The sequence below is a fragment of the Alligator mississippiensis genome, chromosome 11 (genome assembly GCF_030867095.1).
Source record: "Alligator mississippiensis isolate rAllMis1 chromosome 11, rAllMis1, whole genome shotgun sequence".
NCBI lineage: Eukaryota > Metazoa > Chordata > Crocodylia > Alligatoridae > Alligator > Alligator mississippiensis.
The window spans coordinates 55,048,803-55,117,995 of NC_081834.1; the positions used below are offsets into that span (position 1 = coordinate 55,048,803).

General features: G+C 54.5%; 2 protein-coding genes and 2 long non-coding RNA genes across 9 annotated transcripts; 2 read left to right on the forward strand and 2 right to left on the reverse strand.

Annotated features, from left to right (window-relative positions):
• Positions 1-10,277: 10,277 nt before the first annotated feature.
• Positions 10,278-14,208, reverse strand: LOC132244106 (E3 ubiquitin-protein ligase TRIM15-like). Its single transcript, XM_059715121.1, has 5 exons — positions 14,126-14,208; positions 13,720-13,742; positions 12,961-13,076; positions 12,184-12,243; positions 10,278-11,814 (listed from the first exon to the last, which is right to left on the reverse strand). Exons 2-5 carry the CDS (start codon positions 13,737-13,739, stop codon positions 11,285-11,287), a joined length of 726 nt encoding a protein of 241 aa, XP_059571104.1. The 5' UTR covers positions 13,740-13,742; positions 14,126-14,208; the 3' UTR covers positions 10,278-11,284.
• Positions 14,209-14,442: 234 nt separating this feature from the next.
• Positions 14,443-28,643, reverse strand: LOC106738155 (uncharacterized). 4 transcript variants are annotated; one of them, XR_009455712.1, is made up of 7 exons: positions 27,857-28,641; positions 27,010-27,136; positions 26,341-26,431; positions 25,679-25,823; positions 24,824-24,933; positions 22,254-22,488; positions 14,443-15,466 (listed from the first exon to the last, which is right to left on the reverse strand). It is a non-coding gene; the product is annotated as an uncharacterized LOC106738155 (long non-coding RNA). The 4 variants fall into 4 exon arrangements; XR_009455711.1 differs by having other exon boundaries at positions 22,254-24,933; positions 28,090-28,643; XR_009455710.1 differs by having other exon boundaries at positions 22,254-24,933; positions 27,857-28,643.
• A 617-nt stretch (positions 28,644-29,260) lies between these two features.
• LOC109283522 (uncharacterized) lies at positions 29,261-35,630 on the forward strand. 2 transcript variants are annotated; one of them, XR_009455716.1, is made up of 2 exons: positions 29,261-32,376; positions 33,800-35,630. It is a non-coding gene; the product is annotated as an uncharacterized LOC109283522 (long non-coding RNA). The 2 variants fall into 2 exon arrangements; XR_009455715.1 differs by having other exon boundaries at positions 29,261-30,574.
• Positions 35,631-48,983: 13,353 nt separating this feature from the next.
• Positions 48,984-55,686, forward strand: LOC132244099 (zinc finger protein RFP-like). Of its 2 annotated transcripts, none has more exons than XM_059715108.1 (7): positions 48,984-49,980; positions 51,009-51,104; positions 51,653-51,883; positions 52,266-52,288; positions 52,928-53,043; positions 54,068-54,127; positions 54,503-55,686. In XM_059715108.1, exons 1-7 carry the CDS (start codon positions 49,561-49,563, stop codon positions 55,030-55,032), a joined length of 1,476 nt encoding a protein of 491 aa, XP_059571091.1. In that variant the 5' UTR covers positions 48,984-49,560; the 3' UTR covers positions 55,033-55,686. The 2 variants fall into 2 exon arrangements, with proteins under 2 accessions (XP_059571091.1, XP_059571092.1); XM_059715109.1 differs by having other exon boundaries at positions 52,266-52,397; positions 54,503-54,697.
• The last annotated feature ends 13,507 nt before the right edge of the window (positions 55,687-69,193 follow it).

The following is a 69,193-nucleotide window of genomic DNA, read 5'->3' on the forward strand; positions in this document are numbered from 1 at the left end:
CTCAAAGGTATTTCACTACATCGCACATGAACTCTCGCAGAGCTTGTTAGAAACCTGAAGGGTAAAACAAGAGGAAATGGAGTCCGGATTTGGCAACATTACTGAACCCTGAAGATCACAGTCCACTTGAGACCTAAGTACCCGCGCAGCGGGATCCTGCAGGGTTTGGGGCGCAGGCTTGGAGCCCAGCATAGAGCTGACCTCTGGGTCCCTCCTCATCTTCTGGACTCATATCCTCTCCACGCAGCGAAGGAGAAGGGAACTCGCTGTGGGAGGAACGTGTTATATGTGTTTCTACTGGCCAGGCAGGTGACTAGAGATGTTCACTTGGCCAAAATCCACTCTTGCTTAAACCCAGGAAGCCTGAGGCTGTCTGGGGTTGTGTGGGCTCACCTGACAGCAAAGCATGGCCCATTGGAGAGATGATGATCAAGCACCTGGTTACATTAAGCTGGCACAGTTTGGCACTGGTCCATGGACAAGCTGATAGATGAGAGAAGAGAAAAGACAGCTATTTCCATTACCCGGGCATGACATTACACAGGCCCACCAAGCAGAAAAGGGCTTTTGTTTGTCAATCACAAATGAAACGAAAAGCAAGTTTCATACTTTGCTTCTCCCTCCTCTTCCCTCCCAGGACTTCCCGGTTTAACAAAAGTGGTGGTGATTGCGTTCGCCTCCTCAAGGGGAACGATTAATATTTCTAAAACTCCCACCCGGTAACTGCATGAAGTCAGCGTCTTTGAGCAGCTGTTCCCCCGTTTCAAATGGGGACGGGCTGGAGCCAGAAGCCTGGCAAGACTTTTCCAATGTCTGTCGCCTTGACTTCTGCCCCACGTCATCTCGGCTCTGGACACTTGTGCTGCAGGTTTATTCCAGTGTTAGGGTCCCTGTCGGGGTCCTGACACCTGCTTGGACAGTGCCTAGCACTAAGCAGGGTTGTCCCCTCTCCCATGAGTGCTGGCATGAAGGATGTGTGTCCATACTTCACAATATACCATGAGATGTTGTCCCCTTAACTGTGTGGGATAATCTTGTTAGGTTGCTCTCAACATACAAAGCATGTTTTATGGCTCAATTGTTTTTTTCTGGTAGCTTTTCAGTTGACTAAACCTGAACGAAGTGCAGAACTTGAATCTTTCATTTAGTTTTCTGTATGTAGGTCATAGCATAGGTTTTGCTCATCCATTTCTTATGCCAATCATTTGTAAGGGTTCAGCTCCTGTTCCCGTCAACACACCTGGAAGTCGGATGAAATTGGGAGACTTGCTCTGAAGGTGTGAGTGGACGCAGAACTGGTGCCCTGGCCTCTACCGGAGCTGTTAATGCGGGTGGTTGGCAGGATCAGGTTCAATTTTGATTGAAAGGAAGCCCCTGCTCTGTTTAGTCAGGTGTACCTTTTTGTTCCCTCCTGTGCCAACACAGTGTTTGGGCCATTTAATTTTCAACATGGTTTGGGGAGCTATATTGCTTTAGTTTAAAGAAATGAAAACCCGATTGTCTGTTCAACAGAGCTGAACCCATAGTAGAGCACCCAGGGAGTGAGCGTGTGTCGAGTCCTTTGTGGGGACACAAATAAGCTCTTGTATCGTGCTTACATCGTCCCCTTGTACTTCAGTAAGCTCTTATATTGTGCTTACTTTAGGGGAAGCCCACTCTTGACATGCATGAAGTTAAATGAGCAAGCCACTGAACTGCTTTCTTTCATGGCAATGCTTCTTATCTCCCTGGTTGTAGCGGCACAGCGAGTAGTTCTCCAAAGAGATGGAAGGAGTTTGCTTTTAAACTAATTTTCCTGTCATTTCAACTTGTCAGCGCTGGATTTAACTACTGCTACTTTGTGTGAGTCTGTCGTCCCCTCTCTCCTTTCCCCTGAAATAGGTGGCAGTATCTTTCTCTAATATATCTCCTTCACTCTGAGCAACAGGGCTGGGTGGTGTTGAACATCTCAGGGAAAAGGCTGCAATAATTTACTGGCTTTTAACACCTGTGGAGGATAATAAAGGCCCTAAGTGCTTGTTCTCTGCTCCCCTGGGTGGGAAGGACAGGAAGACTTGCACCGAGGTGACTCCTTTGGTCCCACCCTGCTCCGAAACCCCTCCTGTCCATCACCAACAGGGGCTCATCCACGGGTATCATGCTCTTCATGGGAATGGCCTTGGGAAGGGAATCCCACCTGGGCAGCAGAAAATGAAAGTAATTCCCAAGCTGCGCAGGGTTTAGAGGGTCAGGCTGGAGCAAAAAGGCCAGCGAGGTGAAGAAGGGTGCATGATAAAACACTGAGAGGTGAGACCTGCGGCGTGCAGGGAAGAGAAATCCCATTATTGTGGAGCTTTGTTCCTTCCTGGTGACTGTCCAGGCAGCTGCTCAGCTTGCTGCCAAGTGCCCCCCCAGCCCCAAGATCCCTCTAAGTCCTGGGGCCGTCTAAGCCGCGCCAGGGGAAAGGCCAGACTGAGAATGGGATGACAAGGTGTGTGGGGAGCACGGTGCTCACTTTGTGTTCCCATGAGCTGCTCCACCACAACCTATTGTGAAGTGAGTACTTCTTGAGGGAGGATGACTATTATGTGGGTTAGTCTAGTGTGTGAGTGGCAGGTGCAGCTGCACTGGCCTGCTGCAAGCATTTCCCCACTTGACTGGAGCCCAGAGCCCCCGAAGCATGCACATGGCCAGGGTCTCACGGTGCGCACAGTTGCCCAGCTTCCACCATGTGACAACTTGGCTCCTGGTGAGGTCAATGGCAAGACACAAGTTGAGGTCAGCAGAGGGAGAATCAGGTCATTAGTGCTTCAGCCATAATTTATAGGGGTCACTAGCAACAAGGACGGGATTTGAACCCACGCATACAGAACACAAGGGATTAGCAGCCCATCGCCTTAACCACTCGCCGACTTGTCATGGTTTATCGGGAAGTTATTTTTTTTCCAGAACCCAGCCAAAGGTTAGTTGAAGTTTGGTGACTAATTAAAAATACAAGAGATAATGAAATGACAGCAAAAGTGTATTGAATTACTGTTGATTGTAGTAGACCTTTAATGCAGCTTGATGCTCCTATTGATCTCTGTATAGTCATTGATAGAAAATGGTTTGCTTTTTTAATTTTAACTTTATAACTTAAATTAACCTATGGTGCAACTTGTGTTTAGTTCATACATTTCCTCTGCATGCCTCTTGTGTCTTGTACTGAAACAACACACATGAATACTTTGTTCCATACTCTGCCACAGACTGCCTTGGTGACCTTGGGCACATCATTTTGTCCCTCTGTGCCTTAGCGCTCTGACCGTATGTGGGAATGATCCTTCTCTAACTTACAGGCAAGTTGTGAAGATATCTCCACCGTAGTCTGTAAGGCACGTGGATGCAATGATAATGGGAGTCAGATGAGTTCCTAATATACAAAAGATAAAATAGTAAGCCTTCTGTCCCCAGACTTCTACTTAAACTGAGTTTTTTCCAAGTTCATAGTCAATGGCTGGACTCCTCATTTAACATTTCATTCCAGTGTCCAAGCTCTGTATTAGTCAAGTATAAACTAGAATAAAAGAGCAAAAAAAGCTGAGTTTGAACCAGTGGGATGTCATCCTGATGCAGGTGTCTAAATAAGATGCTCATTTGAGATTCAATTCTTGCAAAGCCCGTACTACACTTACATACTCCAAGTAGTCTCAGTAAGCTTGCGAACACTATTTTTGCATGATATGGACTTGAATTCTGCTTTTAAGCTCCAGGTTGATGAACACCGCGTGTAGCGAGATGGCAGCATTGTGATACCTCAGGGCACGGCAGCAGTGGCAAGTAAAATCTAGCCACGGCTCTTGAGGGAAGCTAAGGGAAAAGCAGGTTTGTTCATATATGTCAGTAATTTTTCTTCCCACAAAGCATGTGCCATTTCTGTCCCTCTTCCATATTATTGTCAGTTTTTACCTGTCATGTATTTCCTTTCCACAAGGAAAGCCCAGGGAGGAATAGGACCCCTACTAAATGGGCAGAAACAATTGGTGACGGAGGGGGGGACAAGGCTGAACTCCTCAATGAGTTCTTTGCCTCAGTGCTCCTAAGTGAGGGGCATGACAAGTCTCTCACTGGGACTGTAGAGAGGCAGCAGCAAGGTGCCAGACTGCCATGTGTAGACCCTGAGATGGTGCAGAGTTGCTTGGAAGAACTGGATGCCTTTAAGTCGTCAGGCCCGGATGAGCTCCATCCGAGGGTGCTGAAGGCACTGGCCGACGTCATTGCAGAGCCACTGGCGGGAATATTTGAACACTCAAGGTGCACGGGCCAGGTCCTGGAGGACTGGAAAAGGGCCAATGTGGTCCCCATTTTTAAGAAGGGGAGGAAGGAGGACCCGGGCAACTATAGGCCAGTCAGTCTCACCTCCATCCTTGGCAAAGTTTTTGAAAAAATTATCAAGGCTCACATTTGCGAGAGCCCAGCAGGAAAAATTATGCTGAGGGGAAACCATCATAGATTCGTAGGAGGTAGATCATGCCTGGCTAATCTAGTCTCTTTTTATGACCAGGTTACAAAACGCCTGGACACAGGAGGAGGGGTGGATGTCGTATACTTAGACTTCAGGAAGGCCTTCAATACGGTATCCCACCCCATACTGGTGAACAAGTTAAGAGGCTGTGACTTGGATGACTACACAGTCCAGTGGGTGGCGAATTGGCTAGAGGGTCACACTGAGAGAGTTATAGTGGATGGGTCGGTATCGACCTGGAAGGGTGTGGGCAGTGGGGTCCCGCAGGGCTCGGTCCTTGGACCGATACTCTTCAATGTCTTCATCAGCGACTTGGACAAGGGAGTGAAGTGTACTCTGTCCAAATTTGCGGATGACACAAAATTGTGGGGAGAAGTGGACACACCAGAGGGCAGGGAACAGCTACAAGCAGATCTAGACAGGTTGGACAAGTGGGCAGAAAACAACAGAATGCAATTCAACAAGGAGAAATGCAAGGTGCTGCACCTAGGGAGGAAAAATGTCCAGCACACCTACAGCCTAGGGAATGACCTGCTGGGTGGCACGGAAGCGGAAAAGGATCTTGGAGTCCTAGCGGACTCCAAGATGAACATGAGTCGGCATTGTGACGAAGCCATCAGAAAAGCCAATGGCACTTTATCGTGCATCAGCAGATGCATGACAAACAGATCCAAGGAGGTGATACTGCCCCTCTATCAGGCGCTGGTCAGACCGCAGTTGGAGTACTGCGTGCAATTCTGGGTGCTGCAATTCAAGAGGGATGCGGATAACCTGGAGAGGGTCCAGAGAAGGGCCACTCATATGGTTAAGGGCTTGCAGTCCAAGCCCTATGAGGAGAGACTGGGGCACCTGGACCTCTTCAGCCTCCGCAAGAGAAGGTTGAGAGGCGACCTTGTGGCTGCCTATAAGTTCATCACGGGGGCACAGAAGGGAATTGGTGAGGTTTTATTCACCAAGGTGCCCCCGGGGGTTACAAGAAATAATGGCCACAAGCTATTATATATAGACTGGACATTAGAAAGAACTTCACAGTTAGAGTGGCCGAGGTCTGGAACGGGCTCCCAAGGGAGGTGGTGCTCTCCCCTACCCTGGGGGTCTTCAAGAGGAGGTTAGATAAGCATCTAGCTGGGGTCACCTAGACCCAGCACTCTTTCCTGCCTATGCAGTGGGTCGGACTCGATGATCTGTTGAGGTCCCTTCCAACCCTAACATCTATGAATCTATGCATCTCGTTTGTATGTAAAGACCCTAATAGCTTCATCAAGAGCTAAAAAAAAAGATACTTTATCATAGAGTCATATAAAGGAGGACTGGAAAAGGACCTTCAGAGGCCGTCTAGTCCCAACCCTCACCAGAGGCATGATTATCCCGAGCCAATCCCTCCTCTAACCTATTAGTAAAACTACACAGTGACCCTGACACAACCACGAGGCATTACCCCGCAGCTTGCCACAGGGGACAAGGTTGGCCAATGTCCTGCTGCTAGTTACCTTTCCTGCAAGAGGCAAGAGCGAGCAGTAGTAGTGTTCGGTGTACTCTCATTTACTGTTCATGTTGTGTGTAACTTGAATGCTTTGGAGGATGTGCAGGTAGTTATGTCTGCAATCCCCAAAGCATTAAAGTATGAAACGGTTTGAATCATCAAGGTTACCTAGTCAAAAATGTTAATCCGCTGTTTGTGATGACTAGGTTCAGAACAGCCTTGGGTCTCATATACTGTGACATTTGAAATGCTCACTACGGCTTATATACTTGGGGAAAGTTGCTGGCAGAGCCGCGGAGACAAGCCAGAATGAGCTCTGCAAGGGAACGCACAGCCCTAAGGGCTGAGGATGGAAAGGCGACGACGTTCTTGAAGGAAGCCACCGGTGCCTTTGTTTCAGGTCAGGCACAGGCATTACTGAGGTCTCGTGAGGGAGGATGAGAAGGGATATGCAAGGGGATGGGGAACACTGCCCAAACTGGTGTACTGATGGGGACAGGTATTGCCTGCTTTGGTGTGCTGCATTTTGCAAAGGGGCAGGATTCAGTATGTTTGCAATCATGAAATACACTCTGGTGTGTGTGTGTGTGCCGCATTTGATTAAGAAAGCATATTTTGCCATCATGTCTTTTGCTTTGCATTTATATACATTTCTTCCTTCACTCTTATTTTCAGCGCACACTAATTCAGCACCTGAAGGAGTATGTTCCTCATGGCACCATGACCAGCACCGATGTCATTATGTACTATACAACAGCAAGTGTGGATTATTAAGGCATTTATAAACTTGATCGCTGTGTTCTTTTTTTTAATGAACCTGAAGAGCGGTAATATTTCCCACGAGACTTCAAATACAGCCCCACATATTTTTAATTCATGTTATCTAAGGGAGGGTTGTGTGCGTAAGTGGCTTTTTGTTTTCAATGGTATTAGAAATCAGGTGAAGTAGTAAAATGTAATTGGGTGTTTTCTGATGAAATTTTAAACCTGTATTTCGGCTGTAATTGAAGAAAAACTGGATCTTGCCAGGGAATTTCTGCCGCTGACTTTTCCAGCGGCGGGTGTGAGCTCGTGTCCTGGTGCGAGGACAGGGCAGACACGGTTTTTGGCATGAATGTGATCTCTTTTACTGCACAAAAGAAATAGGTGGGAAAATTGTTCTTTGCAAACTTTCAGGCAAAAACTCCTTTGGTCAGGCTGAGGACGTGTGTGCGGATGGTCTGTGCTGCTCCTGGATGGAGCGGTGAACCAACATGGGCACAAACGTGCACACGCACTCTCTCTCTTTCTCTGGGGATCTCTGGTGCTGCTCTGTCAGTCCATACTTCAAGGATGTGAAACCTGTAATTCCTCCTCGTGTTTATGGAAGAGTTACGGGTTTCACAGTCCTGAAGCGCAGACCCTAGAGCAGCGCCAGAGATCCCGCGAGTGGGCAGCACTGGCGCACACACGGGCAGGGGGGAGGCAGGGCTCATCTCCATCTACCTCTCAGCATGTGTCTACCGGAGGGAGCGAAGCGCTGTCCCAGTCCCGACGCTGCCCAAGGCTCCTCCCATCACACCAAACCACAGCCCGCACAAGCCCCGGGGCTGCTCCACTCCCCGCCGCACACGCAGGCTACACACGCTGCCCCCACAAGACCCACCTCAATCCCATGCCCAGGCTGTGGGTACGGGGTGGGGCAGCTTCAGTCTCCTCCCTTGGGCCTGGGCACAAATCCCCAGAGGTCACGGGGCCGCTGTGTCTATCTATGGACATGCGCACCTCACATATGCTGTTCACTTTGTCCCAGCTGCTCTGTCCATTTTCTCCATTTCCCCTTCCTGGCAAACCCACCTGCTTAGCCAGCGTTGTCGGCACCCCCATGCATTTATAGCTATTTATTGGCCATCAGGGATCTTGGTTTTCTGATTTTAAAAAATCCCCAATTTTTTAATTAAAAAAGTAATCCGAAATCCACATTATTATATGATTTTTTTTAATGAAGCACCATATTATATCTGTATCTATATCTGTATCTTAGTGGTGTTTCATTTTAATCATGGAAAGATGTGGATGTAGGGTATGAAGAAATCCTCTGCTCTCTTTCTCCGTGTCCTGGCCTAAGATTGCCTCAGCCCGGCCCCCTCCACTTATTTACTCCAGTTGCGTGATTTAAGTCCCCTGGGCCACGGGGCCTGACTTGCAGAAACACCTGCGGGAGGGCGGACTGGCTCCTCCTTTGTCCTGGGAGAGGCACGCTGGGGAGAGGGCAGGCAGTCATCCTGGATCTCACTGGCACCGAAGGATGCTCCTGCCGAGCTCTTCTACCATCTGGATGTAGAAGGGAATTTCACTTACCTGACATTCAGCTAGTGTATTAGGGATATGTATTTTAGTTAGGTATTCGAAGGGTCCTCAAACCTGGCACTGAAGCATCTCCTTCTCCGCGGGGTCCCAGAACATGCGAGCTCTCATCCTGCTCTTGGAGGTGTTGGGTGGTGTCTGGGGATTCTCACTCCCTTGCTTTCCTTCAACTGGGGGCAACTGAAAAAAAGCAGCAGATACTTAGCAGAAACCAACTTGGGGCCTGGCCTCTCCCCGAGGCTAGAAACAACTAGGGGCTCATCGAGCTCAGCGCTGCCCCAGGGCCTGGCACTGAAGTACCCATGTCCTGCTTCCCCGAGGGAAAGCTCTGCTCATTCAGTGCCCAGGTGCCAGGACGGCCCAGGGAGGAGGTTGTGGGGAACTGGAGGCCTTGTCCTGCGTTAGGAAAACACTCCAGCAACGGAGAGAGAGAGATCCAGGTTGCAAGACTTGGCAACTAGGAGGAGCAGAGGTGAGAAAACTCCCAGCAAGTCGCATAGCTGCACAGTCTGTGAACGGCTCCTTTCCTCCGTGCCCCTGTGGCCAGGATACTTAGGAACTAAGGGGGTTATTACTAACATGATGGACAACTATGTCCTAATAATGCTAATAACTAAGAGTGCTAACTACCTAATAACTAGACTACTTTGAAAAAATACTAAAATGAATTCCTAGTACTGCTAATACTACCGTCTACAGACACTAATGACTAACAATACAGATAATGGAACAAAAGGAACAAAAGACAACTATGACTACAATGAAATGCGACAACCCACTGACTTGACTCTTCTCATCTCTGTCGACCACAGAGAGAGCATGAAAACTCTGCTCTGCTTTTATCTCTGCCCCAGCACTATCGTCACGGCAATGAGATGGCAACGAGGACATGCGTCACCTTGTTGAAGCGTAGTTGAGCAGGGACGCTGGGCCAGGTCCTGCACCCAATGCACCACCAGGCATTGCCATGGTGTTGAGGTGTCTCAGGGGAATCCTATTCCTTCCTGAACCCCTAGCAATGCACAGGGGCATTTCCTCCTCCTCTCTAATACTTTATTATCTCTTAGTTGGACGACAAGGATAAGCAACATTGATGTGTTAATGGCTGCATGTTGGAGCAGGATTAAAATTAGATGCCCAATTACCAGGAACCATGGGCTCAATCCTGTGTTGGGTGAGCCAGAGACTAGACCCATTTGAGATGGCAGGAATGGGTTAACTCATGAACTCCACCAATCTCAGCCTTGTTTGTGAACCAGGTCCTGCTTTGAACATCCCAGCTCAGCAGTGACCCACCCAGGGGACAGAGTCTGGCCTGCAAGGGGGAACGGTGGAGTTGTCCTTCCTTTTGTGTCTCACTGGCCGACTGCCTCTGCCACACTGCTCCTGAAAGGCCCCTCTGGATGGGAGAGCCGGAAATGGCGTAAAGCAGCTGGAGATGCCCCTGTGAGGCCTTTGCTGCACAGGAAAAACCAGCTCAAGCACAAACCAGCCCAGCAGTGCCAGGCCGGGCTCAGGCTCCAGCCCAGGCGGCCCCCCACCTCCACCCCCAGTCCCAGCCCCAGCCCCAACAGGGCTCTGGGCAAAGGGCACCCAGAGGCACTTGGCCCTTAGCCCCAGTCCTGGGCTGCTGGCACTGCAAGGGGTGGTGGCCCCAAAGCTGGTGGCGTCCCCAAGGGTCTGTTCTGGTGGCCGTGCTCGACTCCTCCAGGGCCACAGAGTGCCGGGACAGACCGGCCTGGTGCCGCCTGCTGCAACGGGACGGGCTTGTCGGTGCAGACGGCACCTTGCACCTGGGCAGCTCCCCGGGGCAGAGAGGAGGGGACGGGGGCGGGTTGAGGGGACTCCTCCGGGGTCCTAGAGGCAAAGGGCCCCCAGCAGCACTTGGCCCTGAGCCCCAGCACTAGTGTTAGCAAATAAAAACCTAGGATTGCGGACTAGCCCAGGGATTGACACGACACCTCATTCGATGAGTGACAGAAAGGCTTTATTTACTACAAGTATTTAAAATCAAGTCAACTGAGTCCAAACCAAAGCAAAGTCCAGTAATTAGCCATAAGGTGATGATTTCTCACCAAACAGGCGATGAAGCGGCAGTCTGTTTGTCTTCAACTTGTCGAGTAAGTCGGGCGCATCAGCAACTGGTGTCAGAGAGATTTCTCACTCTTGAAGCGCGCGCTGTTTGCTGTTTTACTGCCTTTTTCTCCCCTAAGTTTAGCATCTTCAAAGCAATCTTTTAGTTCTGCAAATCAAGAGAGTCCCAAGCAATAACTGACAGGAAAAATCTGCTCATCACTGGTTATCAGAAGTTTCTAATTCGAATGAGTTACCGTCTTCGGTAACAAGAGGTGATCCGGTTTGAAACATATCAAGAAACTGATTAACAGCCAGGAAAAAGACACTGAATCAGGAGGAGACATCTATCACAAACGACGAATGTCTCTTCCTGCACATAAACACGAGCTAATTGCAAAAGAAATATATACCATACTAATTCATCAAGGATAGACATTTCATATGGTTACACCAGACAGCTAGGAGTCTGCCTGAAATCATCCTAAACAGAGCAAGATGAGCCGAGGAGATACTTCATTATCCCTTCTCGGATGGCCTCGCCATGACCTCGCATCCTCTTGCAACATGCAGTTAGCATCCGTATTCTGTATTTTCACTTTTGTGAGCAGGCACAAGCTTAGCACGGGTTTCAGAGTCATCGCTGGGGCGGCGTCCTCAAGGGTCCGTGCTGGTGGCCGCGCTCGGCTCCCCCAGGACCACCGAGCGCCGGGACTGATCGGTCGGTGCAACGGGATGGGCTTGTCGGCGCAGACGGCATCTTTCAAATAGGCAGTTCCCGGGGCAGAGAGGAGGGGACGGGGCAGGTAGACGGGACTCCTCCGGGGTCACAGAGAATAGGAAGCCAGAGCGGCCCGTTTCCCCAAGGGGGGGTCCGTTCCCCGGCTGTTCCCCATCACTCAATGGCACAGTCTCAGCTCGGACCCAGGCCCCGTCGCCCAGAGCGAGAACCAGGGCCGGATTCTGCCCCCAGCGAAGGAGGCCGGCGGGAAGGTGAAGATCGGGGCCTCGGTGTCAGCATCGAGAAACGACACCTGCCCCCCCGCACAGTCCAGACAGACCCGCACCCTCCTGGGCGCCCGGCGCAGGGACAGGGGGGTGGGAGCAGGGGCCATGAGAGCCCAGACCTGATCCCCACAGCAATGCACCGCCCAGATCCCCTCCTCGGGGCTAAATCTGATCCCTCCCTTCCTCCTCACAGACTCTCTGGCGACCCCCACGGCCCAGGCCCCCTGCCCCACCTCCACCTCCGCCTCCCAGCAGTGTCTCCCGGAGGTGAATCCCTCCCGGCCCAGCACAGACGGGATCACATCAAATCTCTCAGGGTTGTCAGGCACAGGCTGCCGTTTGTTTGCACATCTCATACTTCTCCGATCCGCAGACAGGACGAGGTGGGGATTTGCTGTGTCTGGATCCAGAGTCACCGTCGCTGGCAGAGAGAATGGCAGCGTCAGGGCAGAGCTCAGCCCGGGGCAGACGGGCCGCTCCTCCCCCTCCCCACCAGCCCCGTCCTTCTCCGACCGTCCTGGGCCCCCGCAGCTGCCTCTGCCCTGGGCCCGGGGGCTGAGCACCGACGGCCCCGCAGCCCCTCAGCCTGGCACGGGGGAGAGCCCCTGGCCTGGGGGAAAGGGAGGAGACAACCCATAGGCAAGGACAGGAAAATCCCAGCCCAGCGCCCCAGCTCCCAGCGCGGGGGGTTTGGTGCTGGGCTGGTAGAGGGTTTGCCTCTTGTCCAGGGGTGGCCGTGGGCTCTGCTGGATCATTGTGTTAATGGCGGGACCAGCTCCCCAGCGCTTACCCTTTGTGTATGATCCCTTTGGTAACCTTTTGGCCTTCTCCAAGGTGGACGGCAGGGTCTCTGCAGGGGAAAGGGGCACAGATATAAGACTTGTGGTGTCTGGTTCATGCTCCTGACTTAGATCTGCCTTGGTCCTGAGCCCGAGACGGAGCAGAGACCCCGGGGCAGCTCCTACCCTGCTGCTGGGACTGTGGCTGCAGAAGCTGCCTCCACATCTCCCTGCTCCCCTGCAGCGCGGCCTCCTCTCCCAGGACAGGGCGGGAGGGAGCTGCAGGTGCAGGCAGAGGAGTAGGGGCAGAAATGTAACACCACGGATCCAGGGGAGCTCAGTGCCCAGCCCGTCCTGCCCCCTCCCCCCCACTCCACCCCTAGAGTTAAGCCAGCAGGATCCAAACCTGACAGCCTGTCTCATGCTTAATTTGGTGGCCTGACATGCGGCACTGGGGCTCGCTCTGAGCGGGGCAGGGCCCTGCAGCTCCCACCGCCCCGGCTGCAGGTGCCCATGCTGAGCAGCGCTGGAGCGGCAGGGGCCCTGCGGCTCTGCACCCGGGGCAAAGGGGCGCCCAGAGGAGCCCTGGTTCATCAGTGATTCACACAAAGGCAGAGAGAAGCCATTGCCTCGTGTCTTCACTCCTGTTACCTTTGATATCAGTCCAGCATGTTCAGTTTATCTCCCAATTAAAAAAGATGCTGGCTCCAAATTCAAACCAACTGCTTGTCTCTTCTTCCTCAACAAGGACACCTCCCTCTTCCCTTTCTTAGCCCCCTTCTCAGTACCTTGAAACTTCGTCAAAGTCTCCTGTAGAGCTAGCGTTTGTCCAGACAAGATGCTGAGTCTTTTTTCCAGCTCTGGGCAAATCCCCTCTGGCAGCTGGAACGGCTCCTTCCTGCACCTGGGAAAAACGAGTCTGTTTTATTTGATTTTCTTTTTGCAGCTCAGCTACATGGTAGAAACATTGGGCGGATGGAGGGACCTAGAGACTGACTCTGGCCATGTGCCTCAGCCACAGGGGCAGCACAGACAGTGGTAGTCACAGGCAATGCACAGGAGGAGCATGGCGGGGGGGGAATATGCCCCCCATGACAGGGCTGGAGGTGCTGAGAGAGCTCGCCAGCTCTGGCCCCACAGCCGTCACCACCCACTCGATTTGGGAGGCACCAGTTGCCCACGGTGGCAGTGGCAGCTCCCCCAGAAGGGACCGACCCCCAGCAGGGATGTTTTCTTCAGCTCCAAAATGTTCAGGACATTTCCTGGGATCAGAAAGGAGCAGAGACTTCACGGGTAGTTGGCTCAAGCTCTGGTGGCCAGGACTATTCCCTGGGGACAAGAGGGGGAAAGCCCAGATTACACCTTACAGTCTGCAGGCTGCCAGTGCCCAAAGCCATCACTTCCCCGAGCAGAAGAGGGGGACGTTCATGCTTCCCACCTCAGGAACAGTCCCAGCACTTGCTGTGCTGTGGTGCCCTGCAGAGATGTGCCCATTGCATTGTCTCCAGGACCCTTCCCTCTATGGGGAGTCAGGTGGAGCCACGTACCTGCTCAGCGTGCTCCTCATGTCCTAAAGGGAGAGACAAAGATGCAAGAGTGAGCTCAGTGCAATGCCCCACACCGGGGACTCCCTGCCCGAGGGGATGCATTTTGTCCTCAGACTCCGAATGCCACACACAGAGGATCTGGGGAAAGTTCAGCCCCTTTACAAGCCCTGATTTAGTGATCCCCGAAGAGGTGTAATAGGGCAGCCATGCACCTTGGGCAGTGGGCATGCACAGGGAAGCAGCAGCTGGGGCTGATATTCTGCATCTCCCATCACTGCCACCACGTGCCTGTCAGGGGCCGTTGCCATTGTCGCCCCTCCTCAGTTATGCACCTGGTCCTGGCAGACCCAAGGTTTAGCCCTTTCCCTCCCCTGCACTGGGACTGGAGACATTTCATGTGCCTCACCTGCAGGAGGTCACTGGCGGCCTGCTGGCACTTCCCCTCTAGCTCCCTGATCAGGTTGGTGACATGGGAAATTTCCTCGGAGAGTTGGGTGACAGTCTCCCCCTGACTCTTCTCAATCCCGCTCTCCAGCTCTCCCAGCTCGGCCAGCACGAGTCGCTCTTGTTCCTCCAGAAACCGGCGCAGTCGCTCAAACGCAGCCACAATCGTCTGCCTCTCGGCTGCTGCCTTTTGCTGCCATGAACAGAGAGAAACCACGTCAGGGAGAGCAGCCGCTCTGGGGAGAGTCAGGGCATGGTTTGCAAAGCCCCGTGGTCCTGACTGTCCACATGGCTGGGACCCCCAACCTCCCACCGCCTGGAGCAGAGCTGGGGGTAGCTCAGGCCTGGGGCCCTGCCTGGGATCTCTTCACTCTGTTCATTTTGTAAAGGTTTTTTCTATTTCCCTGAGAGCCAGGACCTTAAGGAGGGGAGAAGTCCATGGGTGTCAGCAAGGAAAGCTTTCCTCTTATAATCAGTAAGCCTGGTTTTGTCTTTTTAAAAATGCAAACTTCTCTGATATAAACCCCAAATCCACGTTTTTCAGCAATTAAGGTGAAACACCTCTATATATATAGCTATCAGTTGACACAATTTTTTTGTTTGCAAGGCCTGGCTCCATGCATCTGCCACAACACCCTGCAACACACGGTCACAAAATGCCACGGTCACTGTCCCACCAAACATGCAGAGCAGGACACGTCCCTTCCTTCCTCCCCAATGTCAGCCGAATCCCGGCAGTACTCACCTGGTATTCCTGGTGTTTCTGGCTTTCACTCCCTCGCAGTGCTTCAAGCCTCTCCCTCTCCCCCCTTAGCAGCTGCAGGTGAGTTTGAATTTGTTCCTTAGGGAAGGAAAACTCCTTGGGTCAGTTCTCCTTGGAGGGGAGAAGCTGGAGTCTCTTCCCCGCACCATAACCGAGAGGGCTGCTTGAGGGTGCACTGTGAGCACGACACCAGGAAAGCCAGTGTGCTTAGGCTGGACCAGCAGCTCCCAGTACAGTGCACCCTTGCCTGGACGCAGCACCGAATAGTGTGCGCTTAACATGACTGGAGCAGCAAGCAGCCGGTTTCCAGCTGGATTGTGGAGCCAGCTCCTGCCCAGCAGGAAGAGCACATAGAAAAATGGAGCCGGTCCTAGGGAGGTGCCACAAGGCAACACTGCAAGCAGTGGGAAGTGCAGACTGTCAGGGACATGCACTGAACAGAAAATAACACGGCCTTGAATCCACTGCGGTCGACCGTGCAGAGTGCCAGCCAGGCTTAGGCAGCTGGGCCGGACAAGACACAGGTCTGGTCTCTGGGCACTGAAATGAAGAAACTCAGAAGTGAGACACCAGTCCTGAAGTACCACAGCCCAGCAGTACAGCTACAGCTACAGCTACAGCGAGATGCCTCAGAAAAAGCAGCGTTAATCCAGGACCAGCGCGGGTTGGCATTTGGTAGCCAGGCCTGGACAGAGACAGGGAAGGAGGTGCTCAGATACAAAAGGAGGTCCTGGCCATGCTCCCTGGACTCAGGCAGTGCCACCATGTCCCCTCTGGACCCAGCGTTAGCCCTGAAGCCCCCGGCACCAATGCAATGCGCATTACTGAGACTTGTGCAACGCGCCGAGAGCATCGGCTGGGGGAAGCGGCTGCTCATGGCAAATCCTGTGAGCAGGGCCTGCCCTCCAGAGCATGCCACGTGGGCTCTGTCCAAGGGGAACAGAGTCTGTCCACGCGCTACAATCCCTTCCCCTCATCCCCAAGGAGTCTCCATTCAGCTCCCAGGGAGGGTTGTAACAACTGAAGGGAAACCGGTGCCGGACACCCCCTGTTTCAAGACAGAGCCCCGCACACAACCGTGGGTTGGTGACACTGGAGGAGCTTCACTGCTCTGCGTGTCCAGGGCCAGGGGAGCCGCGTTCCTGCTTCGTCTGGTTTCAAAGGCAAGATTTGATGACAAGGGTGTAGTAATTGGGGCATTATAAGGTTAAAGTGCTAGTCATTATTATGGGAAGGAGCTGGAGACCAGCCCTCCCCTCTCTGTTGTCCCAGAGTTACTGTCATTTCCCAGGCAGGTGGTGTTTGTCCCCGAATCAAACAGCCGGGGTTTCGGGGTGGAGAAGAGCACGTCTCCGTTGTCTTTGCTGAGTCAGGAACGTAACAAAGGGCATTTGGGTCCTTCTCGCCTCCCCCCAGCAGGATGGCTTGCACAGAGGCTACCACAAACCAGCCTCCGTGTGCAGCCACGCCGTTGTGCCGTGGCCGTGGGGCAGAAAGACCCAGCGCCGCATGGAGGTGTACATCCTCCCCAGCTGCGCAGCCGGACTGGGCCCGTGCGCCCGTACCTTGCACTGCTGTGCAGCCTCCTGGATGGGAGCCGCGGGGTGAGCTCGGTGCGCCCGGGACTCCCGGCAGATCAGGCACATCAGGACCTGGTCTGTCTCGCAGAAGAGCTTCAGAGCCTCCCCGTGCTGCTCGCACACCATCTTGCCCCCGGCTCCCTCCGCTGACCCCACACTCAGGCCCTTGACCACTTTTACTAAATTGCCCAGCTGCCTGTTTGGGCCCAGGAGCCTCTGGGCAAAGGTCTGTCTGTACTGGGGGCAGGTGACGTCCGTCTCGGCCCCCTCCCAGCACTGGGCGATGCAGGCTCGGCAGAAGTTGTGCCCGCAGCCCACGATCATCACCGGGTCCCTGAACAACTCCAGGCAGACGGAGCAGGTCGCCTCGTCCCGGAGGCTTTGTACAGCGCTCGCCATGGCCATGGCTGTGAGACGGGAGGGCACGGGGCTAGTTTCACTTCCCTGAGCTCAGGGCTGGGCTCACCCCAAGCCGTTTCCTTCCTTCGAAATAACTACAGTGATGCTGAGCTGGGAGGAGCCGGGGTCAAGATCCAGCCCTGGGATCGCAGGGGATCTAGTAACCCTTTGTGGAGCAGCAGCTCGGCACAACTCCAGTGAAAACAGCAGAAAAAGGGTTTGAAGCCACTACACAACAATTCAACACACCCAGCATTTCTCACTGCACCTGCTGTCAGCCAAGAGCTTTTCAGAGCTGTCAGGACTGTTATTTGGGGCTGTGACCTGCCTAAAAGCTCAGAGCAGGCAAGATATCAGCCTAAAAACTCAGGCTCTCCTGGAAGTGTTCAGTTTTCCCGGGGGGGATGGGCAAGGGAGGGGAGATATAAAGGAAAGAAAAATAATCCAGCTCTTCCCTCCATTGAATCTAATTTCTCATGTTTCATTTCAAAGCTCTTCAATGGCAAGGGCTGCTCCAGACCTGACCCTGCGCCTGCGGGGATCCTGGTGCGTCCCCCTGAGAGGAACCGTGCGGTTCTCCTCTCCAGCCGGGGCAGGGCCAGCGTCACCCCAGGGCGCCTGCATGGGGACCAGGGTGCTGCCAGCCTTCACTGCCACAGGTTATTCAGTCTCTGCCCAGGGACTCTGCCAGCTCCCCACAGGTCCAGGTCTGGCTGCATGTCCTCAACCCCAGGATTTCGTCAGGCGGTTGCAGGCACCTGCTAAAACATGCATTTCTCCTTCCCTTGTGGCATCCCTAATTCCACACACTTGGTCAGGATTTCACTGACCTGCAGGTTTTGCCCTTCCTCAAGCTGAAACATGTTGTCAGTGCCCAGAGCCTCCTGCCCAACACAACAGCTTGTAGAAATACAGATGACTTCCCACTGCGGGGTTTGATCTCTGCCCTGCTAGCCCCTCAATACCGTTCAAATCTCTGTTCAAGCATTTCCCATTCTCCCCATTTTCCCTGCCAGAAGCAGACCAGGCGGAAGCTGCTCACACCCAGTTTAGTTTCCTGGTCCCCCTTAGGCCGCCCAGGGACTCTCCTATGGCTGGAGCTGTGACCCCAGATCTGCATTGCCCTGCGCTGCTGTGCATGGACGGGCCTTTCTTTCCCTCCCCACATTGCTCACAGCACAAGACTGAACAGCAACACGACGAGCGCTGCTCCTTCACTCCGCACTTCCCACCCCACGGACCCTTCTTGTGGGATCGGGACAGCTGCAAAGTCAGGAAGGAACAGCCTCGTATTGGCGGTCGGGGAGAGTGGCTTCGCCTGCAGCCCTCTGCTCTCACAGATCACTGGGTCCGTCAGGCCTCCAGCGCCTGGGCAGCCTCCTCCCTGGGACAGGCAGCATGAAGGCGGGAGAGGAGACACAGCTAATTTCCAGCTAGGGAGACCGCCTGTTCCTAATTGTGTAGGACAGTCACAGAATGGGATTTGCAAGTCCCAGTCCCGGACTGCACGACTGTAACTCAGCATTTCTTCCAGATTTGCAGCTGGGAAAGAGCTGGGCAGCCGGGAGAACAGCTCCCTCACAGTAGGTCTATAGTGGGGTGGGGGCAGGGTGGGCGCAGATCGAGGCCCCCCCCAGTGAGGGAGGGAGCGGGGCAGGGACTGGGGCTGGGGGCGCTGCCCAGCCAGGGTGGTACATGGGACCCCGGGTCTGGGGTGGGGAGCAGGACAGCCATGGGCAGCTCACCCAGGGGGTAGGAGGGAGGGTGGCTCCCTGCCTTTGCGCGCACACCCTCTGGGAGGAGGGCATGGGGGGGCATGTGCCCCCCAGATTTGTTTTCCGGGCCGGGGTGGATGTGGGCTGCCTGCTGCAGGCTCAGGGCTCCCTGCTTTGGTGCTCTTGCCCCAGGAGCGCTGAGGAGGGTCCTGGATATCTCCCCCACTGCCCCCCCCCAGGGCCCTGTGGGTGACACACCCAGGCTGAGGGTTAATGAGGACCTTGCCAGGGAACTTCTGGAGGGACTGGATGTATTTAAATCTGCAGGTCCTGATGATCTCCAACCCAGAGTGCTGAAGGAACTAGCAGGGGTCATTGCAGGACCTCTGGCACAGCTCTACGAGCACTCGTGGCGCTCGGGCAATGTGCCAGAGGACTGGAAAAGGGCCAATGTGGTCCCCATCTTCAAAAAAGGGAAGAAGGAGTATGCAGGAAACTACAGGTCCGTGAGTCTTCCCTCATCCTGGGGAAGCTTTTCGAAAGAATTATCCTGGCACATGGCCGGGAAGGACCGGCAGGGGAGGTTATGCTCAGGGACAACCAGCATGGGTTCATTAGGGGCAGGTGTTGTCAAACCAACCTGGTGGCCTTCTACGACCAGGTCACCAAGTCCTTGGATGCAGGTGTCGCAGTGGATATAGTCTTTCTGGACTTCAGGAAGGCCTTCGATATGGTCTCTCAGCCCTGGACTTCAGGAGGGCAGACTTCAATGAGGTAAGAGGACTAGTGGGGGAGGCACTGAGGTCCTAGAGCTGGAGGGAGTTGAGTGTCCAGGAGGAGTGGTCGCTCCTTAAGGAGACGATCCTGCAAGCTCAAAGAGAAGTAATCCCTATACAAATCAAAGGGGGCAAGAGGGCGCAAAGGCGCCCATGGCTCACCAAAAGCATCCGGGAACGTCTCCAAACAAAAAAAGAGGCGTACACCCGTTGGAAGGGAGGAGCCAGCACAATAGAGGGCTATACCTTGGTAGTTCAGGAATTTAGAGGGGTGGTCAGGAAGGCCAAGGCGGAAATGGAGCTGGAACTAGTGACCCAGATCAAGGACAACAAGAAGTCCTTTTTCAAATACATAGCAGGGGCAAAAGAAGGTGCCAGGTCATGTGGGGCCTCTGCAGGACATGCTAGGAAATCTGGTCATCTCGCCTGATGGTAAAGCTGACATATTCAACAATTTCTTTGCCTCTGTATTTCTGAGGAGGAACCCGGATATCTCCCCCACTGGCCCCCCCCGAGGGCACTGTGGGTGGCACACACAGGCCGAGGGTTAATGGGGACCTTGCCAGGGAACTTCTGGAGGGACTGGATGTATTTAAATCCTCAGGTCCTGATGATCTCCCCCCAGAGCGCTGAAGGAACTAGCAGGGGTCATTGGGGGACCTTTGGCACAGCTCTACCAGCACTCATGGTGCTCGGGCGATGTGCCAGAGGACTGGAAAAAGGCCAATCTCGTCCCCATCCTCAAAAAAGGGAGGAAGGAGGACCCAGGAAACTATAGGCCCATGAGTCTTACCTCGGTCCTGGGGAAGCTTTTCAAAAGAATTATCCTGGCACACAGCCGGGAAGGGCCGGCAGGGGAGGTTATGCTCAAGGGCAACCAGCATGGGTTCATTAGGGGCAGGTCTTGTCAAACCAACCTGGTGGCCTTCTACGACCAGGTCACCAAGTCCTTGGATGTAGGTGTTGCAGTGGATATAGTCTTTCTGGACTTCAGGAAGGCCTTCGATATGGTCTCTCACCCCATTCTCAGTAAGAAACTAGGAGACAGTGGTGTTGATGCCTACACGGTCAGATGGGTCACTAACTGGCTGGAGGGCCGCACCCAGAGAGCGGTGGTGGACGGGTCTTATTCGACCTGGAGGGATGTGGGCAGCGGGGTTCCCCAGGGCTCGGTCCTCAGGCCCGCACTGTCCAACATCTCCATCAGTTACTTGGGCAAGGGGGTAGAAAGCACCCTGTTCAAGTTTGCAGATGACACTAAGATGTGGGGTGAAGTGGGTACGCTAGTAGGAAGGAACAGGCTGCAACCAGATCTAGTTAGGTTACAGGGGTGAGCCGATGAGAACAGGATGGGGTTCAACACTGACAAGTGCAGGGTGCTACACCTGGGGAGGAAGAACCAGCAGCACACCCACGGGCTGGGGAACTCCCTTCTCGCCAGTGTTGAGACAGAAAAGGATCTTGTAGTCATCATTGATACCACAATGAACATGGGCTGGCAGTGTGGGGACGCCGTCAGGAAGGCCAACCATACTTTGTCATGCATCCACAGATGCATCTCGAGCAGCTCCAAGGAGGTGATCCTCCCCCTCTATGCGACACTGGTCAGGACGCAGCTGGAGTACTGCGTCCAGTTCTGGGCACCGCACTTCAGGAGGGATGTGGCCAATATGGAGAGGGTCCAGAGGAGGGTCACCCACGTGATCAGGGGTCAGCAGGGCAGGCCCTACGAGGAGAGGCTGAGGGACCTGAGCCTGTTCAGCCTCCACAAGAGAAGGCTGAGAGGGGATCTAGTGGCAGTCTACAAACTAGTCAAGGGGGACCAGCAGGCACTGGGGGAATCCCTGTTCCCCCAAGCACTCCTGGGAGTTACAAGGAACAACGGACACAAGCTAGCGGAGGGTAGTTTCAGGCTAGACATTAGGAAGCACTATTTCTCTGTCAGGGCGGCTAGGACCTGGAACCAACTTCCAAAAGAAGTGGTGCTGGCTCCTACCCTGGGGGGTCTTTAAGAGGAGGCTGGATGAACATCTGTTCGGGGTCGTTTGACCCCAGTGCTCTTTCCTGCCACGGCAGGGGGTCGGACTAGATGATCTCCTCAGGTCCCTTCTGACCCTACCAACTATGAAACTATGAAACCCGGGCACCAGCACTGGATGAGGAAGCCATGGGCAGGGAGGACACTGGCCACAGGTGCTGCCGGCCTGAGGGCTCTTGTCTAGGTCTTCTCTGCAGGTCTGGGCTGCTGCAGGGGCTTTGGCAGACCTCCAGTGCTTGAATATATATGCTGCCCATGGCCTGGGTCCCTGCAAGCGAGGATGCTGGGCAGCTCCTGCATTCAGGGCATGGGCCTACGGGCTACTCTGGACCACCTGTTGTGCTCAGTGACCACCATTCAAGGCAGCCGCGCAGCCTTCACTTTGACTCTGGACTGCTTCCCAGAGTGGTCATGCCTACGCTGTCCCACGGAGGCTGCCACCTCCTCAAAGATAAGAGCAGCAGCAAACCTGCCCTGGCAGAACTGCTGCTGCACCTCGGCATTGCCCCAAATCACCAGAAGGTCTGTGGTCTCTTCTGCTGCCCAGCTGGGGCCAAGGACTGAGCGTCTCAGGGCAGGGAAGCTGCCACGTCCACGGGGCTCCTCTGCCAGGGACTTCAGGCAGATGCCCCACGAGGTCCCCAGAGCAAGGCCAGGGGCTGGCCCGAATGCTGGAGCCAAACATACCCGCACCACAGAGATGCAATGCTCAGGGACCAAGGAGCAAGCAGGCAGGGGTGGCAGAGAAGTAATCCTTGCCCCATGTTTGGAGGGAGTCTCAGCCAGGGTGCTCCAACGAGCATTAAATCTAGTACCTACCTCAGACTCTCATTCAGTTTCTCTCTCTCTCTCGGTCCATTTCGAGATGACTTTTCTCCTCGGTGGTTTCCCACCCATCCTTGATCTGTGACCCATTAAATGCATTTGGAAAAGTCCAAATCAAAAAACCCTATTTCGGAAAGGATGCCCCTGGAATCTGGATTGTGGCGCTTGGCACGGCTCATGGGATCTAGTTTCCTTTCACTTGGGCCTGGCCCAGAAAACCGCAGAGAACCTGTAAAACATGAGACGGTGTCTTGACAAGAAGAACAGCATTCAGAAACATGCATTTCCTATGAAGAATCGGGGTTTACATTGCACAGGGCTGCAGTTGCACATAGAAACAGGGAAGAGACCCCACTCTTTCTGATCTTTCCCCACTGTAAACACTGCACTTATCCTGCAGCTGAACCCATTTCTTGTTCATTAGAGACAGGTTTAGATGCTATAGCAAAATGAGGGGGTCTACCAAAGTCTCAAAGGGGGGGGAAAAGGAGCCAGCCAGCTACATATTGACACAAGGCGCAATCCTGCTCCAGCGGTAGGAAAACTTTGCCTTGCAGGGAGATGTAAAGACACAAACACTGCTGGGATTTGAACCCAAGATCCCCTATTTACAAGACAGGTGTTTTAACCAACTAAGCCACAATGCCCGGGGGAATGTGGGTCATCCCCCCTCTCACTCCTGTGAAGAGCACGTGTTTGCTTTGGGAATCAAGGCAGAAGTGTTTAGCACAGGCTAAACAAGTTGGTGGTGGGGCAGGCTGGCAGGGGAGGAGGCAAATTCTTCACAAAAATGACCAGAACCCGGGGCCTGGGGTTCACGTTTCTGTCTCCCAGCCCCAGGGAGCCAACACAACTTCATGAGTCCAACCTGGCAGCTGCACGCCCACTCCCAACAGGTCCCAGCCATCTCCTTTGTATCAGCGGTTCCCTCCTCACAGGCCGCTGCCCAAGATGCACGTTCCTGAATCCATTCTCCAAGGTGTGGATCAAGGGGAGGGTTTGGTCAGATCAGGTAGCAATGTTCCCCTAGTAGGTAGCTGTGCTGAACTGCACAGGAAATGCCTAAAAATGCATCACACTTCTTCAGCAAGGGGAGGTGTCCTGGGTGTGAAATATCCTAAGTGCAATAACCCTTAGAAAGAGTTAAAGGGCTTAGCTAGGTCTGGACAAGGTGGCTGAGTGGTGAAGTGACAGGCTGCTAATCCGCTGTGCTGTACATGCAGTTTATGAACTGTAACCTATGAAAAGTTATCATTCTGCATGCCACGAGCTCCCCCTGCCTCAACCAGAAATACTGCAGGGATACAAGAAGGGGGATTCAGCGTGATGGAGGGCAAGTAGTGACACTCAGTGTGTCGTCCAAACAAAAACTAGCAGCTTCACAGATGGCAAAATTAAGATCGGTGGAAGGAAACCCCAATGGATTTCTCGTCCATCCCACGAGTCACAACTACCAGAACAAATGCACAGCGCAAGGTTATTTCATGCTGTACATAAAAGGATCACATTCAGCTTCACTCTTCAGTTCTTGTTCAAGGTGTGAATGGTTTGCCCAGGTTTCACAGAAAAGAAATAAAGAATCTTCCTTAGCATGAGAACTAGAGCAGGGGTGGGCAAAATACAGCCTATGGGCTGGATCTGGCCCACAGCATGATCCTTTCTAGCCCATAAGGAGTTGCCTGGCCCTTCATGGCCCACAGACTGGGGGCGGTCCAAGCCGTGGCACATGCAACCAGTTCTACCACCTCTGGGCATACAAGAGGGCTGGGGCACCCACAGACCCGCGTCTCCTCTGCTCCAGTGGCAGCAACACTGCAGCAGCCAGAAGTCACCACTGTCACTGCTGCCGGAAAAGGCCCCTCTCCTTGGGCACCCCAGCCCAACCACCTCGCACCCGCTGCTGGGGGCTCTGCACGGAGTGGACAGGCAGGCAGATGGGCAGGATCTCCGCGGATCTGGCCTGGGTCCCCCACGGGCAGGGTGTGTGGTGGGCCAGTAGGGGGTGCTCCTGTGCTGAGCCACCCACCTCGCTGTGCCCAGCCACCTTCCAGGCTCCAGGTGCCTCTTTGGGGGCGCCTCATGTCTGACCGGCCCCGTTCCTGGAGCACACCCGCAAGCCTGGGGGTAACACTGCCACCATGCAGAGTCTGGACTGTTTCTAGGCCCTGTGCCCCCTGGGGTACACAGACCTTGTACCTTTGAGGGTACTCAACCCACTGGAAGAACTTGGGGTGCTTCCCTTAGTCTGAAGCACAAATCAGTCACCCTTAGTCAACCGAACCAAGGGGACCCCAAGGCAGAATCTAGACCCTCTCCCAATAAGTCTCCCACACTAGGTACCTAGGATAACTTCATCGAGTACAAGGAGTAGGTTTGGAGTAGGGTACAGGATAGAGCACTATCAGAGACATACCTTAGCGCAGACAGGGTGGCTGGGTAGCCTTTTATCACACATCTGTGTTACTGCAAGCTATCTATCTAGAGAAAACTAAAATAGCTTACTCACAAGTATCATCCAGAGGCTGACAGGGCTTTCCTCTGGAGGCAGGCAGTTCATTTCATACCTGTGTCTTCCTCATGGCTGCTGCCCCTCCTCCTGGGCACCTTTGGCTTATATAGACCTTCTGACCTCATTTACCAGATGCAATGAAGGCCACCAGATTTTGGCTGTCTGCTAACAAATTTGAAAAGCATCACTGGTTACCAGGTGTGGCTCCTGCCTCCACCCCCACTCACGAGGTCCTTGTTAAAACAATAGGGCATTTCAGCCCCCACCCAAGTGTGTGAGGCCAAAAATTTATGCAAAGGGACCTCTAACTTATTTCAGTGGGTAGACAGGTGAGGGGACCATGTTTAAGGGAAAGAAAGGGAATACAACTGGCAAAAGGGGGACAGGAAGGAGGCTGCAGTAGAAATCCTCCACATGGTGCGCTCAGCCCAGCAGAAGGGATGACGCCATGGGTGAGCAGAGACTGGTGTACAGGAGCGGGATGGGTGGCTGGAGATGGGGCAAGGCAGGGGCCAGGGCCAGTATCACAGGGCAATGAGAGTAGGGGCCCTGGGCCCAGGGCGGAGTTGAAAACAACTCTTTTCATGTCCCTGCCAGCAGAACCAGTGCCCATGGCAGGGTCCAAGGCTGGGAACCAAGGGCAGGTTCTAGCCCACAGGGAACGGCTCCCGCTCAGGAGCAGGTGGGCGAGCAGCCTGGACACTTTCCTAGAGAGCTGGTTGGGATCGTGGCTGAGAAGAGAAGAAAACACAGGGCTCATGATCACAAGGGGCTGGATGTGCTGGCTCAGGAAGGCCCTTCTCTTCCCCATGCTCTTTGAAGTGGCATCACACAACCCCATTTTCTGTCACCCTGGAGATCACATCCCCACGCTCGGCATTCAAAGACCACCCAGGACGCAGGTACCTACGTCAGTCCTGGAAACTTTATTGTGGGACATCGGCAGTGGCTGAAGATGCACAGACTCTCTGCTTTGTGCAACCATACTGGTGGTGGATTCAGCCTGCTCCACCAAGGACCTGGCACAATTTTTTCCACCCTCAGTGTGAGGAGTCCTGGAAACATGGAATTGGGGAACTGGCTGGCAGAGAAGACTGGCGTGTTCTCCCTCTTACCCGGGATGATCCCGAGCTGCAAAGCACTCAGCCCCAGCTGGCCAGGAGTTGCCATCACTGGTCAAACCTCCAGAAACCATTCACAGAGCCCCGTTCCTCCCACCACAGCCAAGAACAGGCTGGAAGGAACCACTGACACAACAGAGCTGCCCTTGGGAGAAGCACAAAACTGCTCTTCCCCCGCCCTGTCCAATGCCCCCTTTGCAGGGGACAGAAACCAGGCCAGGAAAGCGCAGGGGCACAGAAGCTGGGGCTGTTTGGAGACCCCAGAGGGCCACAGCTGGGATGAGCCCCCCTCCGCCTTGTGCACAGCACCCCTGTGTTCCCCGTCTCAGCTGGGAGTGCATGCATGCAATCCCACCGGGAGAGGGATTTAGAGGAGGCCAAGCCAGGGGGGTTGGCTTTGGGGTCTCTGGCTGGAGCTGGAGCTGGAGCCAGGGCTTGCCCAGGTGCTCACCTCAGGCTTGGAGAGGGGCCTTGTCCAGGGCTCCCACTGGTGTCTCTCAGGGGACAGGGTCCACAGACTGGTGAGAATGGTCCCCCTGGAGCTGGAACCAAGCAGATGTCACACTGGAGCAGCCCAAAACCATGGCCTCTCCTGCACCCAGCACTGACCCGCTGCCCCTCCCAGCACCCTTGGGGCTGCAGCCCTGTGTCACACAGAGAGTCCCAGCTCCCCAGGGGAGACACCAGCTCCATGTCACCCCAGTCCCGTTGGGATCACTGCACAGACTGCTTGCTGCTCACTTGTCCGTGCTGCTCAGCCTTGTTTGAGGTGCCCTTGCCACCAGAGATGCTTGAGCCTTGTGCAGAGGAGAAGAGCCAGTGATTTCCTGAAGCTCTGGGCAGGGGCTGAACCCCACAGCTGAGCCCTGCAGGGGTCTCGGGGACCCCAGGGAAATCCCTAGACCCTGTCACTGGGGACAGCTCAGCTGGGATCCTGGCCCATGTCCCTGCTAAGCCAGGCCAGGCTTGGACGGGAGCCCTCAACTGAGCTGGAATGGGGGCCGGGGGCAGGAGGCAGAGTGTGTGCTGCGGGAGAAGCGGGACCTTGGAGGCTGAGCAGGAGGGGCAGGAAAGGGTCAGGGAGGGGACAGGCTTGCCTTTTACAAAGTGAGGCACCTACCTATACAGGAGGGAGGAGGAGAAAGGGGTTTCTGGCAATGCCAGAGTGCCCAGGGCACATCCAGTTGCTGCTTCTCATGTCAGATGGGGCAGAGCTGCCATGGGATCCCCTGATGTTGGGGTACCACCTGCAGGGAGAGACGAGAGGTCCGTGTGGGCCGGCAGCAAGTCCTGCTCCGCCAGCTACACTCACCCAGCCTTTGTTCACAGGAGGGGGTGCTCCTCCCAGCCAGGGCCCCGCTTTGCCCCTGGGAGGGCCACAGACCATGAGCACTTCCCCCACTGCAGCCCGTTGATGCAGGGAGAGGCAACGCAATAGAAAGCCTCACAAGAAGGAGCAAGGAGACTTCCCAGCGCAGCTCCATGGGCCCTAGAGGGGCTCCTCTCCCTTGTCCTCACCCCCAAAACAGCAGCTGCAAGCTCTCCGCCAGGGCAGCATCCACCACCACAAGTGCTGAAAGGGCTGGGGCCACCTGGGGTGATGCAGGTGAGACAGCAGCAGCCCCCAGCTGGAAATCCTGGGGCTGCTGAAGTGACATAGAGCCCATAGGAGGAAGAGACAGCTTGTAAGGGGCAGCAGGGCTGGGGCAAGGGGTGGGAAGGAGACCCCCTGCTTGATGGGCCTTTCCCTGACCTGAGCCCTGATGATCCAGCCCCCGGATGGCCAGTTCTGCAGCCTGCAGCAGGAAGGGAAGCCCCGCAGCACCATGGGGCTGTGCCAGGCTAGAGGGGGCTCTGGGGAGGCTGCTGGGACATGCACACTCCCACCCCAATCGGTGGGCACACGTGTCCCCCAGCCCTTCCCCTCGGTCCTGGCAGCCTGGGCAGACGGTGTCCCAGCTGCTCACCAAGAAGACAGGCAGCAGCGGGGCCTCCTTGACCAGGTGGGCTCTGCCCTCTGTGGCCCAGGCCTCTCCTCTTGCTCTCGAGCATTTAGCCACACAGATATTCTGCAAGGCTGGAGTGGAAACCCACGGTGGGATAGGCACTGCCCAGCGCTGCCCACCCAGCCCCTGCCCTGCCCCCACTGATCCCAGCGCTCCAGACATGGGGTCTGGACTCTAGGGCTGCCCCTGCTGACCCCGAGCTAGGCACAGCGCTTGGCTCGACGCAGCTCCTCAAGGCTTGAAGCCCCTGGGACCAGGGGACTGGGGCTCTTGTAGCCGTCTCGGGGTGCTCCAAAGCGCCGGCCAGCTCTCTGATCCTCCTCCCATTCCCTCAATGCTGCCTCTAGCCTTTCCCCAGCTATCCCCGCCCGGGCCCTCCTCAGTGGGGATGCAGCCTCAGGCACCAGCGATGCTTCTGCTTGTGCCGCAAGTCTCTGAGGTCCCCAAACTCCTCCCCCACTCCTGGCTCCCCCCCCGGCTGCACTCCCGCTCCCGCTCCCGCCTGCGCTGCCCGTTGCTCGCTCCCGCCTGGGCGGGGGCTGCCGGGGCTGGGCAGAGCCTGGGGGGGGGGGGCAGGGCGGTCCCAGGTCTCCGGCCCCTGGTCCGAGCTGCGCTGCTTCCTTCCCTGCACACCGGGCGGCGCGGGGCGGGGCTGAGGCCCTCCCGGCGGAGACACGCGGCGCCGGAGCCCCGGGCACCCGCGGGCCTTCCCTGCGCGGCCCTGGGGCAGCCCCGGGGGCGGGGGCGGAGCAGCGTCGGGAGGTCTCCGGGCAGGAGAGGCCTCAGCCCGGCCGGGCTCCGCTCCCCGTGCACGGCGCCTCTCGCGGGGCCTGGCTCTGCGGTTTGCGGGAAAGGAGGCAGCACGGCTCGGACCCGGCGCGGAGACTCGGGGCAGCCCCGACCCCGCCGCCCCCGCTCGCCGCGCAGGCGGGAACGGGGCTGGTCCACGAGCTCCCGCCCCGGCCCCAGCACCAGGCACACGAGGGAGGCTGCCCGGCCCTTGCACGTGGCGCAGCCCCGGCCCCGCACAGGCTGCAGCTCCGCCGGCCTCGGCCTCGTGTCGGCAACAAAACCCGGCCACGTCTTCGAAGGAGCCCGATTAGGCATCCGGCACCTGCGCCTCTCCCGGCCCGGCCCGGCCCGGCCCGGCCCGGCCCGGCCCGGCCCGGCACACACGTGGCCGGCCCCGCGCAGGGAGCGCTTCGTCTGCCAGAAAGGAGAGCGTGTGTCCCCGCACAGACCCGGTCCAGGGGGGCACCGCCGGGCTGGAGGAAGGGGCTGTGGGTCGGAGTGAGGGGCATTGGGCTCCCCGGGCCGTAGGAGGACATAGGGGCTGGGGGGAGAGGGGGCAGCCGGGGGGTCGAGCTGGGCAAACCCTGGGGCAGGATCGGGGCTGGGTCTCCTGCCACCTGGTCCGAGCCGCGCCGCCTCCTGCCATACAGACCCCGGAGACCGGGCGCTGCTGGAGGTGCCGTGCGCGGGGAGCAGGGCCCCCACCTGGGCCAAGGCCTCTCCTGCAGGGGAAATGGCGGCCTGGGGCAGCCCCCGGGGGGACCATGGAGGAGCAGGACCCAGGAGTGGACGGGGCAGGACAGGTCCCTTGCGTGGCCCAGGCCGGGCTCGGGGGTGCGTCAGCCCTGCGGGAAGTGGCGCGGGGGGGAGCCGGGGGCAGGAGGTGAGGCAGCCTGTGCAGCCCCCATCGTGCCCCCGCCGCCCCACAGACCCCAGCGCTGGCACCGGCACGAGCTCCCCATGCAGGGACCTGGAGCCGGCACACCCCGGGCTGCGCTACCAGGAGGCCGAGGGCCTGCGGGAGGTCTGCATCCGCCTGCGGGAGCTGTGCCAGGGCCGCATCCAGGAGCAGACGGCGGTGCTGGAGCTGCCCCGGCCGTCCTGCCCCAGGAGATGCGGAGCTGGGCGTCGCGGCGCAGGGTGGAAACCTGGGACGAGGCAGTGACCCTGGCAGAGGGGTTTGGCTGGGGCAGGTGGAGGATGAGGAGCTCCACGTGTGAGCGTTTCGCCCTGATCGTGGGTGCTGCCAACCCCGTCTCCGTGTGCCTGGGGGATGTTTCCTGCCCCCCCGACTCTCCCAGTCCCAGCTCCCTGGTGATATGTTCCTCTTGTCCCCAGGTCACGGTGAGCGTGCAGGGCGAGGAGGTGGCCTCAGACCGGTTGCAGCCCTCTGGGGCGCTGCAGCAGCCTGGCAGTCCCTGGCCGGAGCAGGCGCGGGCCCAAACTGCGGATGCGCCTCTAGAGGCGGCAGCGCAGCGGGACTGCCCAGGGCCTCTGACTCAAGGATTTTGACTTGATTTGGCTTAGAACATGAAACATTTCTTTAAAAACAAAACAAAACTGGGTGAGGGCATGCACGTCTACCCCTCTGCCCGTGGCTGCACCCACCTCCCCTGCCAATGCAGAAGGGGGCATTTTGCACCCCTGGATGTCATGGCCTAGCTTGCAGAGAGGTGTCATGCAGAGGGATTGTGGAGAGGGTGGCAGGGGCTGGAGGATGCTGGACTGAGTGACACTGATGGGGTAACGCTTGTGCCTGCAGCTCCAGGAGGCCTTTGAGGACGTGGCTGTGTATTTCACACAGGAGCAGTGGGAGCTGCTGGAAGATGCACAGAAGGGGCTTTACCGGGACCAGATGCTGAGGAACTGGCAAGCCCTCATTTTTGGGTAAAGCTGTTTCCCGCTTCTCCGTCCAGCTGTGTCAGCGCTGACCCTTACTGTCTTCTCCCTGCTTCTCAGCTCTCTCATCCTCATGAACTTTCCCGTGGGGTTTGAAATCCATGGCCTCCGCACAGCTCCTTGCATGATCACGTGTCTGTCATGTTTAACACCAACATCTCCGGCCTCGTTTGATTTGGGCTCCTTCACTGGAGTCTTCCCTGTTCTTGTAACCCCCAGTGCTTCCATATCCAGCCACATCTTGGCGAGTGGATCTCCCTTTACCTTTTCAGCATGGTCATGTCAGCTCCAGTTCATTGTGCAGAAAAATTCCCTGCCAGCTGTTCCTCAGGGAATGGGTCTGATTTCTTCCCTGTCCCACCTGGTGTGTCCTGTCCCACACGTCAAACAGTGACTGGTCAGTCAGTGCTTTCTCCTCCTTTGGTTATGATGCAGCATAAGGTCATGGATGTCTTCTTAGCCTGTGGTACTGCCACCCTTAGGATTAGCATTTACATTACTCCATCTCTAGCAACCTGTGCACACACAATGGGATCCAGGAACTTCCCTCTCCGGATCCCTGGGAGCTTCTGCCCACGTTTCTTCCTGTGGTCTTCATCGCCACAGGCTCTGGCTGTGTTTACGTGGAGACCTGCTCCCAAGCTCGCTCTGCCGTTCACCAAAGTTGTCATTTCCTCCTCCCGACACCCCTCTGCATGTCAGACACCCGTCATAGTGATAAAAAAGAGGTGGGCTGAGTGCAGGCCTGGTGAAAACCGGTTGTCATTTTCATAGGGTCTCTGATACGGGTTTTCTAGCTTGTGGGCAGGGCTGAGGGACTTACCTTGTACCAGGTCAATTTGCTTTTCTAGTGTTTTCTCTTCCCTCCAGTTCCCCTGAAGGACTTTCTTTGGGAACGGCTCCAAGCCTTTTAGTTGCTCAGAAAAGGCCATGTCAGCCATTCCTACATTATGGGCTTTCACATGCTCCAAGAGGTGTCTGCTTCTGTTGTCTGTATCCAAGACTCCCAGAACCTTTGTTTCAAACCCTACAAGATTTCCTGGCTTGTGTGTTCATCTCCCCTCCTGGGATGATCTTCCCACTGGATGGGATGATTGCATTTGTTGCCACGGCAGTTCTTATAAAATCCAACCTTTGCAGCAAAGAAACTTCTATTCCTTGGCCTGGAATGACACTGCTAAGATAGATGTTATCCAGCCACCAGTGTGTCCAGCGTCTCTTCATTTTGGTGCCTTTTAAATAGTGAAAGCTTCATCTCTATGCTCTTTAGCACATCACATGTCACCATCTCTACCCCCATCAACCCCAGTGCCCAGTCATGAATGCTTTTTAACCACTGCCCCAACCAGGATATCGTGGTCCCACCCCTGACTCAGATTCATAGATGTTAGGGTCGGAAGGGACCTCAATAGATCATCGAGTCCGACCCCCTGCATAGGCAGGAAAGAGTGCTGGGTCTAGATGACCCCAGCTAGATGCCTATCTAACCTCTTGAAGACCCCCAGGGTAGGGGACAGCACCACCTCCCTTGGGAGCCCGTTCCAGACCTTGGCCACTCTAACTGTGAAGAAGTTCTTCCTAACGTCCAGTCTAAATCTGCTCTCTGCTAGCTTGTGGCCATTATTTCTTGTAACCCCTGGGGGCGCCTTGGTGAATAACACCTCATCAATTCCCTTCTGTGCCCCCGTGATGAACTTAAATGTGCCACATTGCACAAGGACAGGAGGACCTCTGGGTCTGTGATGATGAGGACCGTGGGGACATCTCCAAGTCAGAGGACCTTCTCCCAGGTGAGTTGTGGCTGCCCCCTGCCCTGACTCCCATCTCACAAATGCTCCATGCCCACAGTGACAAGGGCCCTAGGACCTGCAGACCTGCCCAGCACTGCCCTTCCAGGTTTTTGACCTTGAATAGCTTATGCAGTCATGTGTCCAGGGAGGTGTTGTTCCCATGCATTGAACCTCCAAGTTGTGGAGACAAGCAGCCTTTCCTTTCTTCTAGAGGTGCGCTGGCACATCAGTCCAATATCGGATTGGTACCAATATAAAGAAAATTTGCTGTATGGTATATTAGCCCAATAGGGCTGATATTTTGGCTGATAAATACCCGAACCCATTGTAGTGGAACGCGGGGGGCAGGGTGCAGATCAATGCCCCCCGCGGTGGTGGAGGGGGCAGGGGCAGGTGCTGCTGAACTAGGGCAGGGTGGGCGCCAGACAGAGGCGCGGCTTGTGGGTGGGAAGGAGGCGGCTCCAGCCACTGCTTGCACCCCGGGAGGGCACAGGGTGGTTGTATGCCCAGGATCTGTGTGGAGCTGCAGCTGTGGCTGGATCCAGCACTGAGTTGGGCTTGTCTCGGCAGGGGCGGGATTCGGAGCGGGTGCCAGCGGTGCTGGGAGGATGCTGCAGTCACCCCAGATTTCACTGCAGCTCCGTTCCCAGCTGTGCCGGGTGGCTGTGAGTGCAGCACTGGCAACAGAGCCTCGTGCAGATCCTGGGACACATGCCTCACCCCACCCCCCCACGCTCCTGGGGTGCAAGCATCTGCGGGAGCCACAACTCTGTCCTGCGCCGCCCTTCCCGAGCTGGGCAGTGCCCTCTCCCTCACCATTGGGTGCGTCGATCTGCTCTCCCCACAACGCCCCTTCCCTCCCCTTTCACCAAAATGGACTGACCAGCTGGAGGCAGCTGAATTGGATATCGGGTTGGTGACAGCTGATATGTCTCCCTATATACCAGCTGTCGGTATCAGCCATAAAAATCTCTGTTGGTGCACCCCTACTTTCTTCTCCCCATAACTACAACTACTAAGGGACAACCAAGTATATTGCTTTGGTGTATACGCACAGGCCTGGTTTCCCTGGGATACCATGGTCTTAAATTTCCATCTATATCTAGCAGTGCAAGAGTTGATTCCTCAGCCCAAGGTAGCCATACCTGTATAGCACCCTCTCCCAAGGGATGATGGGATCTGTAGTAGCCAATGAAAATCCGCATGGTGGGGCAAAGCTCTGTGTAGCCAGTATTGTAGCACAAGCGAGAGGCCCGGGGCTCTGCCTGGTGTCTCCTGATTGGGTCGACCTGGAGCCGAGAAGTGCTGAATTCTGGTCTCGGGCTGCATTGAACAGCTCCACGGGGTGGTGGGATTCGCAAGCTTTCACGTTGCAGGGGGAAGTGGACCCTCCATAGTTCATGCCTTTGTGTTTTGTCTCTAGGCCATGAATATCACAGAGCTCAGGACTCAGCAGGGTGGCCTCATGCAAAAACCACGATCCGGAAGGATTAGCAGCTGCTGAACATATGTTGTTGCAAGCCTGTTACTGTACTTGCATGGCGGCATACGTGCCATTTAGGTGGATGAAGTGAAAGAGGATCCAGATCCCCATGTCTCTCTGCATGTCAGCTTCCTGCTGTTGTGCTTTAGCAAGCGTTCCTGCAATGCAGTTGTGTGGGGAGGATCTCTCCATACCTGTTCTACCTACTGGGTCAAGTGTCTTCAGGGCCTTTCTCAGATTTGAGTCTACCAGTTAGAGAAATGTCCCTGTCCTGCAGCTTCCATTTGATCCAGGCACCTTAGTGGGACATCTTCTCCCTCAAACACTTGGACGTGAGAACGGCAGCTTTTTTGGCCATCACTACAGGCGGGAGCATCAGTGACAGAGGAGTCCCCAGGGGTCCCTAGCCCACATCCCCTCTCCCCACCCAACGGGCAAGGTTCCCTTTGGGCCCCGTTAGCAGCCTAAAGGTGATTTCTGGTTCTGTCTTTGCTCCATCCCTGCAGGCGCTGGTGTGACCAGCCCAGAGCCCCACACTAAGCCATGAAGGCATTAGATTGCACTTTTGTCTGCACTCAGCACAAACATATCTCTAGTATTTGCAAAGACATATCTGGGTCCATATGGTGTGAGGGAGACAATGACTGCAGAGCTTCCCAACCACCTCCGGGCTCCTCCAGGCCTTGTCTGAACTCAGGCATCAGGGTGAGGGCAATTCTCACAGCTTCCTTGTCTCAGGGCCCAGCTCCTAAGAGGAGCAACAGTTATCTTGTCATGTTCACACCTGACTTATTCCTCTGCAAGCTTTCAGATCATGGGGTCCAGGTCAAGACAGCATCTGGGAAGCCCATGCTTCCTGCCGAGAGAGCCACTTAAGTCACCAAGAGCACCAACAGCTGGTGTTTCATCGGACCTTCACCCCCTCCCCAGGGCCAGGAAAATCAACAAATCTGGGACCCGCTTGCTGCATGCTCCTTGCAGAACAGGTGGTCAGAGATGGGGGGATCATGGGCCCTCTTTTGAGAGGGACAATCACACTAGGGTCGGAAAGCAGAGCTGGCCCCTGACCCTGCTAATAGAGGAGGAGACCAGCTTGACCCAGAATCAACCTGGACAGCCCCGAGTTTACATCAGGGAGGACACAGGTCTCAGCTCTGTGGCCCATGGGCAGGTGGCCCTTGTGGCAGAAATGCCACCGTCCATGCCCCTCTCCAGAGACCTGTCTCTGCCAGCCTGAGAGGCTGGTGTTGAATCCTTCAGGGCGGGGATCTCCCACCTTGTCTGCATGACAAAAGCCTGGGGCCTGAATGCTCTGGTCACCTGGGCAGGGGGGAAAGGCCCCGCCCTGTGTGCGGGCCCAGGTAGCCAGGGATGCTTGGTAGATTGGTCAGCTTGTGGCCTGTATTGGCACCTTCGATTGGACCGGGCTGTTGAGGTCAGAGAGGTTATTTAAGGGCCCGGTCCAGGAAGAAGGAGCCATTAGCCATGCGGTCATCCAGGTGAATCTGAAACTGGCTCTCTCCTCATCACCGCATGCTCCAAGAGTGCCCTGCCTCCAGCAGAAACTCCAACCACCTCTGGATGATGCGAGTGAGTAAGCTACTCGAGATCCGATTAGATATTTAGCTTCAGTAACTCAGATGCATGTTTAAACGGCTACCTCAGCCACCCTGGTTTGCTCTGTGGGATTCCTGTAATATTCCTCTGATATTGTTCTACCTTTTACCCTGTTTCTGCCCTACCTCCTGAATCAATAAAGTTCTCCTTGTGACCGGTGTGGAGATTTATTGAGGGGTGGGTCTAAATTATGCCGAGGAGGGCCCTTAGGTCTGTGGACTAAGGGAGGCTTCCCTAATCAGCCCCTGACTTGGGAAGGGCCCCAAGTGCCTGTATTGGGTCTAGTACCTATTGGACTATCAGGCCTGTGTTCTCCAAGGTGCGCAGAGCCAGAAGTGAGTCCAGAGCCTTGGATGGTGGCAGCAGGAACCCCAGGCTAGCGGGTGTGCTCCAGGGAAGGGGTTGGCTGGACGGGAGGCACCCCAGGGAGGCACTCGGATCCTGGAAGGTGGTCGGGCGCAGGGAGGTGGGTGGCTCAACGCAGGAGTGCCCCCTACTGGCCTGCCACACGTGGTGGTAGAGGTGGGATCCAAATACCCTGCTGTATTTAAGGCATAATTTGGGAAAAGGAATAGAGTCCTGCCACAGCCCTGCCCAAGACTGAGCTACAAGTCTGTGTCTCCCATTTCTCCCTCCTGCTGCTTACAAAAAAAGAACAGCGTCCTGGGCTGAAATAACAGGAGCGTCACATGTACATCCAGGGAAATGACACTTCCCCTCTGTTCAGCATTGTGTAGGCCTTACTGGGGACTTTTTGAGCATGAGAAAGGCCAGACATTGGAGCAGGCTGCCTAGAGTAGTGGTGGCATCCCCATGACGGAAAACTTTGATAAGCAGGTTGGACGGACACTTGGCTGGGATGGGTAACTCGGGGATGAGAGCACCTGGATCAGGGGGCTGGACTAGATGAGCTTGTGAGGGTCCTTCCAGTCCTCCTGTTCAATGATTCCATGTCCCTGGATACACATCTGCTTACATGGGCCCCATCAGGTCTCCCCAATGAGGGATGTCCTATTTAACATGAATGTAAATCTCTTCCTACACGGCTTCTGCTTATTTTCATTATTGTTTGAAGTTAGTGTTTCATGAGCATCAAATCAAATACCAAACCCAAGCTCAGCCCCTTCCATGTAACCAGCCCTGTGGCCCACTGTTAAGAAAGCTCCTGAAGGACTCTCCGGGCCACCTGCCTCTCCTGTTTAATCAGCGTCTCCTCTCATGCTCCTCTCCTCGTACCACCTCCACCCATCACAAGGCAGCTCCTGTCTTCTCTAGAGATGCTCCTGTCCTGGGCTGCAGACTGTCCCACCTGCTTGCTAGTCACCAGTAAGGAGGCAGTCAGGCCCTTCCCTAGCCCTCTGCTATGTGCAGACAACACACCCTGTTAGCAATGGCAGGTGTAGCATGCCTTCAACTTTCCTTGAGCTCTCTGGCCTGCTCTGTCTTCCTGGATCTGGTCCTGGTGAAGACTTCAAGCAAGGTATCCTAGAGGGGACCCTGCCGGAGTGGTCAGGTGGGATGAACTGGGACCCTGATTTCTTGTCATGAATCCCAGTGACTCCAGTGCAAGAAGGAAAAGATGGCTGGATACAGCAGTGCCCTGCAGAACAGGGCTCGTGACCAGCCATGCCCTCTCCAGGGGAATTCAAGCCGTGGCACCTCATGTGGACGTGCTCTGGTGAGATGCTCACAGCAGGACTGGTCCTGAGCACCCAGAGAGCAAGGAGAGGATAACCCGGACATTTCCCAGGTCACCTTTGTATCCCATGGTGGCAAGAGGTGGGAAGAGGGCAGGCTTGGATCCCATAAGTTGTCACGGCACTTAGGGATCCCATCCTCACATTTACTGGGATCTCTGCATGTGTCAGGCCAAGGAGCTGAACCTCAGAGGTGAAAGCTCCCACATGGACGGTACCTGCGTAGAAATCCTGATGTAATCTGCCACCTGAAACCTGGCCCTGTTCCAGCCTGAGGAAGGGATCAGACTCCTCCGGCAGGTGGACGGGGACAAAACCCTCAGGGCAAATGGAAAGCAATGACAAGGGAACGTGCAGAATGATGTGCTAAACCAAACCAAGGCACCTTCTCTTCAGAGAAGCCCTTATGTGAGCCCAGGGAAGGTTTAATAAGGATTTGCAGCACTGGCATAATAAATTATCCCATCTTTCTATTACATATTACACATTAAACACTTATTCAGTGGAGTCTTTTTTCTAACACAAAAGGGGAAAACCATTCTTCACCGATGTGTGCAAAACTGTCCATTTGGAAGGGGACATTGAATTAATTATCTGTATTGAAGATCACTAATGCAGGCACTTCTATTTAAAGTTGATGTTGTTGTGTCTTGTGTGTATTTGAAAGACATGAATTTGTTGGCTGTCATTCTCATTGAACCAGTCCTGATGTTTCTTTGTGGAGAAGCCTTGGATGATTGGCATGCCTCATGGATGCCTTTCTTGAAGCTCTCGCTCTTTCTGAGTGATCAGTGGTGTCAAGAGCATCAGGGCACTTGGCACGTTTCTCCCTCAGGCACTGCTGGAGGTGATGTCTTTTAGCAGGTTTCGAAGCACTTGACATTGAACCTCTTCTTTGGTTGCTTCTTTTGCTGACATCATTCTGTGGCCAAGCGGATGGGCATGGTGGGACATATCAAACAAGGATCTATCCAGCAGCCTTTGGGGCTGGTTGTCTTCTCCTCCTCTTCTCGTGTCCTGCCTGAGACAGTCGATGACAGGGATTCAGCAGAACCTGCATATTGCCAGGATCTGACAGTGCCACAAAGTGAGCGTTTCTGCTACGGCCTTTATAGTAGCTGGTTCCCTGCACTGCTCGGGTCATAGCCGTGCTGAGGTGGGCTTTGCCATGCACTATGATAGAGTCAATTAGGAGCCAGTGTTGTGAGCACAGTTCTTGCACAAAGACTTCCATTTTTTGCTTTGATTCCTATGGAGTACAGCATCTGAATAGCAGAACAAGCTCTAAGCATCCTATCAGCAATGGCACTGAAGGATAAGGCAAGAGTGACAGTATCAGGTATGATACTCATGGAGAGGCAACATCAGCAGCCTGGTGCAGGTCTTCAATGCAATCACTACAAAGACAGATAGGACAGTCCTCTCTGATATGTGATACAGTTTGGATTTTGTCACACTTGTACTTGGGGGCTTTAATATAATACCATTTACAAAGTAGGTAGTTGTCCACTGTGAACCTTGTTCAATGTAGTGCAGCTCTGCCTTAGGAAAAGGGAACAAGGTGGTTTAGATGTGGGGTCCATGATAAGAAATTTATTAATGATGTCAATTATCTTCCATTGCTGGATCCATTTTCCTTGATATCAAAATGGCCTTCTTGATATAAGCCTTGGTCTCTAGGGGTCATTAATAACCTCAAAAATTGGTAGTGAATTGATTATAAGCAGTTATTTATAGACTCTTAACCTAGCCTATTTATGTCAAAGCTGAGGAGGGGTATGAGGAGGAGGGGTATAATTGCAGCTGCCTAATTACACACCTGTGTCAATTCAAATTACAAATCATCATCATCCAGTCATTGGCTCTGTATGTGCAGGTCCATGACTAGGGGAAGGTCCGTGACCAGGGGCTTCTGGTAATCATACATGTCTGCGCCCATCGCCATTCACCCATCACTGTGGGACTTGCTTTTGAAGCAAGAGGACTATGAATGTCTTCTTGTAACATGGGAATGACCTTGTGCATCAGGAACCACACACTGCTTCACAGGAAGGAAACCTTGTGAGGATGGCTTGAGAGGACAGGCTTCTGCCTGTGAGAGAGAAAAAGAAAGCAGAACTAAAAGCCTGTATGAGTGAAATCAATCCCCTGTTATTTCCACACCAAGAAAATGAAGACCCTTTGGCAAGGCACTTGGACAGGTTAGTTCTGTCGTACCCACTGGTAGTAGCCAGTGTATTGCAGACGTGTGCACAGACACTTTGCCTATCGCTCTAATCTTTGGGAACGGATCATGTGGGGTTGGTGCTTGGGGGAAGAGAGGGAAGAACTGAAGCAGGATACTCAGCAAAAGAGAAAAACACAAGCTCGTCTCCCACTCCAGCCAGAGCCTTTCAAATACAAGCTCAAATGGTGTCCCAGTGTCCCTCCCCAGCCCACTCAAGGGATGAATGCCTGCCTGTTTGCAGAGAGGGAATGGGAGCTGCAGGGCTAGTTGTCAGAGCCAAAGCTTTGGGGCTTGAGTTGCAGTGCCCCACTAAGATTGGGACTTCCGCAACATCGTGGTGAGCAAAGTGTGTATTCGGAGAGAGCAAAACTGAGAGAAGATCAGCTTAGCCCTGATGTGCTCATTCAAGCTCTCCAGGATCCTCCTGGGCAACATTCTCTCGCTCCCAGCAGATCCTCTCCTGCAGGATCAGGGGCTTGTTAATATGTCAGCCTAGAAAGTTTTGTCTTTTTCAAAATACAACAAACCCTTTCTTTGAAAAATAACCCGCTGCTGGAAATCCCATTACCCATTACACGAAGACATCGAGTAAGAGCAGTTTCTGCCAGGTCCTGGGAACAATAAAGTCAAACCTTCATGTGATCTACAGGGTGCAGAGCAATGAGTTGGCTCAGGTGCCTTGCTGCTGCTCCCCAGTTCGGTCCTACACGTAAAGAGCTTTTTCTCTCCATTCTGTCTTCCTCAAACAAGGTGTGTATTATGTTGTGGGACATGCTGTATGCGGGGCACTATGACAGGCACCAGAAGGAAAAGGCAACCCCGACCTATGTCAGGCAGCCGTAAAAGCATTCTCCTACAATTCCCAGAACACAGAAAGGTTTAAGAGAAGACATAGCATGACAGCTCGATATTTGGCCCTGGGACACACAGCAGCTCTGGATGCAATGGGAAGTCCTCCTGGACTGGATCAGGCATCCTGCTGTGCCTAGGCCAACTGCAGAGGGAATCTGTAGTGCTGCAGCATCCTCACCCCTCTCTGGTTCTCAGCTAGGATACCAACATCAGGCCTCACTGCAATTGTGCTGGGCTTGACTTAGTGTCAGAAAGGGGAAGAGACGAATTGATGGAAGAGACATTTACTGCAAGGGGGAGTGGGTTTGTGACAGGCTCATGCTCAGTGCAGTTGGCATTGGGCTGCAGGCACATCCCACCCACCTGGGTCACACCACACTGCAACTCTGGTGTTTCCACTGGGTGAACTTTCACTTGCCTGGAGGTGGGGATCAGTGGTTCCCTGGGGGTCCAGGTGTGACAGCATGTTCATGACTTCTCTGAAGCTTCTCCTTCCCTGCAGCTCACCCCTTTCTACTCGGGTCTTGTAATTAGCCGTGGTGACATCTCGGCATGATGACGTCTTTTCTTCTATGCGAGGTGTCTGGCGAGAATGGTGACCACAAGGATTCTGCTTCTGCCTTCTGTGTGCAAAATCACAACTAAAAAGGTCATGGAAGTTGATTAGCTCATACTGTGCAGCCAGGCAAGACCACGATGCCTCCCTGCTGTGCAATCCCTTTCCTGGGCATGGGGTGGTCCCGTGCTGGTGCACCCCTCTCACCCACAACCGGGCCCCTATGTTTCCTGGTCTGTTGCCATTTTTGCATGAGTTCTTCGCACCCAGGCACTAAGCCAGGTATGGCACCATCTCATGGTGGGCACCACTGTGCCTGTGTGAGGCCTGTTTTCTTACTGTCCTCCTGCTGTGGTGCTCCAAGCCCGCAGGTGTACTGGTTGGGTACGTGGTGTTGGGAAGCCTCCTCGCTGGAGCTGTTCACCTGTTTCCCACATCAGATCACCCTGGACAGCCCTCTCCCATCCACACCTGAGCTGGAGGCTTCTGCACAGGGTCCTGTGTGCATTTTGGGGTCCTGCTGCATCTGTGTTGGAAGGGAGAGCATCCATTTGGGTACCCGATGCTCCGGCAGTCCGGAGAGCCGTGTGGTGCTTTCCTGGGTATTTTGGTCTGTGGTGGGAGCCTGCTGGACTCCTTGCAGGGGTGAGTTGAGCCTCCAGGTTTTTCCTCAATGCTACAGAAGCCAGAGAAGTGTCCATTGCTTCCCCAAGTGTGGTGGGCTTGGGGAAAACTGCCAGATCTTTTAGGCAGCTGGGAAATCATCCAATCCTGTTTGAAGTGTTGAGGTGTGGTGGGTGGAGGCCTGTTAGAAGGATACATGAGAGTGAGGGGGCCAATCTCAACTTTAAGATTTCCTAGGGCTTTGAATGTTACAAGCAAATGGAGACATGATGGGCTGGGGTTTGGAGAAGTGGTAAGGGATGGTTCAGCCTGCATATAGCCTGGTTACTTCATCTTTCCCAGGGCTGTCTGGCTGATGACCTCCGGTCATGAGCATTTTCCTTCCTCATAAAAGCAACAGCCATCCAGAAAAATGTTTAGGCCCGTATGCACATCTGTACTCTGAGGACAAGGCAGAGAGACACTATTTCCAGGGAAAGTGGAGTTTCCAGCTGGATATTTTGGAGGTCATCCATCATACATCTTCGTTGCACAAGGTGTGTATTATGTTGTGGGATATGCTGTATGTAAGTTGATTGGCTCATACTGCACAGCCAGACAAAGCCAGGGAACGTGGAGTTTCCAGCTAGATACTTTGGGGGATGTCCAACATACAGCAATGTAACACTGGTGGACCGTGAAGTAGTTCAAAAGAGTGCCTTCTTTTCCAGAGACACTTGTGACTCCTTCGAACAGCAGCGATGTGTAGAGGGCACTTGCGGGTGGATGTGCACCCCCTGAGAGCGCTGGTGCATCGCCTGACAGCAGCATTTCCTGCTTAGGTATGGGCGGGGGGGCTGGCAAGAGCGCCGGTCTAACGCTGACAGCACCAGCCAGGGTGTGGGGACGCCAAGAGAAGAGATCCCTGGTCGTAGACTGGCTGCTGGGGGGAAGTACCCCTCCTGACTCAGAAGGCACCAGTCGACCATACTTCACTTAGAAGGATCAAACCAGGACATACCAAGGTTAAGCCCTTTCGAAAATCTTGACATCAGTCTGATGGCATTGGGCTGGACTGTCCAGTCCAGATCTGATTGTCCAGATCTAGGACAAGGGCACTCCATTTAAAGCCAGAAAGCTGAACAGGTGTAAAATCAAAGCAATGCAGCAGTGGCTCATACCATGCCACTTGCTTTGCTGTTCACACTTGTGCATCCTCCTTGCCTTATAGCTCAGGTGTACTTGCAGCCTGCCCGGTTAGTGGGTACGTTCATAGGACATGACTCCTTGCAGCCCAACAAAGCCCTAAGGTTATGATGGCCCCTCAGTTGGAGTGTGCAGGCCCAAAACAACGAGACAAAAGAAGAGACTGCGGAAACCTAGAAGGAACAGGAAACCACTTACATGCTCAGAGAGGCAGAATCACCAAAGCTGGCATCCTGTGGGCCCATCCCAGATCAGGCAGGGGAGGATGGAGGGAGGGGAGGACAGGGGTGCTGGGGGAGGGGAGGAGTTCAGGTGTTCATCTCCTGGGGGCAATACAGCACAGGACAATCCAGGTGAGTCTGTGGAAGAAGGGGCAGATTCAGGGAAAGCTCAGGGTGGGGTGCAGGACACGTGAGAAGAAACCAGTGTGAGGGAGACGGGGTGGATCTTGACCCCTCCATTGACACCCAGGAACAACCGCGGGGTAAAGGAGAGTCTCCCCAGCAGGAAGCAGTACTTGGTTCTTGCACATGGCTCAGTGGGGCTTTCTGTCCCAGCAGGCCTGACCGGGGCCAGAAGCCCTGACCTCCAAACCCCGGGGTGACAACCCTGGCAGCAGGGTCCTTGGGCCCAGAGGTGGGCAATGAGGGGCTAAAATAGAAGATAGCTGGTCCTTATGGGGCACTAGAGCCCTGGCAGAGGGAAGACAGGTCATCCTGAGCGGCCTGCAGGCAGGAGGCACTCGATCATCATGTGGGCTGGTGGACGGCACCTCTCACGCCTGGTGCTGCTGGGGTGCAAGGGGACACTCACCTTCTCAGTGCTCCCCACCTTCGCCTCCTCCCCTCTGCCGCCGTGTCAGCACTGGGGGTGGGAGGCAGAGACACTGGTCACCTCGCAGACACCCAAACCCCCAGGCCCTGCCACTTCTACCAGTCCATGCCCCGGCCTCCCCTCTCTCCACCGCTGCCTCTGTCCCAGCGACTGGCCCCGCGAGCCCTGCCGGACCCATCTCCCTTCCTCCCCCTGTGCTGCTGGGCCTAGGGCTGGTTCCTGGCTGCGGTCTGGATATACACAACGGGGAGGGCTCCCAGCACAGAGAGCCCAGGGCTGTCGACCCCTGCCCCAGCCCTGCCCCACCTAGACACACAGGGCGCTGGAGGGACTTGCGGTCAAAGGGACTTACTGAAGACACACGAGTCATTTCCCCTTTACTAACCTATTCCCTTCAGAGGCCTCCAGAGCTGGGAAGGAACCAGGGGTCCTGGCCCTCGACCTGTCCTTCTCCTAACCTGCGAGACCCTTCCCAGGACCAGGAACAGAGTCCTGGCTCCAGCCCTCTCTCCGCTCCTCACAGAGATCCCACACTCACAAGCTAACACCACAAAAAGCATCATACCTTTCCCCGAGTCGTGTCCATTTTAGACCATGTTGCCCCTGGGTCTGGGTGCTCGCTTCAAATGTGGACCCTGGGCCAGCCTGGCACCCCACCTCAGCCAGGCAGAGGGCCGCGGTCTGCGTGGAAGTGTCTGAAAGCCAGGGTCCCTCTGCCTGGGTTCCGGCCTCTCTGGTGACGGGCAGGCTGGCCTGGGTCCCCGTGTCCATCCTCTGGGAGGGGAATCTGCTCCTGATTGCACAACAAGTCACTGGTTAGAGATGGATCATGGACAGAATAGGATGTAGTTTAATAAAGTCAAGTGCCAAGTGCTGCACCTAGGGAGAACGAGTCACCATCACATTTACAACCTGGGAGATGATTTTTAAGCAGCACAGCAGAAGAATGGGATCTTGGAGTCATAGTCAACACCAAGATGAACTTGAATTGTCAGTGTGACAAAGTGATAAGTAAAGCTAACCACAGTCTATCATGAATTAGCAGGTGCATCACAAACAGGTCGAGGAAGGTGATACTTCCCCTCTATGCAGCGTTTCTAAGGGTGCAGTTGGAAAACAACGTCCAGTTTTGGATGCCGCACTTCAAGAGGGATGTGGATAACCTTGAGAGGGTCCAGAGGAGGGCCACTCATATGGTTCACGGTCTGCAGGTAAGGTCCTACAGAGACTAAGGAACTTGGATGTCTTCAGCCTCTGCAAGAGAAGGCTAGCCATCTACAAATTCATCAGGAGGTGGCGGGGGGGTGGAATGAAATAGGAGATACTCTATTTACCAGGGTACCTGTTGTGATAAGAGAAGTAATGGCCACAAACTGAGAGAGAGCAGATTTACATTAGACACAAGGAAGAACTTTTTTACGGTAAAGGTAAGAAGCTCTCCCACCTGTCTCTTGGGGCTTCATACAGCCCGGGGCCAATCCCCTCCTAAGACGTGACCTCATGCTGCCTGAGCACAGGATCCAGGGGCAGACATGATGTGGGACTGACAGATGGGAAAGCTGCTTTTTTTCGGGCACTGGCACCCTGAGGGATGGGCATCATAGGTCATCCTGACCTGCCTGGAGGCAGAAGAGGCCCTGATCATCACCCAGGTCCCATCCAGCTCTGATCCCAGGCTCACAAACTAACACTACAAAAGGCACCATACCTCTCCCCGTGTCCTGGTCGTTGTTGGCGTTCGCCAACCATTGTCTGGGTGTTTGCACCCGTCACGGGCAGGGGTTCGGTCTGGCACCCCATCCCAGCCTGTCAGAGGGCCCTGGTCTGGGTGCTGGCGTGTTCATGCCCAGGGCCCTCTGCCTGGGTGCTGGCCTCTGCATACAGGGGCAGGTTGGTCTGGGTCTCCTTCTCCTCATGATACCCTGCCTCCATTTCCTGGTGGGGGTTAATGGTCCTGGTTGCACAACAAGGAACTGGTCAGAAATGGGTCCTGGACTGAATTCATCCCCACCAGCACCGGAGAAGGAAGGACTCCCCTATCTGCAAACAGCACCACTTGCAACACCCCATAGCCTGACCCAGAGCCCACAAACTACCCAGGACAGCCTCACACCTCACCCTACCCTCCCTGTCCCCAACTTACCCCCTCCAGGGTGGCCAGCACTCCTCTGCCATCCCCTCCATATCCATGGGAGTCTGTTGTGAATGTAAAAGGAAAATGGCAGTGAAGAGAAGATCCAGGCTGTGGGCCCAGAACTGGCACATGATGAAGTATGGGGGGAGACTAGGGAACAGCAATCCAGGGAGCAGGAGAAATCAGAGCAGCACAGACCTGTCACCCCACTGGTCCCACTGTGACATCCACACAGCTCACGTGGAGCCCAGCCCTGCACACACAAGCCCTCCACCCACACAGCCAGGGTCCAGCCTTGCCCTGTGCACACACATGAGCACACACACTTGCCCCCTCCTCCCGGGGCAGGGGCATGCACAGCGACTCACCTCCATGGGGCTGTCATCCAGATCCTGGTCCTGCTTTCTCTGGGCCTTGAGGGCCAGCACCAGGAACAGGTTCTGGCTCCTCAGCGCCTCCACTTGGGCCTGCACGAGAATGCCCCCAGTCATCAGAGACTGTTTGTTTTAATAAATCATTTAAGTGTTTTATCAAAAATACATGTATTATAGCAAAATAACAGTCAATACATTTGGTCACACAACAGTACTAGTATTTTAAGATGAAGTCATAATATAATGCATGGTTTAATTATGCCTTGTTAGACATGTCAATGGCGTTTGCTGGCCAAGCTTGTTGTTACATACGCAAAGATTTACACTACAGTCAGCAAGGCACAGGCTTTGAGGTGTTTTTCTTCTTTGACACACTTTGCAGCTTGTTACTGCTGCATAGGTTAGCTTTGGCATGGAGGCACGGCTTACAATGCCAGGCATGATCAACTGCCAGCCTGCAGACCAGCCAACCTGTGGAGCCATAGCATCCAGCCCACTGGGACCCCACAGGGCACAGAGTTTGGCATGAAGTGATGGAAGCTCTCCGCAGCCAGATCCAGCCCCACCTGGGCCACTGCTGGACAGAGACATCAGGGTCAGGCCCACCTCTAGCATGTCTGCATTGGGCCGGACTGCTCCCTGTACCACCCCGCACATTTAGATCAGAGCCCAGATGCCCCCACTGCTGCCTGGCCCCTGTCCCGGTGCATTCAGATCGGGGCCTGGGTGCTTCCCATCCCAGCAGATGGATCAGGGTTGGGCTGTGCATCCCCCCACAGCCGGATAATACCCCACCACAGTGAGCCCACATGCTGGATTAAGCCCACCTGGAGCATCTGGCCGCAAACCGACCTGGCATTGCTCACCTGGCCCATGGGGCAACATGGTTGTGCACCACTAGTATAGAGCAGCGATGCCCAACCTTTGCCCTCCACCAGGCAGATGAATAGTGTTGGGTTGGTCTAGGGGCCAGATACAACACACCCTAATGCAGACGTGTGGTGCCAGATCCAGCCATGTGCTGCTTAATGCAGACCCACGTCAGATATGACCTCATGCTGCCCAATTAGGAACCACCCACCCCAGCTAAGACCTGTGCACCCCAGTGCAGTCCTGCACCACACCGACCAGGCATGTGTGGCAGGCTGTGGTGCTCCGCACTGGAAACCTGACAGCTGGGAGCAACAATTCATGCTACAACTGCACCTCCACTACCAAATCTCTGGACACTTGGGGGCTCCTGGGGGAAGAGCACCAGAGCAGGGAGTCCTGAGCCTGCAGCAGGTAGCCCACATCAACCCTGGCCCTGAAAACAAATCTGGGGGGCACATGCCCCCCCATGCCCTCCTCCCAGAGGGTGTGCATGCAAAGGCAGGGAGCCACCTTCCCCCCTACCCCTTGGATGAACTGCCCATGGCTGTCCTGCTCCCGGGGCCCCAAGTACCATGCTGGCTGGGCAAAGCCCCACCCCAGTCCCTGCCCTGCTCCCTCCCTCACAGGGGGGGCTTCGATCTGTGCCCACTCTGCCCCCAACCCACTATAGACCTACCGTCAAGGAGCTGCTCCCCTGGCTGCCAAGCTCTTTCCCAGCTGCAAATCTGAAAGAAATGCTGAGTTGGAGTCGTGCAGCCCGGGACTAGGACTTGTGAATCCCATTCTGGGACTGTCCCACACACTTAGGAACAGGCGGTCTCCCTAGCTGGAAATCAGCTGTCTCCTCTCCTGCCCTCACGCTGCCTCTCCCAGGGAGGAGGCTGCCCAGGCACTGGAGGCTGGGTGGACCTGGTGGTCTGTGACAGCTGAGCGGGTTTGAGCTCAAAGGGGCCAGGACTTGGGATGCTCTGGGGTGTGACGAGGCTGTGGGAGAGCCAGGAGGGCACTGGGGCCAGGTTCCTGCGGGGCACAAGGGGCGAGGGCTGTTACCCGTGATCCTCTGGCACCAGCGGTTACAGGGTGAGAAATGGGAGCTGGGGACGTGTCTGTTGGTGCGGGAAGGGTTGGAGAGGCTGGGCTGGGTGTGGGAGGGGGTGACACAGGCAGGGCAGGTGCCATTGTGGGGAGACAGACCCACCCACACAGGGGAGGTGGAAATCCCAGCGATGGCAACTCAGGGAAGGAGGGCAAAGTCCCAGGTGCAGGAGCCCAGGGAGCAGCCAGGAGGAACGGGGCAAAGTCCAGGGGGATGTACAGGGACCGCCAGGGTTGTAGGGACATGGAAGCCAAAGATTATCATTTGGAGATGGTCTCTCAACAGGGGGCTGTTGTGAGGCTGAGAGCTGGGCTGAAGGCAAAGCCGCTCTCCCCGACCGTCAATACGAGGCTGTTCCTTCCCGACTCTGTGGCTGTCCCGATCCCACAAGAAGGTCGTGGGGTGGGAAGTGCGCAGTGAAGGAGCAGCGGTCGTCGTGTTGCTGTTCAGTCTTGTCCTGTGAGCAATGCGGGGAGGGAAAGAAAGGCCCATCCATGCACAGCAGCGCAGGGCAATGCAGATCTGGGGTCACAGCTCCAGCCATAGCAGGGTCCCTGGGCGGCCTAAGGGGGACCAGGAAAATAAACTGGGTGTGAGCAGCCTCCGCCTGGTCTGCTTCTTGCAGGGAAAATGGGGAGAATGGGAAATGCTTGAACAGAGATTTGAACGGTATTGAGGGGCTAGCAGGGCAGAGATCAAACCCCGCAGTGGGAAGTCATCTGTATTTCTACAAGCTGTTGTTTTGGGCAGGAGGCTCTGGGCACTGACAACATGTTTCAGCTTGAGGAAGGGCAAAACCTGCAGGTCAGTGAAATCCTGACCAAGTGTGTGGAATTAGGGATGCCACAAGGGAAGGAGAAATGCACGTTTTAGCAGGTGCCTGCAACCGCCTGACGAAATCCTGGGGTTGAGGACATGCAGCCAGACCTGGGCCTGTGGGGAGCTGGCAGAGTCCCTGGGCAGAGACTGAATAACCTGTGGCAGTGAAGGCTGGCAGCGCCCTGGTCCCCGTGCAGGCGCCCTGGGGTGACACTGGCCCTGCCCCGGCTGGAGAGGAGAACCGCACGGTTCCTCTCAGGGGGACGCACCAGGCTCCTCGCAGGCGCAGGGTCAGGTCTGGAGCAGCCCTTGCCATTGAAGAGCTTTGAAATGAAACATGAGAAATTAGATTCAATGGAGGGGAGAGCTGGATTATTTTTCTTTCTTTTATATCTCCCCTCCCTTGCCCATCCCCTCCCCCCGGGAAAACTGAACACTTCCAGGACAGCCTGAGATTTTAGGCTGATATCTTGCCTGCTCTGAGTTTTTAGGCAGGTCTCAGCCCCAAATAACAGTCCTGACAGCTCTGAAAAGCTCTTGGCTGACAGCAGATACAGTGAGAAATGCTGGGTGTGTTGAATTGTTGTGTAGTGGCTTCAAACCCTTTTTCTGCTGTTTTCACTGGAGTTGTGCCGAGCTGCTGCTCCACAAAGGGTTACCCGATCCTCCGCGATCCCAGGGCTGGATCTTGATCCTGGCTCCTCCCAGCTCAGCATCAGGACAGTTATTTCGCAAGAAGGAAACGGCTTGGGGTGAGCCCAGCCCTGAGCTCAGGAAAGTGAAACTAGCCCTGTGCCCTCCCATCTCACAGCCATGGCCGCGGCGAGCGCTGTACAAAGCCTCCGGGACGAGGTGACCTGCTCCGTCTGCCTGGAGTTGTTCACGGACCCGGTGATGATCCTGGGCTGCGGGCACAACTTCTGCCGAGCCTGCATCGCCCAGTGCTGGGAGGGGGCCGAGACGGACGTCACCTGCCCCCAGTGCAGACAGACCTTTGCCCAGAGGCTCCTGGGCCCAAACAGGCAGCTGGGCAATTTAGTCGAAGTGGTCAAGGGCCTAAGCGTGGGGTCAGCGGAGGGAGCCTGGGGCAGGATGGTGTGCGAGCAGCACGGGGAGGCTCTGAAGCTCTTCTGCGAGACAGACCAGGTCCTGATGTGCGTGATCTGCCGGGAGTCCCGGGCGCACCGAGCTCACCCCGCGGCTCCCATCCAGGAGGCTGCGCAGCAGTGCAAGGTACGGGCGCACGGGCCCGGTCCGGCTCTGCAGCTGGGGGTGACGTACACCTCTATGCGGCATTGGGTCTTTCTACCCCGCGGCCACGGCACAACGGCGTGGCTGCACACGGAGGCTGGTTTGTGGTAGCCTCTGTGCAAGCCATCCTGCTGGGGGGAGGCGAGAAGGACCCAAATGCCCTTTGTTACGTTCCTGACTCAGCAAAGACAACGGAGACGTGCTCTTCTCCACCCCAAAACCCCGGCTGTTTGATTCGGGGACAAACACCACCTGCCTGGAAAATGACTGTAACTCTGGGACAACAGAGCGGGGAGGGCTGGTCTCCAGCTCCATCCCATAATAATGACTAGCACTTTAATCTTATAATGGCCCAGTTACTACACCCTTGTCATCAAATCTTGCCTTTGAAACCAGACAAAGCAGGAATGCGGCTCCCCAGGCCCTGGGCATGCAGAGCAGTGAACCTCCTCCAGTGTCACCGACCCACGGTTGTGTGCAGGGCTGTATCTTGAAACAGGGGATGTCCGGCACCGGTTTCCCTTCAGTTGTTACAACCCTCCCTGGGAGCTGCCTGGGGACTCCTTGGGGATGGGGGGAATGTAGCGCGTGGACAGACTCTGTTCCCCTCGGACAGACCCCACGTGGCATGCAAGGCCGTATTACTTTCTGTTTAGTGCATGTCCCTGACAGTCTGCACTTCCCACTGCTTGCAGTGTTGCCTTGTGGCACCTCCCTAGGACCGGCTCCATTTTTCTATGTGCTCTTCCTGCTGGGCAGGAGCTGGCTCCACAATCCAGCTGGAAACTGGCTGCTTGCTGCTCCAGCTGTGTTAAGCGCACACTATTCAGTGCAGCTTCCTGCAAGGGTGCGCTGTACCGGGAGCTGTTGGTCCAGTCTGAGCACATGGGATTTCCTGGTGTCGTGCTCACAGCAGACCCTCAAGCTGCCCTCTCGGTTCTGGTGCTGGGAAGAGACTCCAGCTTCTCCCCTCCAAGGAGAACTGACCCAAGGAGTTTTCCTTCCCGCAGGAACAAATTCAGACTCAGCTGCAGTTGCTAAATGGGGAGAGGGAGAGGCTTGAAGCACTGCGAGGGAGTGAAAGCCAGAAACACGAGGAATACCAGGTGGGTGCTGCTGGGGTCCGGCTGACGTGGGGGAGGAAGGAAGGGACGTGTCGTGCTCTGCATGTTTGGTGGGACAGTGACCGTGGCATTTTGTGACCGTGTGTTGCAGGGTGTTGTGGCAGGTGCATGGAGCCAGGCCTTGCAAACAAAAAAATTGTGTCAGCTGATATATATATATCGGTGTTTCACCTTAATTGCTGAAAAACGTGGATTTGGGGTTTATATCATAGAAGTTTGCATTTTTAAACAGAGAAAACCAGGATTAATGATTATAAGAGGAAATCTTTCCTTGCTGACACCCATGGACTTCTCCCCTCCTTAAGGTCCTGGCTCTCAGGGAAATAGAAAAAACCTTTACAAAATGAACAGAGTGAAGAGATCCCAGGCAGGGCCCCAGACCTGAGCTACCCCCAGCTCTGTTCCAGACAGTGGGAGGTCGGGGGTCCCAGCCATGTGGACAGTCAGGACCACGGGGCCTTACAAACCATGCCCTGACTCTCCCCAAAGCGGCTGCTCTCCCTGACGTGGTTTCTCTCTGTTCATGGCAGCAAAAGGCAGCAGCCGAGAGGCAGAAGATTGTGGCTGCGTTTGAGCGACTGCGCCGGTTTCTGAAGGAACAAGAGCGACTCGTGCTGGCCGAGCTGGGAGAGGTGGAGAGCGGGATTGAGAAGAGTCAGGGGGAGACTGTCACCCAACTCTCTGAGGAGATTTCCCATGTCACCAACCTGATCAGGGAGCTAGAGGGGAAGTGCCAGCAGGCCGCCAGTGACCTCCTGCAGGTGAGGCACATGAAATGTCTCCAGTCCCAGTGCAGGGGAGGGAAAGGGCTAAACCTTGGGTCTGCCAGGACCAGGTGCATAACTGAGGAGGGGCGACAAGGGCAACAGCCCCTGACAGGCACGTGGTGGCAGTGATGGGAGATGCAGAATATCAGCCCCAGCTGCTGCTGCCCTGTGCATGCCCACTGCCCAAGGTGCATGGCTGCCCTATTACACCTCTTGGGGATCACTAAATCAGGGCTTGTAAAGGGGCTGAACTTTCCCCAGATCCTCTGTGTGTGGCACTCGGAGTCTGAGAACAAAGTGCGTCCCCTCGGGCAGGGCGTCCCCGGCATGGGGCATTGCACTGAGCTCACTCTTGCATCTTTGTCTCTCCCTTTAGGACATGAGGAGCACGCTGAGCAGGTACGTGGCTCCACCTGACTCCCCAGAGAGGGAAGGGTCCTGGAGACAATGCAATGGGCACATCTCTGCAGGGCACCACAGCACAGCAAGCGCTGGGACTGTCCCTGAGGTGGGAAGCATGAACGTCCCGCTCTTCTCCTCGGGGAAGTGATGGCTTTGGGCACTGGCAGCCTGCAGACTGTAAGGTGTAATCTGGGCTTTCCCCCTCTTGTCCCCGGGGAATAGTCCTGGCCACCAGAGCTTGAGCCAACTACCCGTGAAGTCTCTGCTCCTTTCTGATCCCAGGAAATGTCCTGGACGTTTTGGAGCTGGAGAAAACATCCCTGATGGGGATTGCTCCCGTCTGGGGGAGCTGCCACTGCCACCGTGGGCAAGTGGTGCCTCCCGAATCAAGTGGGTGGCGTCGTCTGTGGGGCCAGAGCTGGCAAGCTCTCTCAGCACTGCTGGCCCTGTCATGGGGGGCATGTTCCCCCCCGTGCTCCTCCTGTGCATCGCCTGTGACTGCCACTGTCTATGCTGCCCCTGTGGATGAGGCACATGGCCAGAGTCAGTCTCTAGGTCCCTCCATCCACCCAATGTTTCTACCATGTAGCTGAGCTGCAAAAAGAAAATCAAATAACACAGACTCGTTTTTCCCAGGTGCAGGAAGGAGCCGTTCCAGCTGCCAGAGGGGATTTGCCCAGAGCTGGAAACGAGACTCAGCATCTTGTCTGGACAAACGCTAGCTCTACAGGAGACTCTGAAGAAGTTTCAAGGTACTGAGAAGGGGGCTAAGAAAGGGAAGAGGGAGGTGTCCTTGTCGAGGAAGAAGAGACAAGCAGTTGGTTTGAATTTGGAGGCAGCACCTTTTTTAATTAGGAGATAAACTAAATGTGCTGGATTGATATCGCAGGGAACAGGAGTGAAGACACGAGGCAAGGGTCTCTCTCTGCCTTTTCACGAATCACTGATGAACCAGGGCTCCTCTGGGTGCCCCTTTGTCCTGGGTGCAGAGCCGCAGGGCCCCTGCTGCTCCAGCGCTGCTCAGCATGGGCACCTGCAGCTGGGGCGGTGGGAGCTGCGGGGCCCTGCCCCACTCAGAGCGAGCCCCCAGGGCCTCATGTCAGGCCACCAAAGTTAAGAGCCAAAATTAAACATGAGACAAGCTGTCAGGTTTGGATCCTGCTGGCTTAACCCCAGGGGTGCAGCAGCAGGGGGGGGGGGTGTTCCCAAGGGGCAGCAGAGGAGCAGGGAGGGAGCAGAGCGGACAGGTGGGGGGAGGCCCGGATGAAACTGCACCTCTGGTATCCTGCACCCCCACAGGGGCTGCTGGAGCAGAGGGCCACTCTGTCTGGACCCCTGGACTTCCCCAGCCAGCGCCAGCCCTTGCCTGTCCCCTCCGCCAGTGAACAAGAGAGCTGTGAAGCTCATCCCCTTCCCACAGGCTCCCCCTCCACCCCCGCTGCTTGTCCCTTTCTGTCACTGAGTCCCTCACCCCAGTATCTAAGGGGGCAGGACGGGCTGGGCACTGAGCTCCCCTGTATCCGCGGTGTTACATTTCTGCCCCTACTGCTCTGCCTGCACCTGCAGCTCCCTCCCGCCCTGTCCTGGGAGAGGAGGCCGCGCTGCAGGGGAGCAGGGAGATGTGGAGGCAGCTTCTGCAGCCACCGTCCCAGCAGCAGGGGAGGAGCTGCCCCGGGGTCTCTGCTCCGTCTCAGGGGCTCTGGACCGAGGCAGGTCTAAGCCAGGAGCATGAACCAGACACCACAAGTCTGATATCTGTGCCCCTTTCCCCTGCAGAGACCCTGCCGTCCACCTTGGAGAAGGGCAAAAGGTTACCAGAGGGATCATACACAAAGGGTAAGCGCTGGGGAGCTGGTCCCGCCATTAACACAATGATCCAGCAGAGCCCACGGCCACCCCGGACAAGAGTCAAACCCTCTCCCAGCCCAGCACCAAACCCCCCGCGCTGGGACCTGGGGCGCTGGGCTGGGATTTTCCTATTCTTGCCTATGGATTTGCAGCTACCTGCTCCCTTTCCCCCCGGGGCAGGGCTCTCCCCCGTGCCAGGCTGAGGGGCTGCGGGGCCGTCGGTGCTCAGCCCCCGGGCCCAGGGCAGAGGCAGCTGCGGGGGCCCAGGACGGTCGGAGAAGGACGGGGCTGGTGGGGAGGGGGAGGAGCGGCCCGTCTGCCCCGGGCTGAGCTCTGCCCTGACGCTGCCATTCTCTCTGCCAGCGACGGTGACTCTGGATGCAGACACGGCAAATCCCTACCTCGTCCTGTCTGCGGATCGGAGAAGTGTGAGATGGACGAACAAACGGCAGCAACTGCCTGACAATCCTGAGAGATTTTATGTGAACGTGTGTGTGCTGGGCCGGGAGGGATTCACCTCCGGGAGACACTGCTGGGAGGCGGAGGTGGAGGTGAGGCAGGGGGCCTGGGCCGTGGGGGTCGCCAGAGAGTCTGTGAGGAGGAAGGGAGGGATCAGATTTAGCCCCGAGGACTGGATCTGGGCGGTGGAGGGCTGTGGAGATCGGGTCTGGGCTCTCACGGCCCCTGCTCGCACCCGCCTGTCCCTGCACCGGGCGCCCAGGAGGGTGCGGGTCTGTCTGGACTGTGCGGGGGGGCAGGTGTCGTTTCTCGATGCTGACACCGAGGCCCCGATCTTCACCTTCCCGCCGGCCTCCTTCGCTGGGGACAGAATCCGGCCCTGGTTCTCGCTCTGGGTGTCGGGGCCTGGGTCCGAGCTGAGACTGTGCCATTGAGTGATGGGGAACAGCCGGGGAACGGACCCCCCACGCGGGGAAACGGGCCGCTCTGGCTTCCTATTCTCTGTGACCCCGGAGGAGTCCCGTCTACCCGCCCCGTCCCCTCCTCTCTGCCCCGGGAGCTGCCCAAGTGAAAGATGCCATTTCGCGGACAGCCTGTCCCGGCACTCGGTGGCCCTGGGGGAGTCGAGCGCGGCCACCAGCACGGACCCTTGAGGACGCCGCCCCAGCGATGACTCTGAAACCCGTGCTAAGCTTGGGCCTGCTCACAAAAGTGAAAATACAGAATACGGATGCTAACTGCATGTTGCAAGAGGACGCGAGGTCATGGCTAGGCCATCCGAGAAGAGATAATGAAGTATCTCCTCTGCTCATCTTGCTATATTTAGGATGATTTTAGGCAGACTCCTAGCTGTCTGGTGTGTAACCACATGAAATGTCTATCCTTGATTAATTCATATGGTGAATATTTCTTTTGCAATTAGCTCGTGTTTATGTGCAGGAAGAGACATTCGCCCTATGTGATAGATGTCTCCTCCTGATTCAGTGTGTTTTTCCTGGCTGTTAATCAGTTTCTTGATATGTTTCAAACCGGATCACCTCTTGTTACTGAAGAATTCATTCAAATTAGAAACTTCTGATAACAAGTGATGTGCAGGTTTTTACCATCAATTATTGCTTGGGACTCTCTTGATTTGCACAACTAAAAGTTTGCTTTGAAGATGCTGAACTAAGAGGAGAAAAAGGCAGTAAAATAGCAAACAGCAAACAGCGCGCGGCCCTCCTGGGGCTGGGGCTGGGGCTGGGGTCCGTCTGGGCTGGAGCCTGAGCCCATCCAGGCGCTGCCTGTGGGAAGCTGCTGGGCTGGTCTGTGCTTGAGCTGGTTTTTCCCGCGCAGCAAAGGGCCCTGGGCTGGGGCTTCTCCGAGCTGGAAGAGTTTCACTCAGGGCAGGCGCCTCCCTGCATCCGGCTCCTCCGACATAGATTCATAGATGTTAGGGTCGGAAGGGACCTCAATAGATCATCAAGTCCGACCCCCTGCATAAGCAGGAAAGAGTGCTGGGTCTAGATGACCCCAGCTAGATGCCTATCTAACCTCCTCTTGAAGACCCCCAGGGTAGGGGAGAGCACCACCTCCCTTGGGAGCCCGTTCCAGACCTTGGCCACTCGAACTGTGAAGAAGTTCTTCCTTACGTCCAGTCTAAATCTGCTCTCTGCTAGCTTGTGGCCATTATTTCTTGTAACCCCTGGGGGCGCCTTGGTGAATAAAACCTCACCAATTCCCTTCTGTGCCCCCGTGATGAACTTATAGGTAGCCACAAGGTCGCCTCTCAGCCTTCTCTTGTGGACGTTGAAAAGGTCCAGGTTCTCTAGTCTCTCCTCATAGGGCTTGTTCTGCAAGCCCTTAACCATATGAGTGGCCCTTCTCTGGACCCTCTCCAGGTTATCCACATCCCTCTTGAAGTGCGGTGCCTAGAATTGCACTCAGTACTCCAACTGCGGTCTGACCAGCGCCCGATAGAGGGGCAGTATCACCTCCTTGGACCTATTCGTCATGCATCTGCTGATGCACGATAAAGTGCCATTGGCTTTTCTGATGGCTTCGTTACACTGCCAGCTCATGTTCATCTTGGCGTCCACTAGGACTCCAAGATCCCTTTCCACTTCTGTGTCTCCAAGCAGGTCATTCCCTAGGCAGTAGGTGTGCTGGACATTTTTCCTCCCTTGGTGCAGCACTTTGCATTAAACTTTGTTGAATTGCATTCTGTTGTTTTCTGCCCACTTGTCCAACCTGTCCAGGTCTGCTTGTAGTTGTTCCCTGCTCTCCGGCGTGTCCACTTCTCCCCATAGCTTTGTGCCATCTGCAAACTTGGACAGAGTACACTTCACTCCCTCGTCCAAGTCGCTGATGAAGACATGGAAGAGTATCGGTCCAAGGACCGAGCCCTGCGGGACCCCACTGCCCACACCCTTCCAGGTCGAAACCGACCCATCCACCACAACTCTCTGGGTGCGACCCTCCAGCCAATTTGCCACCCACCGGACTGTGTAGTCATCCAGGTCACAGCCTCTTAACTTGTTTACCAGTATGGGGTAGGAACCCGTATCGAAGGCCTTCCTGAAGTCTAGGTATACGACATCCACCCCTCCTCCTGTGGCCAGGCGTTTTGTAACCTGGTCATAAAAACAGACTAGATTAATCAAGCATGATCTGCCTGCTACGAACCCGTGCTGGTTTCCCCTCAGCATAATTTGTCCTGTCGGGCTCTCGCAAATGTGAGCCTTGATAATTTTTTCAAAGATTTTGCCAAGGATGGAGGTGAGACTGACTGGCCTATAGTTGCCCGGGTCCTCCTTCCTCCCCTTCTTGAAAATGGGGACCACATTGGCCCTTTTCCAGTCCTCCGGGACTTGGCCCGTGTGCCACGAGCGTTCAAATATTCCCGCCAGTGGCTGTGCAATGATGTCGGCCAGTGCTTTCAGTACCCTCGGATGGAGCTCATCCAGGCCTGCCAACTTAAAGGCATCCAGTTCTTCCAAGTGACTCTGCACCATCTCAGGGTCTACACATGGCAGTCTGGCGCCTTGCTGCTGCCTCTCTACAACCCCAGTGAGAGACTTGTCGTGCCCCTCTCTTAGGAGCACTGAGGCAAAGAACTCATTGAGGAGTTCAGCCTTGTCCCCCCTGTCCGTCACCAATTGCTTCTGCCCGTTTAGCAGTGGTCCTATTCCTCCCTGGGCCTTCCTTTTACTCCCTATATATCTAAAAAACAATTTATTGTTGTCGTTTACTTGGGATGCCATCCTCAGCTCCATGGTAGCTTTGGCCCATCTAACTGCCTCCCTACAAGCGCGAGCAGAGGAGGTATATTCGTCTTTGGTGATCTCTCCCTGTTTCCACTTTTTATGTGCTCCCCTTTTGGCCCTTAGGCTGCCCTGGATTTCTCTGGTCAGCCAAGGAAGCTGTTGGCTACAAATGTCGAACTCGGGATCCTTAAAATTCTAGTTTATTAGGCAGATTGAAACACTGTAATCATAAACCTTGGGGCTGGTCCCCACACACACACACACACACACATGCACACACATACACACAATCACAGTAGCAGGCTACAGAGTCAGGTATACCTATCCTACAAGCGCTGGAGTCTGCCATTGATGGCCAGTCGAGGCTTGTTTCAGCGTGGTGTTATCCTCCAGAAGGGGGTCGCCGGCTGGTCCTTCTGGCTGGACAGGTCTGGTCGAGTTGGAGATTGAGATCAAGAGGGCGCCACTGAGACTCACTTTTCACTGCCTTTTATCTGTCCCTGGCAGACTTTGGTGACTCCCCAGTTTTCTGGTTTGCCCAATCCAGGGGTCATTGACCCTCGTGGGACTTCCCCCCCCCCCCTCGGTGGCTACTGGACAGTATCTGTCAGCCCCAGGGGTCGTCCGCATGTATGTGCATGTTTGGGAGTCCGTTGATGAATTTAGAATAGGGCTCTGGGAGCGGTCGATCTGGAGACATTCGGCCCAAAAGTTGGTCTCTGGCGTTGATTAACTCATGCCAGAGCTTCTAGCCCTTGATCAGTGACGTTTAGAGATTTCCCGGTTGTTACATTGTCTTCTATTGAATTCTTTCCTTGGTTGATCTGCAGCTTCCAGGTGATAATTGCTGCCTGCTTCCATGTTACACATTCAATCATGATTCACTCACTCTTTCACAGGCCAGCCTGATACAGGGAAGGGCAGTTTGATTCCTGCCCTTGTTAACATTGTTACAATGTATAATTTACTTATGAAACTAAACATATTCAGTTGAAAGTTGAAAGGTGAGGAGTATAAAATATAAGCTACAAATGCCACGGCACACAAATAGATAAAAATACCAAACTACAAGGGGAGATAGAAAATGTACACACACAAATTTTAAAATCTTAAAGTGAAAGAGAGAAGAAGGAAGAAAAGGTAGAAAGAGAAACATATCCAAAGAGGGGAGAGCAAATGCAGGCAGGAGGAAAAGGGGGCTGTCACAACCCAAAGTTGTGATTTTTTTTGTTTGTGTGTGCTTCGGCACCGCTAAATTATGTTCCCGCTAAATTGCAGCTTCTTTGCACGGTAGAGTTTTCTGCTGCAGAAGAGAACCCACGTGCAAAAGAGTATTCCCGCCAATTTGTAGCTTTCTTTGCATGGTGCATTTCTTTTGCATCCAAGAAATGCACGGTGCAAGGAGTTCCTGCCATTTGTATTTAGATTCGTGCCACATTATTGGCTGATCCTAATAAATTCACATGTGGCAGCTAGAAATTGGCTTGCTAGCCATATAAAGGGCTTGGGTGGTTTCCGCCCAAGGTGGAGAGAGAAAGCAATTGGAGTTCGGGAGAAAGAGCGTGAAGATCTCTAAGCGCTGCGGATCCTTACGGACCCAATGTTTTCCTTAAAAGGCAATAGAGGTCTGATAACTGAACCCGCGGAGCTTTAACAACTCTGGGGAAAAGAACGAACAGCCTCTAGCCTCTCCCCGTCGCCGATAAATTCCTAGATGTATCCCTTCCTGTATAAGAAACTACCGAACCCACGGAGCTTCAATAACTCCGGGGCCAAGGACAAATTGTCGTAGTCCTCTAACGAGGATTTAAGCGGAGCTGAACCTGGAAACTGTCCAGCCTACACCACAACCATCTTTGGTGTAAGTAAACAATCTTTCAATCAACCATTACGCATACGTGACTAATTCTAGCTCGCCACTGGTCTTCTCCGATCCCGCATGCCCAGGCTGCTGGCCACAGCCCGCGTGCACAAAGACGGGTCCGCATACCGCTCCCGGCCTGCTCATGGCGACATGGATGGGATCGGGAGGCGGCCCGCACAGGGGCTTTCTGCTACAAAGCCTCCTGGCCCCTTTCCCTCTTTCCTCGCATCGGGATCGTCTCACTTTCTGCCTGAAGGATTGTTTCCTTAAGGCACAGCCACCCTTCCTGGGCTCCCATCACTTCAAAACTCCTACTCTGTAGTGCGTCCTGGACTAATCACCTGAGTTCACTGAAATCAGCTTTCCTAAAGTCTAGCACTTTCACCCTACTAGTTACCTTACCCACTCAACGTCTTATGAAGAATTCTATTATTAGGTGATCACTGTCCCCAAGATGGCCACCAATCTGTAGGTCCCCTACCATGTCATCCCCTGTTGCCAATACCAGATCCAGTAAGGCATTCCCCCTAGTGCGACCGTGTACCTCCTGTGTCTGGTGGAGGTCTTGTACACAGGATAGGAACTTACGTGAATGGTGGGACTTTGCTGTCTGCGTCTCCCAGCAGATGTCTGGGGAGTTTAGGTCCCCCATGGACCTAAACCGACATGGACGGTTCCCTTGTACAGCCCGGCCCTGCGCCCCTTGTGGCTTCACGTCCACAGAGATCTCAATAAATATCTCACCTGGGGTTTGCAAAGGCTTTGGCTCTTGGGCCTTCGCTCCCCCTCTTCTCTCCCTCCATCTCCTCTGCACTGGCTCCTTGCTCGGGCTCACACAGAGAACGTCCCATGCAAGTTGGACACTGCTTTTCCTGGGCCTGGTCTTGGGCCTTTGAATTCTTCACCACGAGGCTGCTCAAGCTGGGCCATGCTCTTATTCACCCACAAGCCTCCTCCCTCCCTTGGGGCAGCCGCGTGGCACCGATGGTGGCGCAGGAACTCCACCTACCTTCGAGTCGGTGTTTTCCACCTCCAGATGTTGACCACACAAACTGGGACTGGAGGTAAATCAGGACTAAAGGTGAAAGCATTTGCAACATTTATTGTCTCCAAACCAGTTTTTAGGCAGTTCGTAGCCCAACAGGAGAGTTTTATGCTGGAAATATTTTGGGCTACAGCAGGCTCAGCTAGAAGTGCTCTGTGTTTTCAATTATTAGGTAGTAGATTGACAAGCTTCCCATGTTGTTTCCATTGTATTTGTCCTTGCTACCTCCCCACAAAGGATGAACAACCACTTTCAACAGGAATCAAAGGGTTTCACCCAGGGACTCTAGACAGAGCAACAGACTGTCAGAGCCATTTACAGAAAGGAAACATCCAGCTCTTGCTCTAGTCCAGGGGTCACCAACCCCTGGCACGTGTGCTGAGCATGGCATGCGAGGCCAGTTTGCTGGGCACACCACCGCCAGCCTGGGCTGTAGGCAACTGGTGCCAGCCACAAAGCCCAGGCCACTCCCAGCAGGCGGCTGGGCAGCTACAAGCCCTGCAGCAAGCAGACTGGGCTCCGTGGCTGGCAGCAGCTACCCAGAGCCTGGGCCGGCTGCAGCCAGGAGGCTGCAAACATGTGCTCTGGGCTCTGGCATCAGCTCCATACCAGCAGGTGCACGCGCACCTTGGAGTGGACGGCGGGGGAGGGCCCTGAGGCAGCGTAACCTTGGCCTCTTCCCCGCTGCTGGCACAGAGCTGATGACTGGGCTCCAGAGCCTGGCGCAGCTGTTTGTAGCCAGCCTGGGTTCTGGGCAGCTCCACGGCCCCAGCATCACCTCCATGCTGGCACCGACTGCACGTGCACCTCAGAGCGGACAGCCCCAGGCCCTATCCCCACCATCCGATCCAAGGCATGCAGCTGATGCAAACCACTGAATGACCTGACAGGAAATGGTAACGAATGAGAGCACCCTAAGGAACAGAGAAGCTGATATAAGAAATGTGGTGTGGGAGTGAAGAAAAGATAAATGAGGACAGGAGCTCAGAAAAGAGAAGAGCTGGAGAAGCAGGTGTGTGAGCTTGCTTGACTCTGTAATGGCCTTACCATGTAGAAGAGCCCTAAGTACATTACAGATGTATAATAACGCATAGGTGTGCCAAAGAGCTCTTGTTTCACTGCCACTAGCAAAGTAGTGTCCACTTTCTTCAGCTGGAGAAAGGGAAGACGACAGATGGAGAAGCAGGAGAAACAGCTGCAAAGCAGCCCCAGACACAGGCATGGGTGAACTGGGCAGCTGCCTGGGGCCCAGACAGAAGCGGGGACCTGAAAATTGAAAAAAAAAAAAAAAAAAAGAATAAAATTGCAAAAACGTTTACATAATTGAGCACATACCATACTGGCAACATTACCTATTCAGAACAAACTATTTAAAGACATTGATACCACAGATGCGATAACAACATTCACAACAAGAAATCATTATAACTGGCAATATGGGGCCTGATACTGCAAGTTTGCCCAGGGCTGCCAGGAGTCTAGGTACCGTCCTGCTGAGAAAAGAAACAGAGAAGAATGAGGAAGGTCGCCAGCAAATTGAAGGAAGTGATTATTTCCCTTCTCTTCTGCACTGCTGAAGCCACATCTGGACTACTGTGTCCAGTTTTGGGCCCCCCACTACAGAAAGGACGTGGACAAGCTGGAGAGAGTCCAGTGGAGGGCAATGGAAATGGCTACAGGGTTAGGAAACATGACTTCTGAGGAGGGGCTCAGGGAACGGGGCTTATTTAGTCTGCAGAAGAGAAGACTGAGGAGGGATTTGATAGCAGCCTTCAACTCCCTGAAGTGGGGTTTGCATGAGGATGAAGCTGGACTGTTCTCCGTGGTGGCAGAGATCACAGGACAAGGAGCAATGGCCTCAAGTTGCAGAAGGGGAGGTTTAGGTTGGCTATTAGGAAAACTCTCACTAGCAGGGTGGTGAAGCACTGAGAGGTGGTGGCATCTCAATCCTTGGAGGTTTTTAAGGGCAGGCACAACAAAGCCCTGGCTGGGATGATCAAGTTGCAGATGCTCCTGTTCCTTGTAGGGGGTTGGACAAGATGTGTCCTCCTGAGGTCCCTTCCAACCCCCATTTTCTATGTTTGATAAGGAGAAGAACAGGCAGAAGAGATTGCACACACTGGACTGCAAGAAGAGGCAAGCGCCATGATGTGTGGGAGGTGCAGGAGCATGCACAGCCCTGGACAATGATCCTCGTTTGAAAAACACACTGACACAGGGGAGAGAGAGAAGCAGTTTGCAAAACTTGGCAACCCGAAGCATCAGCAGTGAAAGAGAGCGCCCAGCAAGCCATGTACTCGCACTGAATGCCACCTTCCCTCCACATTCCCTGGTTTACCATACTTATGAACGAAGGATATTCCTAACACTAGGGGCTACTAATTACTAAAAATGCTGATAACTAATGACACTCACTCCCTGCAATCCTGTCCTCACAGGGGGCATCTCCAGCTGCTTTACACCATTCTCTGCTCTCCCATACAGAGGGGCCTTTCAGGAGCAGTGTGGCCGATGAGGTCGGCCAGTCAGACACACAAAGGGAAGGACAACCACACCGTTCTCCCTTGCAGGCCAAACTCTGTCCCCTGGGTGGGTCCTTGCTGAGCTGGGATGTTCAAAGCAGGACCTGGTTCAAAAACAAAGCTCAGTTTGGGGATGATCATGAGTTAACCCATTCATGCCATCTCAAATGGGCCTAGCCTCACCAAACACAGGATTGAACCCATTGTTCCTGGTAATTGGGCATCTAATTTTAATCCTGCTCCAACATGCAGTCATTGACACATCAATGTTGCCTATCCTTGTCGTCCAACTAAGGGATAATAAAGTATTAGAGAGAAGGAGGAAATGCCCCTTTGCATTGCTAGGGGTTAAGGAAGGAATAGGATCCCCCTGAGACACCTCAACACCATGGCAATGCCTGGTGGTGCATTGGGTGCAGGACCTGGCCCAGCGTCCCTGCTCAACTACGCTTCAACAAGGTGATGCATGTCCTCGTTGCCATCACATTGCCGTGACGATGGTGCCGGGGCAGAGATAAAAGCAGAGCAGAGTTTTCCTGCTCTCTCTGTGGTCGACAGAGATGAGAAGAGTCAAGTTAGTGGGTTGTCGCATTTCATTGTAGCCGTAGTTGTCTTTTGTTCCTTTTGTTCCATTATCTGTATTGTTAGTGATCAGTGTCTCTAGTCGGTAGTATTAGCAGTACTAGGAATTAGTCTTAGTATTCTTTCTAAGTAGTCTAGTTAGTAGGTAGTTAGTACTCTTAGTTATTAGCATTAATAGGACATAGTTGTCCATCATGTTAGTAATAACCCCCTTAGTTCCTAAGTATCCTGGCCACAGGGGCACGGAGGAAAGGCACCGTTCACAGACTGTGCAGCTACGCGACTTGCTGGGAGTTTTCTCACCTCTGCTCCTCCTGGTTGCCAAGTCTTGCAACCTGGATCTCTCTCTCTCCATTGCTGGAGTGTTTTCCTAACGCAGGACAAGGCCTCCAGTTCCCCACAACCTCCTCCCTGGGCCGTCATGGAGTCTGGGCACTGAATGAGCAGAGCTCGCCCTCGGGAAAGCAGGACATGGGTACTCCAGTGCTGGGCCCTGGGGCAGCGCTGAGCTCGATGAGCCCCTAGTTGTTTCTAGCCTGGAGGAGAGGCCGGGCCCCAAGTCGGTTTCTGCTAAGTATCTGCTGCCTTTTTTTAGCTGCCCCCGGTGGAAGTAAAACAAGGGAGTGAGAATCCCCAGCCACCGTCCGACACCTCCAAGGGCAGGATGAGAGCCTGCCTGGTTTGGGACCCTGCGGAGGAGGAGATGCTCCAGTGCCAGGTTTGAGGACCCTTTGAATACCAGCTGAAATATATATCCCTAATACACTAACTGAATGTCAGGTAAGTGAAATTCCCTTCTACATCCAGACAGTAGAAAAGTTCGGCAGGAGCATGCTTCAGTTCCAGTGAGATCCAGGATGACTGCCTGCCCTCTCCCCAGCGTGCCTCTCCCAGGACAAAGGAAGAGCCAGTCTGCCCTCCCGCAGGTGTTTCTGCAAGTCAGGCCCCGTGGCCCAGGGGGACTTAAATCACGCAACTGGAGTAAATAAGTGGAGGGGGCCGGGCTGAGGCAATCTTAGGCCAGGAGACAGAGAAAGAGAGCAGAGGATTTCTTCACATCCTACATCCAGATCTTTCAATGATTAAAATGAAACACCACTAAGATACAAATATAGATACAGATATCATGTGGTGCTTCATTAAAAAAAAAAAAAATCACATAATAATGTGGATTTCGGATTACTTTTTTAATTAAAAAATTGGGGATATTTTAAAATCAGAAAACCAAGATCCTTGATGACCAATAAATAGCTATAAATGCATGGGGGTGCCGACAACGCTGGCTAAGCAGGTGGGTTTGCCAGGAAGGGGAAATGGAGAAAATGGACAGAGCAGCTGGGACAAAGTGAACAGCACATGTGAGGTGCGCATGTCCATAGATAGACACAGCGGCCCCGTGACCTCTGGGGATTGCTGCTAAGGCCCAAGGGAGGAGACTAAAGCTGCCCCACCCCATACCCACAGCCTGGGCATGGGATTGAGGTGGGTGTTGGGGGGCAGCGTGTGTAGCCTGCGTGTGTGGTGGGCAGTGGAGCAGCCCCGGGGCTTGTGCGGGCTGTGGTTTGGGGTGATGGGAGGAGCCCTGGGCAGCGCCGGGACTGGGACAGCGCTTTGCTCCCTCCGGTAGACACATGCTGAGAGGTAGATGGAGATGAGCCCTGCCTCCCCCCTGCCCGTGTGTGCTCCAGTGCTGTCCACTCGTGGGATCTCTGGCGCTGCTCTGGGGTCTGCGCTTCGGGACTGTGAAACCCGTAACTCTTCCATAGACACGAGGAGGAATTACAGGTTTCACATCCTTGAAGTGAGGACTGCCAGAGCAGCACCAGAGATCCCCAGAGAAAGAGAGAGAGCGCGTGTGCACGTTTGTGCCCATGTTGGTTCACCGCTCCATCCAGGAGCAGCACAGACCATCCGCACACACGTCCTCAGCCCGACCAAGGGAGTTTGTGCCTGAAAGTTTGCAAAGAACAATTTTCCCACCTCTTTCTTTTGTGCACTAAAAGAGATCACATTCACGCCAAGAACCTTGTCTGCCCTGTCCTCGCACCAGGACACAAGCTCACACCCGCCGCCAGAAAAGTCAGTGGCAGAAATTCCCTGGCAAGAGCCAGTTTTTCTTCAAATACAGTCGAAATACGGGTTTAAAATTTCATCAGAAAACACCCAATTACATTTTACTACTTCACCTGATTTCTAATACCATTGAAAACAAAAAGCCACTTACGCACACAACCCTCCCTTAGATAACATGAATTAAAAATATGTGGGGCTGTATTTGAAGTCTCGTGGGAAATATTACCGCTCTTAAGATTCATTAAAAAAAAAGAACACAGCAATCAAGTTTATAAATGCCTTAATAATCCACACTTGCTGTTGTATAGTACATAATGACATCGGTGCTGGTCATGGTGCCATGAGGAATATGCTCCTTCAGGTGCTGAATTAGTGTGCACTGAAAATAAGAGGGAAGGAAGAAATGTATATAAATGCAAAGCAAAAGACATGATGGCAAAATATGCTTTCTTAATCAAATGCGGCACACACACGCACACCAGAATGTATTTCATGATTACAAACATACTGAATCCTGCCCCTTTGCAAAATGCAACACACCAAAGCAGGCAATACCTGTCCCCATCAGTACACCAGTTTGGGCAGTGTTCCCCATCCCCTTGCATATCCCTTCTCATCCTCCCTCACGAGACCTCAGTAATGCCTGTACCTAACCTGAAACAAAAGGCACTGGTGGCTTTCTTCAAGAACGTCATCGCCTTTCCATCCTCAGCCCTTAGGGCTGTGCGTTCCCTTGCAGAGCTCGTTAGGGCTCGTCTATAATTCTCTCTCTGCGGCTCTGAGTGTTTCATATGTCACAGTATCTGAGATCCAAAGCTGTTGTGAACCTAGTCATCACAAACAGCGGATTAACATTTTTGACTAGGTCACCTTGATGATTGAAACCGTTTCATACTTTAACGCTTTGGGGATTGCAGACATAACTAGCTGCACATCCTCCAAAGCATTCAAGTTACACACAACATGACCAGTAAATGAGAGTACACTGAACACTACTACTGCTCGCTCTTGCCTCTTGCAGGAAAGGTAACTAGCAGCAGGACATTGGCCACCCTTGTCCCCTTGCCTTATCTGTGGCAAGCTGCGGTGTAATGCCTTGTGGTTGTGTCAGGGTTGCTGTGTGGTTTTACTAATAGGTTAGAGGAGGGATTGGCTCGGGATGATCCTGCCTCTGGTGAGGGTTGGGACTAGATGGCCTCTGAAGGTCCTTTTCCAGTCCTCCTTTATATGACTCTATGATAAAGTATATATTTTTTTAGCTCATGATGAAGCTATTAGGGTCTTTACATACAAGCAAGATGCATAGATTCATAGATTCATACATGCTAGGGGTCGGAAGAGACCTCAACAGATCATCGACTTTGACCCCCTGCATAGGCAGGAAAGAGTGCTGGGTCTAGATGACCCCAGCTAGATGCATATCTAACCTCCTCTTGAAGACCCCCAGGGTAGGGGGGAGCACCACCTCCCTTGGGAGCCCGTTCCAGACCTCGGCCACTCTAACTGTGAAGAAGTTCTTCCTAATGTCTAGTCTAAATCTGCTCTCTGCTAGCTTGTGGCCATTATTTCTTGTAACCCCCGGGGGTGCCTTGGTGAATAAAACCTCACCAATTCCCTTCTGTGCCCCCATGATGAATTTATAGGCAGCCACAAGGTCGCCTCTCAATCTTTTCTTGCAGAGGCTGAAGAGGTCCAGGTGTCCTAGTCTCTCCTCATAGGGCTTGGCCTGCCATCCCTTAACCATACGAGTGGCCCTTCTCTGGACCCTCTCCAGGTTATCTACATCCCTCTTGAAGTGCGGTGCCCTAATTGCACGCAGTACTCCAACTGCGGTCTGACCAGCGCCCAATAGAGTGGAAGTATCACCTCTCTGGACCTGTTCGTCATGCATCTGCTGATGCACGATAAAGTGCCATTAGCTTTTCTGATGGCTTCGTCACACTGCCGACTCATGTTCATCTTGGCATCCACTAGGACTCCAAGATCCCTTTCCGCTTCCGTGCCACCAAGCAGGTCATTTCCTAGGCTGTAGGTGTGCTGGACATTTTTCGTCCCTAGGTGCAGCACTTTGCATTTCTCCTTGTTGAATTGCATTCTGTTGTTTTCTGCCCATATGTCCAACCTGTCCAGGCCTACTTGTAGCTGTTCCCTGCCCTCCGGTGTGTCCACTTCTCCTCACAGTTTTGTGTCATCTGTAAACTTGGACAGAGTACACTTCACTCCCTCGTCCAAGTCACTGATGAAGACATTGAAGAGTATCGGTCCAAGGACCGAGCTGTGCGATGCCTTCAGGATCGGTTGTTTGACCAGGGCAGCCTTGAGGGCATCGAATGCTTCCTGGCACCCCTGCTTCCAGACCACCGGGTCCGGGCTGCCCTTCTTGGTCAGCTCGTGCAGCGGGGCTGCGGTTGCTCCAAACCCTGGGACAAATCTTCGGTAGTAACCCGCCAGGCCAAGGAAGGCTCTGACTTGCTTCTTGGTCTGTGGAGGTGGCCAGTCTTTGATGGCCTCGATCTTGTCCCACAAGGGAGCAATATGACCTCCACCCACACGATGACCCAAGTACACTACCTCCGATAGTGCCCACTGGCACTTTTTGGCTTTCACCGTAAGACCAGCTTGCTTGATCTTACCTTGCACGGTGGTCAGGTGAGTCAGGTGCGACGAGATATCCTGACTGAAGATGGCGATGTCATCGATGTAAGCCATGGCAAACTGCTCACATCCTTGCAGCAGATTATTGATCAGTCTCTGGAAAGAGGCGGGCGAGTTGCGCAAACCGAAAGATAAAACTGTGAACTCGTATAGCCCCGTAGGTGTGGTAAAGGCAGACTTGGCTATGGCATCTGGGTCCAGGGCCATCTGCCAAAATCCTTTAGACAGATCGAGAGTTGAGATGATTTTGGCTGGACCCAGGCGATCCAGCAACTTGTCCATCCTGGGCATAGGGTATGCGTCAGGGGTGTTAATGGCATTCAGCTTCCGGTAGTCCACACAGAACCGGATGGTCCCATCCTGCTTCCGGACGAGTACCATCGGACTGGCCCAGGGACTCGTTGAAGGCCGGATTACCCCCAACTGCTCCATCTCTGCGATCTCCCACTTTATTTCTTGCCTCACCTTCTCATTGACTGGGTAATGTCAGGAGTATATAGGGCGATGGCTGCCCGTCTCTATCGAGTGTACCGCCAGGTCCGTTCTACCTGGTTTATTAGAGAACACAGTCTCAAAGTCCTTGAGCGCTGCGAGCAGCTGGTCCTTGTC

Coding starts and splice junctions, on each gene's coding strand:
- LOC132244106 (XM_059715121.1), bottom strand. CDS start 13,739: ATGAGGAGCACGCTGAGCAG. Junction 13,077..13,719: donor ATGAGGAGCACGCTGAGCAG/GTACGTGGCTCC, acceptor CGTTTTTCCCAG/GTGCAGGAAGGAGCCGTTCC. Junction 12,244..12,960: donor GACTTTGACGAAGTTTCAAG/GTACTGAGAAGG, acceptor TTTCCCCTGCAG/AGACCCTGCCGTCCACCTTG.
- LOC132244099 (XM_059715108.1), top strand. CDS start 49,561: ATGGCCGCGGCGAGCGCTGTACAAAGCCTCCGGGACGAGGTGACCTGC. Junction 51,105..51,652: donor AGAAACACGAGGAATACCAG/GTGGGTGCTGCT, acceptor TGTTCATGGCAG/CAAAAGGCAGCAGCCGAGAG. Junction 53,044..54,067: donor GACTCTGAAGAAGTTTCAAG/GTACTGAGAAGG, acceptor TTTCCCCTGCAG/AGACCCTGCCGTCCACCTTG.